At 41.9% G+C, this 72,089-nt stretch overlaps 4 protein-coding genes and 1 pseudogene across 7 annotated transcripts in view; 3 read left to right on the top strand and 2 right to left on the bottom strand.

The window, feature by feature from the left end:
• slco2b1 (solute carrier organic anion transporter family, member 2B1) overlaps positions 1-7,851 on the top strand; it is a 13,797-nt gene extending 5,946 nt beyond the window's left edge. For all 3 annotated transcript variants that reach the window (XM_076979698.1, XM_076979699.1, XM_076979697.1), the window contains 8 exons: positions 23-128; positions 642-806; positions 1,282-1,471; positions 4,180-4,318; positions 4,868-5,037; positions 6,079-6,143; positions 7,036-7,156; positions 7,267-7,851. In XM_076979698.1, the coding sequence (XP_076835813.1) occupies positions 23-128; positions 642-806; positions 1,282-1,471; positions 4,180-4,318; positions 4,868-5,037; positions 6,079-6,143; positions 7,036-7,156; positions 7,267-7,474 (1,164 nt within the window). In that variant the 3' untranslated portion in view covers positions 7,475-7,851. The remainder of the gene's footprint in view (positions 1-22; positions 129-641; positions 807-1,281; positions 1,472-4,179; positions 4,319-4,867; positions 5,038-6,078; positions 6,144-7,035; positions 7,157-7,266) is intronic.
• Positions 7,852-21,438: 13,587 nt separating this feature from the next.
• serpinf1 (serpin peptidase inhibitor, clade F (alpha-2 antiplasmin, pigment epithelium derived factor), member 1) lies at positions 21,439-27,593 on the bottom strand. Its single transcript, XM_076980101.1, has 8 exons — positions 27,437-27,593; positions 26,030-26,115; positions 25,751-25,937; positions 25,360-25,515; positions 24,977-25,180; positions 24,327-24,466; positions 22,499-22,709; positions 21,439-22,151 (listed from the first exon to the last, which is right to left on the bottom strand). The coding sequence occupies exons 2-8, from the start codon at positions 26,090-26,092 to the stop codon at positions 21,886-21,888; spliced, it is 1,227 nt and encodes a 408-aa protein (XP_076836216.1). The 5' UTR covers positions 26,093-26,115; positions 27,437-27,593; the 3' UTR covers positions 21,439-21,885.
• Positions 27,594-31,032: 3,439 nt separating this feature from the next.
• Positions 31,033-41,475, bottom strand: LOC143481501 (alpha-2-antiplasmin-like; annotated as a pseudogene).
• Positions 41,476-47,328: 5,853 nt separating this feature from the next.
• Positions 47,329-55,511, top strand: slc13a5a (solute carrier family 13 member 5a). Its single transcript, XM_076980459.1, has 12 exons — positions 47,329-47,611; positions 48,866-48,994; positions 49,220-49,356; positions 49,591-49,787; positions 49,970-50,153; positions 50,279-50,401; positions 50,842-51,054; positions 51,947-52,053; positions 52,198-52,313; positions 52,467-52,628; positions 54,495-54,632; positions 54,775-55,511. Exons 1-12 carry the CDS (start codon positions 47,507-47,509, stop codon positions 54,898-54,900), a joined length of 1,737 nt encoding a protein of 578 aa, XP_076836574.1. The 5' UTR covers positions 47,329-47,506; the 3' UTR covers positions 54,901-55,511.
• Positions 55,512-63,030: 7,519 nt separating this feature from the next.
• Positions 63,031-72,089, top strand: part of LOC143482069 (uncharacterized) — a 12,709-nt gene continuing 3,650 nt past the window's right edge. The window contains exons 1-14 of one of the 2 annotated variants that reach the window (XM_076980326.1): positions 63,031-63,211; positions 63,979-64,050; positions 64,124-64,357; positions 64,470-64,548; positions 64,622-64,738; positions 64,890-65,048; positions 65,123-65,391; positions 65,559-65,686; positions 65,765-65,884; positions 65,986-66,033; positions 66,124-66,204; positions 67,088-67,148; positions 67,276-67,326; positions 67,417-72,089. The exon at positions 67,417-72,089 is cut by the window's right edge and continues 2,541 nt beyond it. In XM_076980326.1, the coding sequence (XP_076836441.1) occupies positions 68,521-72,089 (3,569 nt within the window). In that variant the 5' untranslated portion in view covers positions 63,031-63,211; positions 63,979-64,050; positions 64,124-64,357; ... (9 more) ...; positions 67,276-67,326; positions 67,417-68,520. The other variant, XM_076980327.1, reaches the window with a different exon arrangement.

The raw sequence follows: 72,089 nt of genomic DNA, 5'->3' as shown, positions 1-72,089 counted from the left end.
TTGTATTTTATGATATTTCCAGGAAACCACAGAGGCCCCTGTGAAGCCCACATCAGAAAACTTCATTGAAAAGAAAGAAGCGGGCCCAAGCCATGTGCCTGAACTTTCACTTACCCAGTTCCTCAAAAGTGGGTTTCACCATTATGCAAAGGTTTCACACAGTGGCGGAGTTAGCAATTTGGGGGCTCAAGGCGAAATTAGCTAGGGGGCCCATCAACATTAATATGCGAGAAATAAGTTTGCTAGTCAGGGGGCCGCCACAGTGGGCTGCAGTGGGAGGGGCCTAAGGCAGTTGCCTAGCCATGCCTCTATGCAAAGACCGCCTCTGGTTTCACACTGCATTTAGCTTACTTTATAACGTATTTAAATATCTATTTACTCAAGAGTAATTATTATTAGTATTAGTATTAATTTATAATATTAATTAATTAATATTAGTATTAATTATTAATATTAGATCTGGCTAATACCCTTACCTTCTTTTACAAATATGTTTATTTAAAGAGTGACCTTGTTACAACTTTTAAGTAATCATTTAGAAATAAAGTAAAAATAATGCTACTGATTTGATTTCTGTTCTATTAATGATCTGAAATGGAATGTGATCTAGAGAGCATGACAGATTCTGGTTTCTCTTGTAGGATTCCCAAGCATCATGTTGAGAACTCTGAGGAACCCTATCTTCCTCTTGGTGGTTCTGGCCCAGGTGAACCTAGCAGCCATGATTGCTGGGATAGCCACGTTCATGCCCAAATTCATTGAGAGGCAGTTCACAAAAACAGCCGCCTTCTCCAATTTGATGATTGGTAAGATGATGAAGCAAATTTGTTTTGTTAGGCAAATGTTCAAACACATCACACAAAATAAGTACATATATCTGAATTATCACAAGCATTCAGTTATGAACCCACAGTGTCAGTAGATTACAGAACAAGTCCAAATATGAAATTGAGGCCATCACACTGGATTAAAAAGGTTTAGCAGAAAACCTGTTTGAATTTGAAACGGGTTATAGGACAACTTGCATTTCAATGTAAGTCAGTTGTTTCGTCAAAGCCCAGTTATTCTGCTTATAAGGCTCATATCATCTCATCTCATATCATACAGCTAACCTGTAAAGTGCATATAAATTATCATTAACAGAATTTCAAAGAGGAAACTTTAATTGAAGCAAAGGTGATTTCCAGGTTCTTTTAACCCAACATAATGTACAGGTTGTACACCACCTAGTCTGGTCACACCAGACTGGTAACATGGATGATTTGGTTGTTCTCTACCAAGGTGGCTTGATCATCCCATCAGCGATGCTGGGCATCATGTCAGGAGGCATGGTCCTGCGCAGGCTCAGTCTAACCGTCAAGTCCTCAGCAGTCATGTGTATTACTGCCGTTCTGCTGGGCAGCATGTTCGCTTTGCCACTCCTCTTCCTTGGCTGTTCAACCCAGAGGATTGATGGGATCTACCCTGACACGTGAGTCACCCTCAACCTTGATGTGTCAAATTTGCATTTGTGCCCTTAAATGTGATGATATTGTGGTAATAAGGTAGTGAGAAAACCAGAAAATAGGCATACAATTATCTGAAAAAAAATATCCCCATGTTTCCCATGTCACCCTTTCAATGGATTATTTTCCTCATTAGTCTTCTATTAGAGGTCTAGGAGTTTGAGGGTTTTAGGCATTTTTGAGGAATGAGAGTGGTGTTGTCATTCTTGGCACCTGTTGGAGCCACAGCTCAGCCTTAGGGGTCACCGCTTAATTCAGAAGCACTCTGCTTGCACAACTGATGGACATCTGTCGAGCGGATTGTTTCTCTGGAAACCTTTTTTTGTTTCAATGCTACAATTCTGAATATCTCTACCATATCTCAATCATTCCATGTTCAAAATCATTTCAATCACCTTCCACCCCATTTTGTTGCTCAGTTTGAATTTCAGCAGGTTGTTTTGACCATGACAATGTCTACATGCCTACATTAAGTTGCAGCCATGTATTTGCCTAATGGGATATTTGTGTTAATAAGCAATGCACCTGCAGATGAGTGTTTATAACATGTTGTTAACATGATGTTGAACCCTAAAAGGCATTTCTACCTGTTGTATCTCAGCTTGTACCTGGCAAAGATTTCAGCTCCATCTTTAACTAATGTTTAACATCTCTGAATGACATGACAGCAGTCAGGGATATATCCCTGCTGCTCTCTGCAGCTGAGTTTAGATTCCACCATATAACTTCTTGGTCCTCCAATCTCTACTCTCTTCAGTGTCCAGAGCCCAAAACGTTCATAATCTGCTTGTTCCGAAAAATCTTTAAGGGCATTTTTAACTTTCACTGAAGTGAAGCCATTGTCTATCAAGAAGCATTGGTTGACATTTCATTACTTGTACTGAATAAGTTAACATTCTCCAGCCTTTCTCTTGGCATCCTGCCACTTCTTCAACATACCGCAACTTTTTTTCTTTCAAATGCTTCTGGATGTCATCTTCCCATGGCACTAGTGGTGCAACTATTAAGACACATGCCTCAGTTGCTGATCCTAGAATTATGCCAGGTGTGGTGAACTGGTACTGTTTGTAGAGGTGTGCCATCACTGACCAGTTATTTCCTGGGGCCAAGACAGATATTCTGTTCTGTATAAGGCACGTCTGTGCTTGTTGTTCAAATATTACACAATGGACAAGCAGCTTCTGGTCAACACTGGGGTTTCTCATTCATCAAGATTCTCATGCTCACTGTGAATTCCTCCAGATTCCTCAGCACCTCTGTATCCTCTACTAGAGGCCCGGTAGCTTAACGGTCATGTGTAGTGTCTTAGATGTTCCCAGGACTAAACTCTTTTGGACAGAGATTTTGGATGTTGTTACTGGGATCTGCTGGAGCCATTCTCCCAGTTTGAAAGCTACAGTGTCTAGTGCGCTGATTACCATGGTACCACATTTTGTCTTCACCTTCCATATCTTTTCTAGTTTTTTCCTTCTGAGAATTTCTGTGTTTCTCAGCTTTTTGTGTTCCTTGTTCTTGATATTGCTGTTGCTTGGGATTCCTACATCTATCACTACTGCCTTCTTCTGCTGTTTGTCCATCACTAGTCCACTTGGTTACCCATTACCATTTTTTGGCTATTACCAATTTTATAGGGCTGTATATGTGAATGAGAACGTGGAGTGAAAAGCTTGTAGAATAAACAAGGTGCACTACGTTTAAACAGAAACTCATCAGTGGCAATAAAATACACAAATGCTTACAGACTACTAACATTTAGGGGTGACCTGCAATAGTCACTGATTCAACTATAGTTGACTATACCCCCTAGTCGACTATGAACGTCATAGTTGAATGTACCATTCTAACTGCATGGGGGTGCCCAAGGATGCTGCTAAACATTAGTTGTTACATGAAATGTCTTTGTTTTCATTACATATAGCCTTTTGTCAAATAAAATCATCCTCATTTCTGTTAATAAATATTTTTAAATGATGTATGCGCATTAACAATAGGCATCATCCTTACTACACATTAATAAATCACACCCTGCAGTTGCACAATCCAAACAAGCGGAGCTGAACACGCTACAGGATAGTCAGCATTTGCCGAGATTATAATGGCTACTAAAAAAACTTCAAAAGTGTGGGAGTATTTTGAAAAAGATAAAGACGAATCAAACAAAGTAAAGTGCAGGTTATGTCATCAACGTCTTTCATTTCGCACATCAACAACCAACATGGCATACCATTTAAAACGCGTAAGGCGAAAAAAATAACCGTTCAGCCGTTTGTCGTTTTGGTCGTGTCGTCTCGTAGCGGTGCGTCTCGGTTGTTGTTGTTGTTTGCTTTTTAAACCCCGTTACTTGAACCTTTCCTTATAATTTTTTTGCTGTTGTGTGGCAATTTGTTTTTATATTTTCAGTCAAGCATATTTTATTTAAAATACTTTTGACATTTTGCACAGTGCCTGTCTGACAGTTCGATATGCGCACTGCGCACTGACAATGACTTTTTTTTGTTAGTGTTCTCTAATGTTTCATAAAAAAATTAATAAAAGCTGAATAAAGCCAACCTACCATGGTTATTCATTTATCTGAGTGTTTTAGTTTTTAAACGGCATCCCGTTTAATATATAGATGCAGAATATATAGTATTTTTGCTAGTGTATTTTTAAAGCCATCTGCGTTCCCCCCAAGATCTCAGAAGTGCAGTCTGGATTGCTCCTGCTCCAGTGAGGACTTCAATCCTGTGTGTGGCTCTGATGGCACAGAATTCCTCTCTCCGTGCCATGCAGGCTGCAGGCAGAAATCCTCTGATGAGAAAATGAAAGTTTGGGTAAAAATCATCTGACTCCCTTTTTATATTTCATTCCTTGACCCCATTTTGAATTCACATTAGCATAAAAAAAATATGAAAAATAACTTCTCCCAGGAAATAATGTTAATTTAGAGATGCAATAAAAGATCATTATTAGGCATCCTTCCTGGTGTTTAAATAAAATTAGCTGCTACCATGACTAACAAACACTTTTAGTCTCATCATAAACACTGCTCTAGTTTTTCAACCACAAATCAGGTCCAATGAGTCCACGTTTTATAAATTGTTAATGTACAAACCTCATGAGCAAATGGAATAAAAGTTACAAATTTATGACAGACCACCTTTCAACGGTGTTTATAGTCTGCTTTCTTGAGTTAGGTTTTCACAGACCACTATGCTACTGCACTAAAACCGACACCTTTTATGTCACTGAGCATTAGCTTCCCCAACATTCAACAACTAACAGAATATATTCAAGATCTATATTATTTAGGTGAAAGTTGATTGTAGAATCAAGCTTAACTCTTTGCTGACAGGGTGAACATGTTGTTCCTTCTTCTGCAGAACTACACAGACTGCTCATGTGTGGAGTCCATCAGTCTCCCTGGATTTGCGTCCTCAGGAATGTGTGATAATGGCTGCTCTCATCTCATCGTCCCTTTCATGATTTTGGCTTCTCTTTCATGTTTGATGGCATCCTTCTCCCAAACTCCATCCTTCATGATGATTCTCAGGTACCTGTTCCAAGATGTGCTTGTCATACATGCAATTGTTTTATGCAAAAATAAATATTGTAGAAAAGAAAATAAATTTGACATATTAAGACATAAATTTTGGTTCTTTTCTCTCTATCTCTGTGTAATTCTACAGAATTACATGGTAATCTTAACAGATATTGCATGATGGTTTAAGAGGAATCAAAAGGAGTATTGCTGAACTTGGTGTTGGCTTATGGTTCCCTGTGTGTTATCTTAGAACCCAGGCAGTCTCTGACATGTCACAGCTTGCATGTCCATTCCCACCTCTGAGACTGTTGTATTGACCTACTTATCTGAACTCTACAGGCTTCATTAACGTCATGTCAGCCTTTGTCACCAAGTGACAAATTGTTTGTAATGTGCAGTGTTTATTTGGTTATTTGTACACAAAGCAGAATCCTCTGTATGAAATTTCTGTCTTGGAGTAATGATAATATGACTATGGAAACCTGTAAAGATATTGCAGACAGGGAAGCAGTAATATCCAAGAGAACTGGTAATATTGTTAATACCTTGGCCCTTTTATGTCCAAGATCTAGTCTAGCAGTTGCATTATGTAAGAAGTGCAAAATTGTGGTGTTTTAGGAAGTGAACACATGTGAACTGCCCCCTCACCCCCTACCCACACAATCACATCAGGTATCACTTCCTCACAGTGCTAAGCATGTCTGTGCAGGCTTCAAACGAGAGATAACACACTCAGACTGAGCACTCTACACAACAAAACCGTCAGAGAGTACGCACCCCACACCCACACTCTGTTTTGCTTTGAAGACAAAAGAAATTAAAAACAAGGCTTACTTTAAATATTCCAAGCTTCCATGCCATTCAATTACTTTTCAGCTCCAGTGTAACATGTAGTACTTCGAGAATAAATAAAGATGGGTCTCTTGATATAGAGCAACAAAACTTTTAAAATGTCAGTATGGATGTTGCATTTGAAACATTAGTATTATATTTATATATGATAAATATTATATTTAAATATACTTTTATGAAATGTTTTCTTTTACTTAGGACTGTGAAACCAGAAGACAAATCCTTAGCACTGGGAATCCAGTTCATGCTCTTCAGAGTACTTGGTGAGTGGTCAATGCATCTGTGAGCAGAACACAGAGATACTGCAGATTTGTGACTGTATAAGAAACATAGTTCACTCAAAACATCAAAGTGTAGCCTACAGTCATTTCTCTGAACCAGTGGCGGCTGGCCAATATGGGGCGCTGGGGCGCCGCCCCCTGAATATTGTTCCAATATTAAAATGAGTTCATTATAAACTGCGATAGTGAGGAAATTATTTAGTCACACTGTGTGTCTAAGAGCCATGTTTGAATTTATTAAAAGAGTAAACACATAATTGTATTTAATTGCTTACATTGTGCACACTTCCTGTGTGCGGGGCGTCGGTCTAATGAGATTGCATGTAGATGCATAAACTTTTGCCAAGCAGGTGATCTGAGGCTGCAGTTTACCTGGTTAGTTTCAGATTTTCCACGGGGCGCAGCTCTATGCGCCCTGGACACACCCACTCTTGTTGGTAGTGTCAGTCAGCTGCGGTTCGTTAAAGCTAGGTTTATACTTTCACGAGTGACCATAGCGCGCAACTCCGCCCACCTCACGCGAACCTCCAACGTAACTCGGTTCAGGTTGAATATCAGCAGGCTGGAGCACCAGCTCTTACAAAATGAGAGAAAATTCAGTTTTATCTTTACAAAAAAATCCTTTCACAAAGCGTTCACTTGAAGAACGCTAGGGCAAAATTCATGTTCAAATAAATAAGGGGCAATAAGACTGCTTTATTTGTTTTTAATTTGTTTAAAATTTGCCTAAAATTTTTTTGCACCAGCCGCCTCTGCTCTGAACAAGAACTTGTAGGTTCCTACATGCAGGATTGCACAATCCCAGCTCTTCCTACAATGTTGTGTGTGTATCTGCTTTTGCATTATGTGGAATGAGCTGGCATTTGTTTTCCAGCGTTTCTGCCGGCCCCTGTGCTGTATGGCAGTGCCATTGATTCTACCTGTATTCTATGGGGGAAAAAGTGTAACAAGAATACCTCGTGCAATTACTACAACTTGGATCTGTTTAGACAACGGTAGGACAGCCTGCCTCTCCACATTCATAGTGAACCACTTTTCATTGGGAAAGAGGAGTTGTGACACCAGGATTAATTAGACCTTTTATTCATTTATCTTTCATTTTCAGATTCCTTGGACTTCAGACTTTCTTCATTGTTGGTGGCCTGGTCTTTTTCATTCTTTCCTTCTTGGTTTTGAGAAGAATGGATTCCATCCAGCAGTGGAAAACTAAACAGTGGAGCAATGTGGCCACAGGAGAGAAAGGCCAGGAAACGGGGAACCAAAATGCCCTTCCTGTTCTGCTCAAACAGTGTGAGACAAACAGTGTTTTGTGAGTACAGTATAGTCAACCTAGGGCAGCTTGTGTCAGGTATTGTCTGGTTCATGCTGAAAGGTTACTACCCTCCATTAGCATTGGAATAATGTTAGCAATTATTAGCGATGTCTCATAGAGGAACTACTTCCCAGACTGAGCTGTGGCATTTTGATGATACAGAAATCTAATTTTAAATGTGAATAAGGACTGCTGTAAGTCACTGTAATCACACCTACATTATATACTTGTCCCTAAAGATGTAGAAGCAAATACTCGCGTAGTCTTACAACACATCATGCAAATGTAGCGGTTGTGCTAACAATGCACTTTTGACCAAAAAAAAAAAAACCATCAAAAAATACTTTGATAGAGTTGGAAGGCAATCCATATTCTAAAGGGGAGTTTAGAAATGCAGGAATTCTAACTCACTCTTGTGTTCCATTGTAGTAGTCAGTCTTCACACTGGTGTATTAGCAGACTCTATCACTAAAAAATAAAAATAAAATGTCATATGCAGATGCCATAAAAAAATCTGCATGCATTTTTGTGTTAACTCCTATGGGGAATATGTATTCCAAGTTATAAGTATGGCAAAAGCATCATGGTTGGTTATTTAGTTGTTTTTATTTTTCCTATTAACTCTGAAAAACTATATAACCTTTATACTGTACACATTGAGCTACTTATCAATGATTCCTTAGATACTTCATATTTCCTAACCAGTTTGTAACTGGACTTTCATTTTTGTAACTTACTTACCTTTGGTTAAGTTTCTTTTTATACATATAAAATGTGTGATTTTTTTTTTTTTTTTACGTGGGATTACTGTATTTACTTTTTGTTAACTGTTACAGATGAATACTATTTTAGATATATTTTTAGATATAGAACTAAGATATATAAAAATGTTCTATTTAAATATTAGGTTTGGTATTTTTTAGCGCAAAACATATTGTTTTCCATTGATCATGTTTCACATTTCAAATATATAATCACAGGACAGCGTAATTTCACCAAATCCTTTGGTATTCAGGACATTACTTTAAAACGTCTTACTGGGAATAAACACTGTCCAATAGTTTAGGATTTGCTCATAAATCCAAATAAATTTCCATTTTGAAAATGGAAAACAGAATAGCTATGTTTGTTTCAGTGTTCTATTGAGAAAAAAACAAGATGCATTATGCATTATAATACAACAAATCTAATATTTGATGTATTAATTTCACCTATGTGATTCAAAACACGTTTTCACTTAATCTGTAGTTAAAAGAAAAGTCGTCTAATGTTGGGATTGTAATTAAAAAAAATCCATTTAATTGAAAGATGTTTCTGAAGCATGTAATCGGGCATGTAGGGCCTACATATATAATCTAAATTCTTAATATTTTTTATCTGATTAAGAATTTGCCTGATTTCCATTTGCTGTTGGGCCATTTGTGTGAACATTTTTTATAAGAGTTTTTATAAAAAATTAATAAAAGTTTTTTAAAATAACAAAAAGCATCTTCGTCTATGCCAGTTTGTTTATCCTTTACAGTGTGTCACTTTCATTACTATATAGATGTTGCCCGCACGGGAGTGGTATTGGGGGAGAAAAATGGACCTGACTACCCAGGGCCCGAGTAGGGAGAGGGGCCCATTTTGCTCATGTGCCTCGTTTACTGACAATTATAGGGGCCCACTGACATTGAGAGTGTACAGGGCCCAGAATTTGCTGCAACGATCCTGGTTGCCCACATCAGGTCACGATTCAGTGGTTTGACATCTGCATAACTAATACACTTTTCAAGCAAACACAAACGCATGCAATTGTCTCAAAGAGGCAGTGATGTCCTGTTACCAGTCCGATCTTATATTTGCTCTTTTCCTATCCTCTGTACCCAGCTCTATTCAACGCCATTGTTGAGATACTTGTCAAGATGAGCTGGGGAGGGAGGACATGCTGATTACAGGAAATCGCTCACACACTGAGCCAGATCTTCTCTTTCCCTGAACTCCTTATTTCTCCCACAACTAACCTCTGTCACTTTCTGTTCATGTAGCCCAAGTAAACATTTTATGGGTATTTAATTTGGAACAGATGTGACCTGTTTTAGAAGGAAAGTGAAAGTAACAAATATGCACATCACACTCAACAGTTGGGAGTAGACATAGTTTTTCATGGCAAAGACTGCAGTTACATTGAAGAAGTGAATACTTAGCAAATGTTTATGCTCAAAAGCTGAAAATACATTATAGTTTATGCTTTAAGTCCTGGGAAATGGTGGAAGTAAATCTATTAACCTGACAATACATTTCTATTCAATTACTCTCATAGGTTTATAGGTCAGTTACAAAGATTATTCATTAGATATTAATGAGTAATCAAACTGAAGTTGATGAACAACGTGTGTTTTTGAAGCGCATCTTGTACAGCAGGTAGAGTAAGGTTCAGCAACCCCTGGAGGGAGGCGGGCATTCTCAGGAAGCAGTTGTACTGATGCAAGTCTGAGAAAACACAATCCTGCATCCTGAACAAATAATATAATAATACAACAAAAATAATCTGTTTAATAAAAACACTGGGATATTTGCTATGACAGTGACATATTGCTTAGAGGGCAAAAATACCATACAAAACGTCTTCCTCTTCAACATATTGTGAAAATCTGTAGGCTTCCTGCGCTTAACTTCCTTTGTCACAGTTCTAAAAAACAGACGCTATGCTTCCTACGTGGAAATGCTATAGGCCTATGTATATGTAATCAAGGCAAGCATTGCTTTAAATTACGACAGATACTCTTAACGGAATGAACAATGACAGCGATAACGTTTGGAGTCGATACTTGTTCCACATAGTCCACACACAGGAAAAGTTGTTTTATCCCAGTTTTACTTTTCAAACCAAACCGTTGCGCAATTCCATACGGCATTATTTATTTATTTATTTATTGCAAAAATAAAGGTGCATATCTCATTGCGAAACTGTTTATGGATCATTTATTTCTGCGTTATCGGACCATCTTACAAAATGTTTTCAGCATGATACAGACCAAAAGGACATTGAAAAAAGTTTTAACTTTTAACAAAGATGTATGACATTATGTTCCATTATGTTCACATAACGTAATTTACATGCTCTGTATTTAAATTTTATTTAGAGTTAAGATTGTAACCAAAGTTTAACGTATAAAACTCTGTAATTTTATCTTAGTGCTTAGTTTCTGGCAATCTGGCAAAGTTTATTAAATCGCTTCAAGATTGCTTGAAGCCATCATCTGGCGCCGCTTGGAGGTAATGCGCAGCACTGCAACTTGCCAGGAACCTTGGTTCAAGTCAACCTTTATACAGTGGGGAAAATAAGTATTTAGTCAGTCACCAATTGTGCAAGTTCTCCCACTTAAAAAGATGAGAGAGGCCGGTAATTGACATCATAGGTAGACCTCAACTATGAGAGACAAAATATGAAAAAAAAATTGAGAAAATCATTTTGTCTGACTTTTAAAGAATTTATTTGCAAATAATGGTGGAAAATAAGTGGAACAAAAGTTCATCTCAATACTTTGTTGTATATCCTCTGTTGGCAATGACAGAGGTCAAACGTTTTCTGTAAGTCTTCACAAGGTTGGCACACACTGTTGCTGGTATGTTGGCCCATTCCTCCATGCAGATCTCCTCTAGAGCAGTGATGTTTTGGGGCTGTCGGTGGGCAACACAGACTTTTAACTCCCTCCAAATGTTTTCGATGGGGTTGAGATCGGGAGACTACCCGTTCAAAATTTTGGGGTCACCTAGACAATTTTGTGTTTTCCCTGAAATCTCATACTTTTTGTAACGTTCTGCGCGGGGCAGAACAGGAAGGCGGACACAAACGCTGAGGAGAGCGAGATTTATTCAAGTAAATTCCAAAAGCAGAGTCGTAGTAACAGGCGCAGGTCATATCGGGAGGGCAGTCCATACACGAAATGTACAAAGGCATGATACGAACAAGGGAAACAACAAAGCAGACTAACTCAGGGAGGACAGGCAAAATACACGGAATACAGGTAACACAAAAGCGCAAACTACAAACGGCAGAACTCACGAAGAACAGGTAGGAACAAAAAGACCAATACGGACATGGGAGACACAGGGACTTTTATACACAGAACTAACAAGACACAGCTGACAAGGATCAAGACACGGGCGTGGTGAACAGACAGAGACCGGAGCAACAAACAAGCAAGGCGGGGTTAGGGGCACGGAATAACAGAAAACACAAGGAACAGACATTGGAGTGACAGCTAGGAGGGGGGGGCGTAGCCCTACGTGACAGTACCCCCCCTCAAAGCGTGCCACTCCGGGGCACGCAAGGGCAGACAGGACAGGGACATCAACTAGGACAGGACAGGGAACCACGGTACACGGCAAGGGACAGGGACAGCAGACACAGGACGGACCAGAGGGACAGGACACGGGACCTGGGGCATGGCAGGGACAAAGACAGGAGACGTGGAGACTGGCCAAGAGCTGGACTGGGACACGGCATGACATGGGCAGGGCCAGGGCGAGGCACAGGAGCAGGGCTGGACAGGAGAGGACCGGGGACAGACACGGGAGTGGGACCAGGGGACAGGGCAGAGGCACACACGGAGGCAAAGACGCTATGGACAACAGAGACCGGGACAGGAACAAAGTGAGTGACAACTTGGGGTACAGACACGGGGACCGGGACAGAGACAACACCACTAGACACCGACACAGGAACGGGCACAAGGACACAAACAGGTACACACACAGGGTCTGGGACCAACACAAAACCAGGGACAGAACATGGGAGCAAGGGGAACACAGGCAAGGAAACATAAGAGGCACAAAGTCTGTGCCCAATAGAGGGCAGCACAGTCTCTGGGGGAACAGGAGGGGACCGCTGGCGGGCAGCGCAAACAGGCGGGGACCGCTGGCGGGCAACGGAAACAGGCGGGGACCGCTGGCGGGCAGCGGAAACAGGCGGGGACCGCTGGCGGGCAGCGGGAACATGCAGGGTCCGCTGGCGGGCAGCGGGAACAGGAACCGGCGTGGTCTGCCGACGGGCAGCGGGGACAGGAACCGGCTTGGACGACCCCTCCTGGGTCGCAGGGACAGGAACCGGCGTGGACGACCCCTCCTGGGTCGCGGGAACAGGAACCGGCGGGGTCTGCAGACAGGCAGCGGGGACAGGAACTGGCGGGGTCTGCCGACGGGCAGCGGGAACTGGAACCGGTGTGGTCTGCCGACAGGCAGCGGGAACTGGTCACTGAGGTGAGGAGATGCACTCAGGGGGCGGAGCTGCCAAGCCGACGTCCTCGGGGGGCAGGACCGCCATACTGACGTTCTCAGGGGGCGGGACCGCCATACTGACGTTCTCGGGGGGCGGGACCGCCAAGCCAACGTGGCCAGTACTCCCCCCCAAAAAATACTTGGGGGTGTCATGTGGAGTAGCCGGCGGGATCAGAGGCGGTGGGTCGTCTTCCTCAGGGTCCTGGGAGAGCCTGGAAGAATACACAGGCACAGAAGCCCCTCGGTGGCTCTCTCTGCGACGGCTCCGCCTCCTCTGAGGCATCAGGAGCTTGCAGAAGCCATCGAGAGCCAACCGAGGGTTAAGCAAACGCTTGTCAGTGCACTCAATCCGTCTGCCCGCGACTTGTACTACAGGTTTCTCCTCCCTATAGTGATCACCAAGCCGGGCAGACACGTAGCGCTCAACAGGAGTCTCGACGCGAAAGCCAGGAGACTTCCGTGTTCCCACAGCGCCAGGTGAATTTCTGTCTCTGGTTCGTTCACGCTGCGATATCGGAGAGTTGAACTGGACCGAACCAGCCAACATCTCATCGCAGCGATTAAACTCACCAGAGTCTCGCTCCCTCGCTATGTCCTTGTAAGTTCGGTCTTTATGTAACGTTCTGCGCTGGGCAGAACAGGGAGGCGGACACAAACGCTGAGGAGAGCGAGATTTATTCAAGGAAATTCCAAAAGCAGAGTCGTAGTAACAGGCGCAGGTCATATCGGGAGGGCAGTCCATACAAGAAATGTACAAAGGCATGATACGAACAAGGGAAACAACAAAGCAGACTAACTCAGGGAGGACAGGCAATATACACGGAATACAGGTAACACAAAAGCGCAAACTACAAACGGCAGAACTCACGAAGAACAGGTAGGAACAAAAAGACCGATACGGACATGGGCGACACAGGGACTTTTATACACAGAACTAACAAGACACAGCTGACAAGGATCAAGACACGGTCGTGGTGAACAGACAGAGACCGGAGCAACAAACAAGCAAGGCGGGGTTAGGGGCACGGAATAACAGAAAACACGAGGAACAGACATTGGAGTGACAGCTAGGAGAGGGGGGAAGCATAGCCCTACGTGACACTTTTATTTATCAAATGAGTTGCAAAATGAATAGAAATATGGTCCAGATATTGACAAGGTAGAAATAATGTTTTTTTTTTTATAATTTTCTACTTTAAACTTTGCTTTCGTAAAAGAATGCTCCCTTAGCAGCAATTACAGCATTGCAGACCTTTGGCATTCTAGCTGTTAATTTGCTGAGGTAATCTGGAGAAATTTCACCCCATGCTTCCAGAAGCCGCTCCCACAAGTTTGATTGGGTTAATGCGCACTTTTTTCGTACCATACGGTCAAGCTGCTCCCACAACAGCTCAATGGGGTTGAGATCTGGTGACTGCGCTGGCCACTCCATTACCGATAAAACACCAGCTGCCTGCTTCTTCTTTAACCTTATGCTGCAGATTCGCACGCCCGGTGGCCATTTTTAACATTTTTGACATAGTTCACATTAAAACTAGATATCTCAAGTTGTACATATAGGAAAATTATCATTCATGGCTCAAACTGAAGTAGGCAGTTGGGGGAACATATTAATACACTTCAGTATCATATTCACATAATTTGGTTTATTTTAGAGCCTCTATTGCAGATGCTAATATGCCAGGAATGTCAAAAATGCTGACTTGAACTTGAACATGACTGGAATGTATATTCACATAGTTATTCAAATGTGGTATCAGAAATTACAATAAATTTCGCTAGGGTCTTTTCTAACAACACAGAAAAAATGGAGCAAATCCATGCAAGCATTGAAAAGTTATTCAGCTTTATCCAAGGTATGTCAAGTGCACCACACCCATGTCTAAATATGCCACACCCGACACACACCATTAGCCAACTAAGCTAACATGCCAACAAATTCCTTACACGAAACCGAGGAGCTACGACAAACAACAATGTTGCACATATTACAGCAAGACCAGAAAATTCCAATGACTAAATTTCATGTCCAAATATGAACGTTATGATATCATATTTATGTCCAATATAGTCCGACAGCATAAGCTAGGTTACCGTAGCCAACTCCGGTAGCATCCGACACGATACAGAGTGCTGCAGCACTCAAACGCTCTAAAACTGTTTATAATCTAACGCTTAGTTAATGTTTAGTATTAGAATATATATTTTGTACAATATCGCTTATGAAAAATTATCCATTGTTACTCACAGTACGTAGAATCGCGTCGTAGCCGGTGTACCGTCTCACTTCCGGGTTGGCGAAAATTCCGAAAATTGCTCATATATTCCACACAAAGTAATCCGTTTATGTTCAAAAGTATCCACAATCCGCATAAAAACGAACAAAATAATCCATGGCTGCTTCAGTTTCGCCGAACAGTGTGTTCTGGGGAGCTTAGCTTAGGTTAGCAAAGGGTTAGCTTATGTTGCTATGCTAGCGGCCGAAATTGGAAATGAAGCGCCAGTTTCCGAGGGCTCAATTTAAAAATATACTTGACCAATCATGTCATATGAGGGCTGGTTAGCTTCGGAAGGATGTACACTATTGGTTAGAACAGCTTTCAATCACTTCTGAGGCTCCAGCTTGTCTCTGTGGGCTTATTGGTTCACCCTCTCCCCCTCCCCTTCGCACCTCGCCGGGAGAGAGGTTGTAAAACCTGTCATTCAAAGTCACTACCCCACTTTAGACCAATAAAAATCACTCAAATCAAAGCAGAACCGCTGCAGCTTTGTAATGAGGGATCAAATCAGCGTTAAAAACGCTTCTGTGACGCTTAGGGGGCAGATTTGTCGGAGTGTCTCATTCAGGAAGCGGATTTTGGAAAATTTTGCAGTGAGGTGAGCAAGCTTTTTAAGGTACTTAACCACAACGGATCTACGCTGTTAAGGTCTTAAATTAAAGCCTTATTAGTAAACGATTTTTAGGTGACAAAACATTAAGACATTTCACAACATAAATATGTTTTGTAAACGGATATGTCGGGAGACCCCCTCGCGGGGTGCACTTTTGTGGTCAACTTCAAAGCCGGATATCTCGCGATCGGCTGCACGTAGACGGCTGAAACTCGGTAGGCATGTAGATGGGATAGGAAATTTTGATTTAAGCGCTTTTGTTCGGAGATTCATTAATGTTTAATATGTTTTATATCGCCGTAAAGGAGCTGGGCCCGCCGGCGGGCCCACTAGGGGGCGCTTCTGCATAATAGGGCTAAGTAGTTTGTGCATAATTTGGAGGTGTGCTTTGGGTCATTGTCCTGTTGCAGGATGAAATTGGCTCCAATCAAGCACTGTCCACAGGGTATGGCATGGTGTTGCAAAATGGAGTAATAGCCTTCCTTATTCAAAATCCCTTTTGCCTTGTTCAAATCTCCCACTTTACCAGCACCAAAGCAACCCCAGACCATCACATTACCTCCACCATGTTTGACAGATGGTGTCAGGCACTCTTCCAGCATCTTTTCAGTTGTTCTGCGTCTCACAAATGTTTGTCTGTGTGATCCAAACACCTCAAACTTTGATTCATCTGTCCATAACACTTTTTTCCAATCTTCCTCTGTCCAATGTCTGTTCTTTTGCCCATATTAATCTTTTTTCTTTTATTAGCCAGATATGGCTTTTTCTTTGCCACTCTGCCCTGAAGGCCAGCATCCCGGAGTCGCCTCTTCACTGTAGACGTTGACACTGGCGTTTTGTGGGTACTATTTAACGAAGCTGCCAGTTGAGGACCTGTGAGGCGTCAATTTCTCAAACTGGAGACTCTAATGTACTTGTCTTCTTGCTCAGTTGTGCAGCGGGGCCTTCCACTTCTCCTTCTACTCTGGTTAGGAAGGTAGTAGTACACACCATTGTAGGAAATCTTCAGGTTCTTGGCAATGTCTCGCATGGAATAGCCTTCATTTCTCAGAACAAGAATAGACTGTCGAGTTTCAATTGAAAGTTGTCTTTTTCTGGCCATTTTGTGAGTTTAATTGAACAAACAATTGTAATGCTCCAGATTCTCAACTAGCTCAAAGGAAGGTCAGTTTTATAGCTTCTCTAATCAGCAAAACTGTTTTCAGCTGTGCTAACCTAGTTGCACAAGGGTTTTCAAGGGTTTTCTAAATATCCAATAGCCTCCTTACAGAGTTAGCAAACACAATGTACCATTAGAACACTGGAGTGATGGTTGTTGGAAATGGGTCTCCATACATCTATGTAGATATTGCATTAAAAACCAGATGTTTACAGCTAGAATAGTCATTTACCACATTAATAATGTATAGAGTGTATTTTTGATGCATTTAATGTTAGCTAAATTGAAAAAAAAACTGCTTTTCTTTTAAAAATAAGAACATTTCTAAGTGACCCCAAGTGACTTTTGAACGGTAGTGTATATATATAAAAGGGGTGGGCATAGATTATTTTTTAATCTAGATCACTGAAATCTTGAAATTAATCTAGATTAATCTAGATTAAAATGGCTCATTCAGAATATGCGTGCTACCCAAGTAATGACTAAAAGTCCGTCTTTGAGATAGTCTTTAATACAGAGGGTGCATTAGACCAGGGGCTCATCTCCTGTTTCCTAAATGCATCAATGACTGCTTGAGAAAGCTGTTCTACTTTGATACTTGAAGAAAAAAAACATGCTCAATAAAATGTAGGCTACTCGTGTTCAACGGTTTATTCAGTTAAACATGAAAATAGCACTGTGCCTACATACTTTAAGAGGGCATATTCAGTCAAACATTAATTTGTAAGCCTACATACTGTACATTAAAAGGAGTTGATAACATGTTTATTCAGCTAAACATGAGATTTGAAGTGTAAGCCAACATTTAGTACATTTAACCTGTTTTCGGCTGCGGCGACTCTTCCCCTGGGCTGCATCAGTGCTTGACCAGCGTCAGCATTAGCAAACGGGTGCTTTGTGTTTAAATGGTACTTCAGACTGGTAGAACTCCTACAATAAACTAATTCCGCGTTGCATAAGGTGCAAAAAACTTGTCAATGTCTCCATTAGGAAGCTTCTTAAAAATGAATTTTCCATGAAGAAAACCTGGCGGCTTCGTGGCTGCATCCATGTAAGCGCACGTGCGATTTGTTGTGGGTGGTAATTCACAGGTTTGAAAACTCGTTCTCGCCCCCTACTGTGCAATTTGGTTAGGAATACACCCGAGCTAAACTATCACGGTGAAAGTCATCATAGTTTGCTTAACTATTTTGTCCCAGCTCCCAACCCAACTTTAAGAATAGATTAATGGCGATATTTTTTATATCACCCAATAAGAGTATCACATTATCGAACGCCGTTAATGCCAATAATGGCCCACCACTAATATACACATTTACATTCCATTTACATTCATGGCATTTAGCAGACGCTCTTATCCAGAGCGACTTACAAAAGTGCTATGTAGTTGCTTGGAATCTCCAAGGTAGTATAGATAGTCCTGAACACAAGGTACTCTAAGCTGGAAAAACCACTAGACGAAAGTCAAATGATACCTAACAATTATACCTGAATATACACATCACCTGAGGAAAAAGACAGTAAGCAATACCTGTAACAAACACCTGAGGAAAGAGACAATAAAGCACAATAGACAAAGCATAATTATGTAAAGTGCACTTGAAAGAGGTGGGTCTTCAGTTGGCGTCTGAAGACAGCAAGTGACTCCGATGTTCGGACACACAAGAGAAGTTCATTCCACCACCTTGGAACATACACACACACACACACACACACATAGGCTATATTCATGCTGTGTAAGCAAATTGCTTCTCACTTCTCTCTCTCTCTCTCTGTCTTTCTCACACACACATACACACAGCATGAATATATATAGCCTATATGTATGTGTGTATATAGCCTATGTGTGTGTGTGCTCACTACAATTTTCAATGTTTCAACCTCTCTTAATACAGTACACTACAGTTGCTACACCTGGAATCTACTCAGGAGACTATGGGACTTAAACCAAACATTTGTGTGAAAGGTGTGAGTATGAAAGTTACATGCCAGAAATGAACAAAGTCCATCAAACAATCAAAATAAAGGAGCAGAAAAGATAACAAAACACACCAGGAATAATTTCAGAGACAATAAGAAAAACTACACTGCTATACTCTACTTATACAGAGACATTAAAACGTTTATTACCTACCATACAAACAAAAGTTTATAAGGGTAGAACCCATGTGGAATGGGGGAAGTTTGAAAAAATTTAGTCTCCACAGGGAGTCTGTCGGCCTGTAATGAATTTTCCAGTCACCTCAGGAAAAAAAGCTTCCATGGCATCTAAATCCTTCCCAGAACAGGCCTTCTTGGAAAAGCACTTACTGCTTCTCCATGCCAGCGGGGATTTTTTTGGTTGGACCCCTATGTGTGAGAGGTCTTGCCACGCATACACTTTTAATGACTGCCATAGCTATCTCTTCAGGAGGCGAAATGATCATATTTGTGGAGGTATTTAAATGAAATTACTCAAGACCTGGCTGCCAGTCATTTTGCCAGGAAAGTAAAAATGGATGTCTTGAACTGACAGTTATATAAACAACAAGCTGGCCAGCCACATTTGCTGAAGATCAGCTCACATAATTAAGAGATTATGATGACTTGCACATTGAGTAAGATGCCTTTCAAATTTGTGGGAGTGATTACAACTTGGTAAGTAATATCCTTGGCATTGTTTTGGGAATTGCACAATTTCTGACAAGCCATAAAGCATTCATAATTTGGAAAATCACCAAACTTAAGAACTGAGTAAAAATCGTTTGAACCGGAAAGAGTGTCACACTGAAAGTCTTTTTTGTGGTCCTTCTAAAGTTGAACTAAAGTGGCCTTTGCAGAACTGCTGAGGAACTGATTGTGAGGTATACACCTCCCTCAAGATTTTGAGGTATACACTTCCCTCTGAGGCATACACCTGAAGGATTTTTTTAACAGGCCTTCATATTGAAGGACAAACAGATTTTTAAGAGATTCAGCACAACACCCTCCCCCCACACCTACAGAGGCATCTCCCCCACTCCCGCTCTATCAACACCTCAGCACACACCCCCCTCGTCCTACAAACCTCACAACTCCCCCAATCAGAAGTCAGCCAGCCAGGTGAAAAGACAGCTGGAAAAGGGAAAAGTTGCCAGATCTTCAGGACCGGATGGCATCAGCCCAAGGGTACTGAAGGTTTTTATGAAAGCCTTCAGCAGTTCTTTAATCTGAGCCTTAAACAAGGGAAGGTGCCAGTGCAATGGAAAGGTTTCTGCCTGGTTCCTGTCTACTACCTCCTCCTAGAATGACAATGACCGGTAACGCTCACATCTCACGTCATGAAGGTCCTAGGAAGACTAGTGCCTTCACATCTGATTTCTCAAATGCATTCAACTCCATCCAACCTCTCAGACTGGGAAAGAAGATGGAAAGAATGCCGGTGGACAAGTCCATTATCGTCAATGACCACCTGTCTGACAGACCCCAGTATGTGCAGCTGGGAGCACGTTGATCCGAAGTCGTAGTCAGTAACATTGGAGCACCAGAAGGAACAGTATTCTCACCTTTCCTCTTCACCCTGTACACTACTGACTTCCAGTACAAGTCAGATTTGTGCCATCTTCAGAAGTTTTCTGATGACCCCATCTGTGGTTGGCTGTATCAGGGACGGTCAGGAGGAAGAGTACAGGAATTTGGTGAACAGGGGTGAGTTTCCCAAAACGTTCTTAGCGCTAAGTACTTCTTAACCTCGTACGTAAGAACGAGGTTACGAAGTACTTAGCGCTAAGAACGTTTTGGGAAACTCACCCCAGCTTTGTTGAGTGGTGTGATATGAACCATATGAACAAGAACAAAGAGGTGGTGGTGGACTTTAGGAGGAAGAGAACAAGAATCAGATTACTATAAATGGTCAAATGTTGAGCAGGTGGAAACATACAAATACCTTTGTCATCCTTTATAACAACCTGGACTGGAAGGCCAACACAGAGGATGTGTACAAGAAGGGTTAAGTAGATTTTATTTTCTGAGTAAGCCTCTTTGCAGCTTTTTGCTGGAGAGGTAGTCTCAGACATGGAGACCCACTCAACAATATCATTAGGAAGGCTGGCTCAGTCCTGGGCTTCTCTCTGGACATTTTTGAGGTGATGGTGGAAAGGAGGACACTTAAGAAAATTATGATAATCTTGAACTACTATTCACACCCCCTCTATAATTTACTGGTCAGACAGCAGAGCACATTTAGTAACAGACACATTCTGACTCACAGTAGTAAGGAATGATACAGGAGATTGATCGAACTGCGATCACACCATACAACTCTTCTGCTGTGTCAGAACATTATTGAGTACTAGATCATTTTACTCTGTCCAGCAATGTACACACATATATAATACCACTACTGTGGTCTACTGTACTCACCACTTTACCTGTTATAATTTGTTTAATCTTATTGCAGTTTTTTACCTTTAATATTTTTTGTGTGTTTTATTCTGCGGTGTTGCACAATGTAGTCTTTATGGACCTCAAGCTACTGCAATATGTCGATCTATCGATCTAATCACCTCCCCCATGTTTGTGTGCAGTGAACCCACAGAGACCGAGAGTTAAGCTTCTGCCTTGCCTCAAGGAATTTTTTAGCACCACAAATTACATATAATCATGACCATAAAAGAAGAAATCATTATACAATGACAATTTGATTTTTTTTATTCATCTTAATATACATATTCGGATTGGTAAATATACAAATGGGATTTTCAACAGCTGAAATGATCTTGGCATTTGTGCACTCAAAATTTGACTGGAAATGATCAAAACACTAAAATGGAACAACCAAAATATACTTTTTATGTAGAGGCTGTACTTAAAATGTGATGAAGTCAACAAAACAGAACAAATTTGTTTGGGAAAAGGGCGTTCTGTGTGATGAAAATGTTACTTTATGCTTTGTTCTCTGTATAATTGTTTCGGTACAATTTTGATATAATGACTATTCATTTACATGCGCTAATACATGCATTAGTCATGTTTGGAGCATTGAAAATATGTAACCTTAAACCCAACGTTAAAGAGTGAAGACCTGCAGCTCTGTGACATACCAACATTTACATAGAAATGTGTATGTGTGTGTGCTGCTCTCATACACTCGCCAGGTCACGTGGGTTCAATACCTTGCCAATGAAGAGAAGAGCCCCCGATGGCTCATCTCGAACCAGGAAGAGGAAGGGGCGGTCCACTCGGTAAGAAAGGGCCAATGACTGTCGAGCACCAGGAGGCGTGGCACTGGCATACTGGCTGCCCTCTGGTGCCGTCTCCATGACAGCCTTGTGACGGACTGTGTTTAGCTTGATAGCCTGAGTGCTGATTTTGATGAGGCCTGTGTTTTGCAGCCATTCAGATAGACCTTGGTGTAAAGAAAGCAAGAGGAAGACAGAGAATGTATACATAAAAAAACATTACGACAGTATAATGAAAGAAAGGGAAATGAGAGGAAGATGGAGTTGCATAGTGAACACAGATTATTTAGCACAGCTTTTATTGGCTCAGGAGTAGGGAGTTTCATGACTACAATCCCACAACTCAGTGGGTGGGGGAAATCTTTATAACTCAAACCAGGATAATAACTCTTGAGCTGAGTCCATGTAAAAAAAAAAGAGCACTGGATTGTAAACCAAAGGAACAGGATGTCATGGAAGGACAGCGACAAGAAATCCCCGGCTGAAGACCACTGGAGTGATGTGTGAACCTCACCTAAGCTGGAGAGGAAGCCCAGCAGGTCCGTGCTGTATGCGAGTTTGAGCACAGGCAGGGTGAGCTGCACCTGTGCAGGGTGGAGAGTGTTGGCCAGATCCTGTACAAACTCAGACGTGAGGGCTTCCTCCACCAAAGTCAGGTTCTGAGTCACTTCATCGGGCAGGAAAAAGTACATGCTCACATCGCCTTCCATGGGCACCTGCGCTATCTACAAGGAAACAAGGAGAGCAGACAGGGAGGCAAAGAATCAGGATGCATTCATGTAAAAAGACATGTGTATGTGTATTTGTGGACACACAGGGGGTCCTCGACTTACGACGTTGATCCGTTCCTACATTGCGTTGTAAACCGATTTTCGGTGTAAGTCAGAACATACATGCATACTGTACATAAATAACACAATGTAAACACTTATCCTATCCTATCACCTATCCTAACACAGTAACCATGTAACTGTGTATTTTCCGCTGCACACACCAAACACGAAGTTTGCGTTATGACGTTTACAATGCAAAACCACTTCAAAACAAGGCTTTATACAGTAAATCATGGGTTAAAGCAAGAAATTTTCATTTGACTGAAAATTTTTCCTGGCAAAAGACAATGCCAGCAATTACTGAAAATGTGGTGTAGTTGGCCTCTTTTGCCTAATTCTACACAAAAACACATTTATAAAGTATATTTATCTAAACAGCCTGTGTAAGGAGAGAAAAGAGAATGAACATCTGAGCAATAAATGTACATAAATGTGTATTTAATGGGAGTTATCTGGGGGTCCTCTTCCAGAAAATGATTTAAAGATCAAGTCAAATTTAGTGAATCCTGGTGAGTTTTAAAAGGTATGAATCTCTCGTTTTTATCAGATTCACCATCGCAAAAACATAAGCCGTAAGATTACCTGCTTTAAGTAGGTATGTTACAAAAAAATTAAATGTCCAAAAATGGCAAATTTAAATCACACCACTGGATAGAGCTTTTAAATACAAACAGAACAACACCATCCATGTTAAGCCTGGTTTAAGCCTTTATACTTGACGCAGCACGAGTGGCGTGAGCAGCGCGAGGGTCCGCACGCCGAAAATGACGTAATCGCGGTGGCTCAACCCGTTACAATTTCAAGCATTTTAAAGTACTTTAGCCTAAATTCCAGCACTACTGCAACATTAAAATTGGTCAGGTAAATGTTCATTCCCCTGTTTTTGAGGGGTGTTTCTTTATACTACCACATATCGCTTCGGACAACACTGCAAAAAGAATGTGATGCAGCAAGTAGCCTCCGCCATTCGCGCAGGTGTACAGAGTCGCGCACTACGGTCACGCCAGGCAGGAGGGGGGTAAAAACTTTTCTACTGTCCGCAAATCTGAAGGCGGAATGAACCGCAAGTCAATCAAATGACACCGCCGTCATCCATCCAGCGCTGATGAGCGCCAGTGAGAATAATATTTCGGCCACAAAACAGATAGCACGCGCGTGTGTGGTTTATTATGATTTGACGGATTTTTTCCCCAAAAAAATCAAATGACGGAAATCCGTCGTAGTGACGGAGAACTTTAACCCATGCAGTAAATGGGAGATGTGTCGTAACCACGAAACATCGTAACTCGGGACATGATAAGCATATGAGCCAAGCTATCACCAAAACACAAAATATCCTGCTATGTCCTATAGTGAGTATATAGGCTGGTGCCCCAGTGGGACTGAGCCAAAGTCCACTTGATAGCAGCATTTCCCAAACGTGGTAATATAACTAATGTTCTAAAATTCTAAAAAACATCACCATCATGTTTTTTATGTGTGTCACAAAAGAGCTTCTTATGAATTTACTGTGCAGCTGAGGTCCGAGTCCATGCCCATCTTCACTGGGTAATGGTCCTGCTGCATCATAGCAACACGAGCTGGTGCTGCTCCATCCAACTGGAAGTCCTCCATCTGACCTGTCTTACCGAACCTTGTTATCCATTTTCCTACGAAGTAAATCATGTTCTGATGTCACTCCTTGTCGTTCGTTGTCTTTTGTGAATGCAGAATTTTACAGGGAGACATCAATTAGCTCTCATGCATTCAACATAATATTACCAATGAGCATCATGGTTACAGCATTACTGAGATAATACATTTTTAATTCAGAAAATGTGTTGGATGATTCATGGACCTATAAGACTTGTGTATTTCTCAATTGTTTTAAGCATTTTTTAATTTGCCTGAAACATTAAATAAATGCCCCCCTCCCCCCTCAGAACATCAGGAAAGTTCTACACTGACTGGGAAGCTGTTCCTGGGTTGTTCCTGGACTAGATGGGTTTAGACTCTGGTTCTTTTTAAGATTTCTTCCGCGTGTTCTTAGGGAATTTTTCCTTGCCACATTTGGCTTGTCTACTGGGGACTTGGATCTAGACATTTGTAAAGCTGCTTTGTGAGAATGAGTTGTAAAAATGGTGCATGAATACATTTGACCTGACTTAAAATAGATTTACCTTTGAAGTATGAAGCTCCGACAGGGACCATGAGTGAGTTACGTGTCAAGGGAGTTGCAAGCACACGGTCCACTTTACCACCGGTCTGCTGTTTGAACCATTCATTAACAGACTTGAGGTCTCGGGGCCCACCCAATAGTACCTGAGGCCGTTCGCCATACTGCTTCTCTACGGCGTTGAGATACTCCGGCATAAGACGCAGCCCTCAAAAGAAAAGCAATTATATATAAACATACATAAATAATTGTAGGCATATTTATTATAAAAACATACATGTACACACCCCTTCTCAAGATAATACCCACAATTTATGCTCAACAATATCGCTATTCTCAAAACTGACAGCGACCACATTTCTCCCCCACACTCTTAAGCGTACTCACTCCTGGCCAGAAGGAGACGCTCTACAGATTTAAACCCTTTGGTGGATGATCGGAGAGAGGCCAGCAAGTCTCGCAGAGTATTGTGGATCTCGGTGTCTTGCAGGGAGTGGTAGCGCAGAACTCGGTACAGCTGCTTCTCCGCTTGCTCAGATGCTCCTGAAAACGCATAAACAAAACCAAGTGTTCACATACAGCATGGTATTACTTCCAATGTCACACCTGTGGTCAGATTTGCAACATAGCTCAGCCATTACTCATTATTATGGCTGTGCGGTATTCACTTTTTGCTCAACTTGCAAAAGAAAACGAACAATTTGACTGGCGCTGTATGCAGCTTACTTTTGTTTGGGTTTCCTTGGTCAAACTTACAGTTCCAAAAGGCAAGGCTCACCCATGGAGAGCTGTGTGAAGGCTGCCGAGATGCTCAAGGGGGACAGGAGGACACTGGCTTTTGGGTCACGGGCGGCCAGCTGACGGAAAAGGTTGTAGCCAAAGTCGGAGGTAGAGGCAGCCAGCCTGGTGCGTGGTGTGGTAAAGAGGTCAACCACTTCCTCATCGCCACCTTCTTCTGCTTCTGACTGAGAGAGAAGTGCGACGGTTACGGAGGAGACTGTAGGAATGTGGAAGATGAGTAATGTAGGTCTTAAGGGAGATGGGGTAGAAGTCTTACCAGTTGAGCATGGCAGAGGGAGATAAGACCCCAGAGACCCAGTAGAAAGACGATCCTCTTCATTATGAGAAAGAGAAGGAGATGCTCTACACAGAGAAACACTTTTGAGACAATGCACAGTTAACCTGCATCACTGAGTGCAGTTAACCTTCATACAGTACACATAGCTCGGTCCACATACACAGTACACATAGCTCGTTTTTTATCTTGATCTGTGGTTTGTCTTACTTTCTTTGACAAATCCACATGAATGCAATTCATAGGCAGGTCAGTATACACTGTGTTTGTGTGTGTGTTGATGGGAGGGGTAGAGACAAGCAGTTAGAAAGGGACATTATATACATGGAAAGGGATAAACACTTAATCTTTAAGCACTGTGCCCACTGTCTAAATATTTTAATCATTGTCTATGTATTAGAAATTTGTAGATTAACAAAAAGGTGTAATATTGACAGGACATTCACTTCTGCATGTGATTAAATAAGATAATTGTCAATGATCAATGTTTATGCAATTTTGATATTTAGAAACAAATTTAAGGTGGGGTTGATATTTTCCAAAAGAGCACATAAGCGCATGCGCGCGTGCGTGCGCGCACACACACACACACACACACACACACACACACACACTCACACACACACACACTCACACACACACACACACACACACACACACACACACACACACACACACACACACACCACCTTTTTTCTACAGCACATGTGGTTGTCATTAAAGCTGTTGAAGAGTTTCCTGCTGGGAGCATAAAGAACATCCATCACTGAAGTAGACACCACACCCAGTTCCCTCTCTTCCAGCTCATCCACCCAACAAAGTGCTTTCCCCATTGTATCTCAAAACGGTCCTTAAATAGTGCTAGATTAATCAATAAATACGTATATACAATAAATTCTTTATACACAGAATTTGTTTTATAAATCCCAGTCGACAATAGATCAATATTAGAAACAACATGGCTACAACGATGCCAACTTTGACTTGGTTTGGTCGTGTTTGGATGTAGCTCCATTGTTTCACTTTATTGTTTCACAAGTTTTAAATGACTTATGAAAATATCAAAGCAGTCCATTGTCCTTACAGTATATGCGCAAACGTGCTCTCAGTTCCTCGTGGAAAGCAAAGCAGAAAATAAATAGAAAAATAATGCATTCAAATAATAGTGCATTAAAATAAGTGTATTCACAGTACTGTTCCATCGGTTCCTTCACGTTAATATAAAGAAATAAACGAACGCCCTTTGCTTGCACGTTAGCAATTATGTGCAATTATGCTCAACGTCATTTAGCTTTGATCAAAACGACTTAATGCGCTGCAGAGACAAAGCGAGGTCAGTTTTTTGAAATGGGACTGTTTGCATTCATTTGTGGGGTGCTGTAAACTAACCTGTTTTCAGCTGTCTCGTAAATGCCTTCTCTGTGCACCGCTGCCCACGCCAACTGCCCCGCCAACAGATGAGAACGCTTTCCCCCACAGCTGTTCAATCCCGCCCCTGCTGACGTTAAGACCTTACTACTCGCTTTGAAGGTACAAAATTGCAGTAGCTACTGTTGCTAGCTTGTGTGAAAAATCTGTATTACTGGTAAAGGGTAAAGCCTACCCGTGTACCTCTAAATCAGGAGTGTCAGACATACGGCCCGACAGGGGGTTTAGTCCAGCCCGGATATAATAAACAAGCATTATTAAAAAAGAATAAACTGCATTTTATTTAAAATCTGCAGTTCCTGTATTGTCCGCCAGGGGCGTGATTTAGTCAGTTCTATCGCTTTAGCCGCTTTTTCTGTTGACCCAGGCACTATGGAGTGATTTTTGTTTCAATAGTTCCACAAAAGCTAAAGTAAATCCAAGAGCAGAAAGTATATGTTATGAATGCAAAACAGAAAAAAATATATCAAAAGTATATATTTTTTATATAATTGGTTATTTGAAACTTATTTTCGTTTGCATTTTGACAAGTTTTTGGTTCCATTGTTTTTGTTTTTTTGGATTTTCCCAGTAAGGTCTTTTGCTTCTGGAATCTCTCTTTGCTTCTGGTTCGTTTTTTGCTTCTGACTTTTGGAACACATTTCACGTGTGGGAGGGTCTTAGATGAAGGCGTTCCTCTGCAATCTCCATTGGTCACTGATTCCGGACAGACACAGAGCTCTGAGACCACCTCTGGGACCAAGCCACGCCCACCCCACCAGCCTCCCAGCGTTTTCAAACATGGCGGAACGCGGTGGTTCTGTTTCACAGTAGCATGTAAACTAAGTTTTACCATAAAGGTTTATACAAAGGTTATAATTAATTGGTAAATGGTCTGTAGATATTGCAAATGTACACTGTATAATAACTACATTAAGCATGCTCACCAGCACGAGCTTTTTAAAATTTTAGTGAACTGGATAGAGAGAATGTTGATGTGTGGAAGAAATATGAGTATTTGCAATATCTGGTATGGCGACGGACGGGGGGTGGGGGGCAGCTGGTGTACGAGAGGTGATGCCAAATATAGTAAAATCCATAATAGTAAAAAATACCAAAATTAAAGCCAAATACCAAAATTAAAGCAATACTGAAAAGTGGCCACCCTATATACAACCAGCTTTGTTCACTCACACTGTTTTTCAGTGTTCTGCAGGTACCACACACAAACACACATCACATGCATCTTGTGCTGTCCATATTTTATTAAGAAGTGAACAATATTTATTGAACCATTGAACATAGAGATACTAAACACAATACATGTCAGACATGACATTCAGACACTGTCCGACTCAGAGATAAAAACAAAAAGATTTTAACTTGGAGGGGTGGGAGTAAGAAGAGTAGTCCATTGAAACGCAGAGTGCGGATTAGTTTCCTTCTCACTTTAGACCCGCAGGGACGCTAGCGAATGATCCAGGAGGAGCGAGTAACTAGTCGCTACTATTGTGAATGTAGCAAAACGGTGACAGAAGCTACAGCAGCGAATAAATTAAAAATAATTTAAAGGCTAGCTTTAAACACGCTCTTCCCTGTTGACTTCTCTCACGGTAATGTCGCGCTGAAAAATATTGACCTGTCTTGTCAATATATGGAGCCAGATCCGTAAACGCGAGCCGCTTTCGCCATTCCAGATGGCTCAGTCAAAACCATTATATCTTAATGAACCAATAAATAACATCAGCGGCAAAAATGAGTGTAAAAAATACCAGGGTTCATCATTTAGAACTACAAAAAAATCTTGTTTCTTATTTTACTATCTACCTATTTTTCATAAGAGTTTGTTTTACCACAAAATATGAAAACTTCAAAACGGCTAATTTTGCCGCAAGGTGACAGATTTTCATGCCTGCATCCAGTTCACTAAAATTTTAAAAAGCTCGCGCTGGTGAAGTGTGCTAAATATTAACTGCTATGCTTAATGTAGTTATTATACAGTGTACATTTGCAATATCTACAGACCATTTACCAATTAATTATAACCTTTGTATAAACCTTTATGGTAAAACTTAGTTTACATGCTACTGTGAAACAGAACCACCGCGTTCCGCCATGCTTGAAAACGCTGGGAGGCTGGTGGGGTGGGCGTGGCTTGGTCCCAGAGGCGGTCTCAGAGCTCTGTGTCAGTCCGGAATCAGTGACCAATGGAGATTGCAGAGGAACGCCTTCATCTAAGACCCTCCCACACGTGAAATGTGTTCCAAAAGTCAGAAGCAAAAAACGAACCAGAAGCAAAGAGAGATTCCAGAAGCAAAAGACCTTACTGGGAAAATCCAAAAAAACAAAAACAATGGAACCAAAAACTTGTCAAAATGCAAACGAAAATAAGTTTCAAATAACCAATTATATAAAAAATATATACTTTTGATATATTTTTTTCTGTTTTGCATTCATAACATATACTTTCAGCTCTTGGATTTACTTTTGCTTTTGTGGAACTATTGAAACAAAAATCACACCATAAGGCACCCTCTTAAGTGAAATGTCTTTGTCAAAAAAGAGAAAAGTGGACACAGAGTGTCGGATTTAAAAAAAAAATGGAAAGTTCATGTGTTCAGAATTTGCTTCCCAGATGTGGAAAATGTCACTGTGATCAGTTTTTATGCATAATGCACCTAAATGTTTAACTGAGTAAAAGTGTTGCTTTTGCACATACTTTTCTTAAAGAGTAAAAAGTAAAAGTAAGAATTGTTCATAATTTATTTAGTAAAGGACAATTCAAAGATTTTTATAATCTTTGCACTAATACAAAGAAAAAAGTGGACTTATTGTTAGTTCCATGTAATTTTGGAATGAGTTTAGCTACTGGTCTGGGCCCCTAGAGATCTGATTAAGTTGTATGCAGCCCCCACACCATGAGTTTGACACCCCTGCCCTAAATTGATTCCCAGCACCCCTGCTGTCCCCGAGGCAGCATTGTGAGCACACACACACACACACACACACACACACACACACACACACACACGCTAGCATGACTGTGTTGTAGCAGATTCAGTAAGTATCTTTATCATTCACCACCAGCATATTACAAACTTAGACAGCAGTCCTCTTCTTGCTGCACTGAACCACAGATCACTCTTTATGTTGTTATTGGTAGGTAGGAGTGCGGCGATCTGATTTTTATCTAGCAAGCTAATGTTGAGCTTTAGCTCTGATACTAGGATCGCCGCGTTTGTGAAGTAAAGCTAATTACAAATAGCAAATAGATTTAGCTTCGCAGTGAGCGCCGACATGGTGGACATGCAGGGCATAACGTTCCATGCATTCATATAAACGTCATTTTAATTGCTACAATTTATTGAACCTTCTCACCATTTTTCATGAGGGAGTAAAGATTATCATCTCGACCAAATGACAACATGCAGTTCTGGTAGAGAAACAAAAGAAACAATGTGCTGAGCCAATCTGAAAAGTGTGATGAGTCATATCTGAGATTAATGTCCATACATTGTCCCGTTCTATAAAACTGCACTTTGGAGTTCTAGGAAAAGTCATAGGACAGCTTGAATATTATTATCAAGTGCAGATTAATCTTATGGCTGATCTCATTATGTATTATGCACATCAGCTGTCACTGATCCACATTTTAATGGCCCTATGTAAAACATGGATGCAGTATGCAGTAGGGACAGATCCACATATCTGCTGAGTCATGCTCCCCACTAGTGTTTGAGGAGACGCTCCATCTCCTCACTCATGCCAGACATATGGAGCATGTTATCCCAGTATGGGTCGTTCTGTGGTGAATTGCTCGGCACGTTGGTTACCGTCCAACTCGCAATTTCTGGGTCATCGCTTAGCTCGGATTTGGGTTGGTGACCATGATAAGGAAGAGGAGCGTCCAAGATGCATCGTTCGCTACGGCATGTTGACGACGAATATGGGAACTGCGCGCATGAGTGAGACTGAGGCAGCAGCTGAAGCCTCCATTTCTTTCTCACTCAGCTCAGTACTGGAGGTGTGCTGCACACTGGAGACCAACAGTGGGCCAGCCGCGATTCCAGACAGGCCAGATCCGCTGAACAGATCACCCAGGCCTGTTTTGGTATGAGACCAAAATCAACATACAGGAGAAAACGTCTGCAGTTCGCTTCTTAGCTTGCCTCAAACTGCAGTGCAAACTTTATTTTGCTGTGGGAAAAAGGAGCAAAGCTTTCTTAAACCTATTTTACAAGAGGATACAAACTGGATTGGTCAGTCAAACAAATATTGAGTAAGCTTGTTTCTTACCCATGCTTGTGAGCGCTTCTTTCAAATCCTGTTTATATTCTCTTGGGCAGTTTGACAAGCATGGAGGTTTCACTTGGAAGATGTTCAGAAATATCTAAGATGTTTAGATTGGCAGCTGCTGTTAACAGAGTCTGTGATGGCATTGGCATGACTACCAGAAAACTTGTGTTCCCCTGAAAAGGGAAATGTGCAACCTAGACGGGTCAAGGAATTCAGATCAGTTGAAATCAAGTGAGTCATTATAATTTGTTTGGTTTCACCTGGGGAAGACAAGATTCATTACATAGTCAGAATGTGGTACTTTGCAGTGCAGACCTCTACATCAGAGAGGAGTGGTAATGCATAAGTATGAGATCTACTTAGGACACTAAGTGTACAGTGTAATACAGTGTGTGTAGTTTTTTAGAAGAGAGGCAAAATAGAAATACGCTGTGCTGGGGATACAAGAAAAGAAACAAAAGTACAGGAGGAAATATAATTTGCCAGCAATGTGCCTTATAAAAGATCTAATCCAGAGTAAAAAAAGTCACTGAGTTTAAATAAAGCTAAACTACCTGTGTGCTGAACTCCCCATCCACAAACATGCTGAGTGGATATTTGGATCCCATCATCATGTGAACTTTTACAGAGGACTGTTGTTTGACATGGAAAAGATGCTTGGCAGTAAAGCATGGCTCAAAGCGGGGCTTCTACTCCCCTGAAGGCCTAAGGGTTCAATCATACAAAGCCTGTACACAAGCCCGTGCAGCATTGCAAAGACAATTTTGTTTTAACCTGTTCTTTCACATGTCAACATTTACTAGGCATAGAATATAGAATATGCTTTTCTTTCATAACCATATTGTGATGCTGGGACAGAAGCAGCAGGAGGCTGAGGCTGAGGGTGACTTGTTTTATTATCCATGAATCTTAACTTAAATACTCAGGCCACAAGGCAGGATAAACACATAAACAAAAATGTAAATGAAGAGAATGAATAAAGAATGACAAATGGAGTTCGAATAGTTTGACTACAGAGCAGGTCTCTCCCACGGTGCAAGGTGAGGGTGCAGGCTGAATGCGCAGCACTGGACAGCACGACCTGTGGGAAAAAATACACCTCAAACCTTGATTATGTGACAGGTGTCAGTACTCCGGTGATTGGGATGGTAGGAGTGTCCGGAACTGAGAGGGTGTGCTCCGTGTGGTTGTGGGCGTGCGTGTTATAGAGGGGGTGTGTGTGCGCGCCCTCTGGTGGTGTCCATGACCTACCATGACACATATAGAAAATAAAAATGGGATATTTATATTAAAGTAAGGCAACCACCAGATGTATGAGGCAAACTGAATGGTACTCATTGCCTTGATTTGCAGTGTCAATACAATGCCATGACAGTTCCACAGTACAGTTGCATCTTAGTAAAATATTGTTTTTTATGTTATCTTTCACATGTGTTTTCTGTGAAAAGTGAACTTGCCTTTAAAATGAATGACATGTATCAGCATAAAAACAACACTGGATGGCAGGTTGGACAAAAAATTGCTCTTGTGACCATTGGTGTCTTTCTCTGTCCACTTTTTCACATCCTCTAAAGAGGTGAGAGGAGCTGGAGCTGATCTGAACAGCTGGATGGATCTCCACAAAATCTTCAGATGTTCAAATACAAGAGCAATGGCTGCACAATCAATGGGAAATAATTTGCGGCTTGGATTCACTGAGTAATGTGTGAATGTGAATCTGTAATGTGAATATTTAGTATTTAATTTTGTTGTGGTTTGCATTTTGAATGGACATAATTATATTCAGTTTGGTTTAATTCAATTCTTCATTTGGAGACTCGCATTTCTTTCCATTTTGCATGTTCTTCACCCGTAACAGAATGACGGACAGGTTTCCAGAAGCAGCTGGTCTCATTTTCCTTTTTGATCCCCAGCAAGCTCTTCGCCCCTCTACCACTGTTGACTCATGTTAGGGTGCCATCCAGAACTCAGAAGTTTGCACTGTATTGGAATACAGTTGTTCTTTTGAGTTTATACTTTTTTACTGGCTAAGATAAGGGGCATGTCCAGGCAGTCTTCAAGCTAAACAGACATGCAATTCTGCAATCACACAGGATTTTAAAATCTTTTGTTTTTTTCTTTTTTTTTTTGCAAATTTCATCAAACAACGTTATCAACTTTACCAAATAGCTAGATTGCATCTGTTTTGGCTTCAACTTTGCTCTTTTCTTGAAAGATTTGTTTAGGTCATGACCCAAAGCTTAATACATAGTGGTCTTGAATATACAGTGTATTAACTTCCAGAGCAATAGAACTCCACAGTGTTTTGGCTCTACATGCTATAAGCAGTGAGGGAGAGAGCTTCATATTGTTCATGTTGACCTAGAACATTATAGTCACCAGATATGACCAGCTGAGGATTTATATCCACGTTCAGTGCTTGTTTCATCATCCTGTCAAGAGGTTTAATTGGAGCACTTCCTTTATGTCTGTTGTCTGCCTTCTATTGTTAGGTATGCAGATACTTAAGACAGTCAGGTGGCGTAAAATGTACAGACATGCTTTCACATTAATAGCTTAAAAAACAAATCTTTTTAAAAATTTATTTATCTTAAAGGTACCAAGTGGCACTTTACGTAAGCATCAGTGGCGTGCACACATAGTGCTAAAGCACCACCAACTCTGCCCTTTATCAACGAAAGTGCCCTTTTGAAACTTCGGGTTTTTTTTTTATCATTTTACTGAGGCCGGTTTGAAATTATCTTTTGAAAACCTGAGCGATTAAAAACAATGCCCTAAAATGAGCCACCACCTCGCACACACCCGAGCTCTCTCTTCCTTTAACACCAGATGCGCTGCAGCAGCAGTTCAGTTCAGCGAGTGAAAGGAAGCGTCTTCAGCACAGAGTTGCCAGGTTCACGGTTTTCACGCCAAATTGGGCCTGTTTGAAAATCCTGCCGCGGGTAAAAATTCTGGGGTCACGGGGTGCTGTTTTTTGGGCTACTTTTGAGTTGGGCTACTGCGGAAGTTACAAGTCAACACTAAGAATTGAGCACGATATAATACTTAATTTGTCTCCATTTTACACACTCGCCACCTAAATCCAACTCCTCCCACCGTCCATAGTTTCTTTTGGTCCGTCCTGGGGGCGGAGCTGCATCTAATCCAACTCCTCCTACATATCGCTTACGTTTTTCTGACCAGGAAATAGAAATCCAATAAATTCACCCTTTTACCGTTTAAAGATCAAAATGTTCTTTGAATGTTATTTAAATAACACAATACACGTTTTTTTAAGTTTACAAGAAAACATAAAAGTGGACAGGAATAATGATCTGTGATTGCCAACATAATAAAGTACAGTACATTTGTTAAATATGTACTATTTCATTTTTTTTACCTTTAATAAAAAATACTCTTTTTGTTAGGACGGTACACTTCAGGTGTGCAGGTGTGTGGTATTTATTGCAACAAGTAGTGCACTGCACAACTGAAAATCTGTCCTTTTTTCAAAACCGTGATATGCATCTATAGATGGATGGAAAAATATAAATAGCATTATATTAATTGTTGTGAAGTTTTTCAGTGAACTGGTTAATGAGGATCATGGCCGTTACATGCACACACTACTGAATAACAATCCCTCTCAATGTGTCCATGCGGTACCGAACAGCACAACCATTACAAATTTTAAGTAACTACAGCAAACACGAATTACTTTAAAAGTTTATGTCCAATATGAAGAACACAACATACATAAGTATTTAATACATCTGTATTCTGTTTAGCTAACATCAGTTTATACCGTTACTTACTTAGACACCTAGATTAGATCCCACCCAGCACCAGACGTCCTATGGACGTTGTTTTTTGGGCTAAATCTGGTCGGCCCGTCATGGCCTGCATTTAGCCCAAAAACAGACGTTGAAAATTGGGCTGTGTCTCGTCCGTCTGATTTGGTTCAAATTTAACCCAAGATATGACGTCTGTTTCAGACCAAACGTAGCCCTAACACAGCCGTTAAAAAGAAGACTGGTGAAAACGTGTAGAAACCTAAATTAGTCTTTCTGAAAACTTTTGAACTAATCATTGCTGTTCGAAAAATTCAAACATTGTAGGAGTTTTGAGGAAATCCTCGTTCGTGACAGAATTTCAGGAGAGAGCACGCCAGAGTGGCTTGTTTTGACTGACCGGTCACTCAAAAGTCAATGTTTGGGCGAGGAGCAGAAGAGGGGTGGGGTCTTCTGGAATAACAGCTGACCGATTCCAACGCGTTATTTCGACGGAGCGCCCGAACACAACTGAACAGTGTGAGTAATTATATAATTTATTTTTATATAATAAATAAGAAATATGTATTTGACTGAAGTTTTTGCTAGTGATTTTAATATATGTGACGTGAGTTATTAAAATGGTTCACTAAGAAAGTGAGTGTGACGGTTTTAGTAGAGTCCGTTGCAGCATTTGTTAACCACTTGGTGGAGTCTGAGGTAAATTAGCATTAGCTAACCTAGCTAGCTAAGTTACAAAAAGTAATCATAGCTGACAAAAACTGAATATTTGGGGCTTATATTTCTGAAAATTGACCTGAATTTACATGTTTAATATTCCAACATTTTTATTTAGTCCGCCTTTGAAGATCTGAAATTTAGTGTTCAACTATGTAAGTGTTACAGCACAACTGATCCGTATCTCTTTATGTTTCAGCTGCTGTCAAGAAATGGGATGGCAAGGCCACAGATTTTGAAATCCGCAGAGCTGTGGGAGACCACCTAAAACATGCTCCTGGCAGGGCGGGAGGTGGGGGCTACCAGACCACAACACCCTGATTTTATCCCAATTTATTTCTCTTAAGTGTGTTTGGTTGTGCTTTCATGTTAGTTTGTTTCAGTGTTAGTGTTATCGCGTGTTATCTCCTGTTGTGTTTTCGCCAATAAATATTATTTAAACTTGCAGTTGTCACGGCCCCTCCCTGTTCCCAAGCATTACAGCCTTGATTCTATGCCCTTGTTGTATTTCTTAGTATTGAATAATTTGTCTTGAAAATGTACGTAGAATATACGTTCTCATGTCAACGTCTTTTCAACCACTTGAAAAAGACGTCTTTTCACCTTTCACTTTCTACCAAAAATGTACGTAGAATATACGTTCTCACATGAACGTCTTTTCAACCACTTGAAAAAGACGTCTTTTCACCTTTCACTTTCAATTAAAAATGAATGTAGTTTCAACGTATAGCATTGACCTTTTTTCAACGTCTTTTCAACAACATGTTGCTGGGTGGGATAAACTTAACAGTGGTTGTTCGTGCAAACAGAAACAGTCAGATTTAGTATAATCACCAAAGGAAACTAGTTACTAGCATTAGCAAGATGAAAATTGGTTTATTATTAACCTACTTTCACATTCGTGATTGTTCACAAATGAACGGCATGTGAGTAAATAAGAATAGCAATTTAGGACGACAACGGTGATTTGGAATGGCTGATCTGATACAACTCTGCATAGTGCAATTACTTTAGACCAATGCAAACACGACGGTGGGAGGAGTTGGATCTAAGATCCAGCTCCACCCCCTGGACTTTTGCTTCTGCAGCGACGGGTATCTCCTAGTTTAGGCTTCTGAAGGGCGGGTTTTACACATATTTTGTGCGGGACCTGGCAACCCTGCTTCAGCACAGCACAGCACACACGGTCACAGATAGACTTCTTCTCCCGTGCCCCACCAGCCAGGTCACATACACGTCAAGTCAAATTGTACCGTTTGCCCTCTAAGCCCAACCTGAAATCATTTTCTTGTGCAGTAAAAAGTCTCATACAGCACCAAACTACTAAGCATTTTTAGCCGACTGGTCACCTGATAAACTAGTCACTCTAGCCCAAATCAATGATAGATAACGTGAGGACGACCACATACAAATAATTAAGGTAGAGTTTGCAAATCTGTGTTAAGCTGTTGTATAGGTTTTGTTAGGCAACATAAATTAACACATTCATTTGTGAAAGAAGAAACGGGAAGTTCCCCATGAAAAATGCCCATTTGCATTCATGTAATGAAAACACTCAGTAGCCCAGGGGTGCTCATTACGTCGAACGGTCGATCGCGAAGGAATGTGCGTAGATCTCGTCACATTAAAAAGTAGTAGATGAATCGCACATCTGCACCGACGATTGTATTTGGATTGACATTCACTGTAGCCAATCTGCAATCCGCTCAACAAATTCGTTCGCCACCTCACAACCCCCCCCCCCCCCCCCCCCCCCCCCCCCGGTAGATCTTTCTGACTTGGTCATCTTATAAGTAGCTCGCAAGCTGAAAACTTGTGGGCACCCCTGCAGTAGCCTATAACTCCTTCTCCTACTTTTTGGTCTTTTTACTGTCTTAATTGTAGGCCTATATTGATTTAAATTGCAAAATATATGCAACAAGGCCTGCAGACAGTGGAGGGTAAACAGAAGTTAACTGAAGGACATTACTGTATATTAGAGGTGTATTCAACTAAGGATTTTCCTAGTCGAATCTGATTCGTCAGATTTTCCCTTTAGTCGACTAATAGTCGAATCGGGTTTTTTAAATCTAGAGCACCTTAAACGGGATCCCATTCTCATTCAAGACTTTTTTCCACTTCAAAGTAAATACCTAAAACACTCAGATAAATGAATAAACATGGTAGGTTGGCTTTATTCAGCTTTTATTTATTTACTTATTTATTTTTTAATAAAACGTTAGAGAACATTAACCGTCAGTGCGCATATCGAATTGTCAGACAGGCACTGTGCATAATGTCAAAAATATTTTAAATAAAACATGCCTGCCTGAAAATATAAAAGAATTGCAACACAACAGCAAAAAATAAATAAAAGTAAAGCAGGTAATGGGGTTTAAAAAGCAAACAACAACAAAAAAATGTATAGACCTACTTGCCGAGATGCGACGAGACAACACGACCAACACGACAAACGGCTGAACTGTTTTTTTTTCGCCTTACGCATTTTAAATGGTATGCCATGTTGGTTGTTGTCGTGCGAATGAAAGACGTTGATGACGTAACTTGCACTTTACTTTGTTCGATTCATCTTTATCTTTCTCAAAATACTTTTGAAGTTTTTTAGTAGCCATTATAATCTCGGCAGATGCTGATCCTGTAGCGTGTTCAGCTCCGCTCATTTGGATTGTGCAACTGCAGGGTGTGATTTATTAATGTGTAGTAAGGAAGATGCCTATTGTTAATGCGCAAACATCATTTTTAAATATTTATTAACAGAAATTAGATTAGGATGATTTTATTTGACAAAAGGCTATATATAACGAAAACAAAGACATTTCATGTAACAACTAATGCTTAGCTGCATCCTTGGGCACCCCCATGCAGTTGGTACATTCGACTATGGGGGTATAGTCGACTATAGTCGAATCAGCGACTATTGCAGGTCACCCCTACTGTATATAGTTAATATTGGATATGAATTATATCAGTTGGCTGTGAGACTTTTTTCTATTGAAAACTCACGTTTAGAGAATGCGACAAATAAAAGTCAAATTTTATTCAGCATGTGCTTGTAGTTTTTTTTTATTTGCGCTAAAAAGTGCCCCCCCCCCCCCCCCCCCCCCCCCCCAAAAAAAAAGCACTTGCCCCCCAAAATGTCTGTGCATGCCACTGGTAAGCATGCATGTTCCCTGTTTTTTGCAAAAACCATAGATGATGCATTCTGTAATCTGTAGCCTACAGTTGTAGCCTGCCTTAATTTCTTTTAAGAATTTGGATGTATAGTGCATTGATATAAGCCAGATGTGAAATATACTCTCTTTTCCAAAAAAAATCCCAGTGCATATTCTTCAAAGAACAAATATAAAGTATGAAATCAGTTCTTTTGATTATTTGTGTCACAAACCACATAATTGATCATCTTCCTACACTGTGATTAAACGTGCATAAACTTTAGCCTATCATACAATGAACTGATAAGCCCAAAGAGAGCAATCTGTTAGGCATATGCAGCTAATTTATAGTAAAGTTGTCCAGCAGGCATATAAATGCAGGTATGCTGCCATCTACTGTTATCTTTTAAAAGTGTATTTTCAGTTTAGTCGCGTATCTGATTCAGTTTCTTGGGGATAAAACTGCACTTAAAAAATTTATTTTTTTATGTTGACCTCTTGCTAAATTTCTGAAGTGTACTAATGCCCTGGGTGATGGAGTACAATTTACTTACTTTATTTCTGAAAAATAAAAATGTTGCACTAGTTGTAAAGAGCTCCATATTTTGTCACTGTTTACCAGTGTTGCGAATAACGCCGTTAAAAATAACGGCGTTAGGTAACGGCGTCATTTTGTCATTAACGGGATAATATAATTAATTACTTTTCCTGTCGTTACAACGCCGTTGACGTTACTGGTCATAAAAAACATTACACTAGTGATGTAGACAGATATCAAAGTAACTAGTTTAACATTTCTTCCCATCCATTATGTCTCAACTTAGAATTTTGGTCATTTGTGTATCTCTAAATTACCTTAATGCTATACACCCTCACATACAATAATAACTAAATCGTTTAAGCTTTTAAAAGTTTGTTGGTTCTCTGTAAGGCTGACCAACAATCAGAATTATTTGGGGGACCGAAACAGGAGATTCAAACTTACCAAACCCACGTTTGCATAAACGTGATAAATATAGAGCAGTTGATTGCTGTTAACCATTGCATTAACTACTGCTGGTTAATATTTTAACCCACATTGACTCATGTCTCAATACTTTCTTTTAAATAAGAAAACGTCCTGTAAATAAATGTGTGTATACATATATAACCCAAAACCACCAGCCACTTGATTGTGTACTATACTATACAATCTAAACAATATATATAAGATTGTATATATATTGTTTAGATTGTATAGTATAGTGCACAATCAAGTGGCTGGTGGTGTCTGGGCCTAACATATATATATATATATATATAGAGAGAGAGAGAGAGAGAGAGAGAGAGAGAGAGAGAGAGAGAGAGAGAGAGAGAGAGAGAGAGGGAGAAGAATATATATTTAAAAGGCACGGCACCAGTAATGATTAGGTAGTTTCAAAGCTGTACTATTTATCTTGTGTGCTCTGTTCTCCACTCACGCAGGACCTTGGAAGTTCCCACCCCCATTACGTTCCAGGGGCCTCTGCCTGCAGTTTTTTAAATTTGTTTTTTTGCGCATGAACACAGTGGTTAACCTTTAGCCCCCACCTTTCACTGCCTTGGTGACCTGTAATTAAAATTAAACCACTGTGCTTTGGCCACCACCATGTGCCATGGTCAGCATGTGTCAAAGTTAGCTCAGCCACCAGCTGTCAGTCATGTCGTCGTTTATGTATTACCAAGATTGTTGTTTTATTTCATTAGTCATGTCCTTGTTTGTGTTTCCACCTCATTTCAACCACCTGTTTCCAGTTTACCCTTGACAATGAATGTATTTAAGTCTTGTGTCCTGGAGCCTCTCCTGGTTGTTGGTCAGTGTCTTTGAAAGCTCAATATGGTTTTAGGCTTCGTAAGACTCATTCTTGTGTCTGGGCCTAACATACTCCTTCCTGATCCTATGTTTTGTTTCGATGTTACTTCTTGTTTCCATCTTCTATCTATGTATGTTCTGTCATAATCTATGTTTCATTGTATGTTTGCATTCTAGTGTCTAAGGTTTTTTATGTGTGTGAATAGTCTGTTGTTGCATGTTACCTGTGTCTGCGTAGAATCGCTCGGTGCTCATGTTATCGTGTCTTGTACTTCAGTTAAGTTTGATTTTTGTATTTCAGATACGTAGCCCTTGTCTTTCAAGCCTTTGTGTATATCCTGGCCTGTCTATGCTACTGTTTCTTGTATTCTCTGAAAACGCACTCATTCTTACATGATGCGTGGTTTGGAAGTGTACATTTAGCTATTGCTGCCAAAATATTCACTTCCTGAGACATAATGAGCACTCCAACACAAAAAGTGTAAAAAAAAAATTTAAATTTAGGATTCATAAAATTTGATTATTATTTATTTGGAAGTAATCTTCTCAACTTTTCACCAATATACAGGTCAATGTTTCAAGCATTTGTATTTGTAGATTTATTTAATAAATACTACTCCAGCACACTGAATGTTAATCAATGGCTCGGGTTAACATAGAGAATTTGGGTATAAATTGGAGGCATGTAACCTATTTGGCCAACTGTACAGGAATCACATTTTTACATATGGCTGCTCATATATAATGCTATTGCTAAGTTTATCAGCATACTCCTGGTTATTAACAATGTACCAAACAGTGGATTTTGACACTCCTAATATTTTGGCTATCCCCCTGATTGTTACAGTATGCCATTCCCAGTCCTCAAGGGACATGACCACAACTATATAGAAGACACACACATCTCGCCCTTTATCACCTCATTACTTGTTCTGAAAGTTAGAATTGTATGTGACTATAGATGGTTCTATATTTGTATCTGGATAGATAGTATTCTTCTTTAAAATTGTGTTAACTTGTTCAGTGTTATTTGTTGCCTGTTCTTACATTATATATCCTCCTCCTTTTACAAACTCATGCAGCATCATTGAGTATGCTTTGAGGCAAGCACCAAGTTATGTGTTTTGACAGCTGACAGTACAATTTGACTACACAGAATATCTGCTTGCCGGCATAACATTGTAGAACATTTAAAGGTGTAACCTCTTAGAATCTGTTGGAATAAAACATTTGATACATGTACAAAAAGATACAAAAAATAAAACATTACCACAATGAATGTTGGTTGTTACTGAACCATGAATCAATACACAATCTTTCACGTTCTCTCTTTTTTTTAGGATACATGTGACCAAACCTGGGTTCTCCTAGAATTCCCACAAATTCCTGATGACTTAAGGAAACCTCATATGCGTTCCCTCACAGAGCCCCATTGTGAGTGTCTCAGCAAGCCAGTCTCTCTGCATCCCCACTAGCACTGTGTTGAGTTTCAGTAAGAGCAACACTGGATCCTCTCTGTTTATCCCCCTGTCACTCCTCTTCTTACACTTCACAAGACCTTCTATTTGCCTTCCCATCTCTCTCTCTCTCTCTCTCTCATGCCTCCTGAATCCAGTATGGTGTTACTTTAGATTTTGAAAGTTTGAGTTGGAGTTTGAGGTTGAGTCAATTTGTTTCTCTAAGAACACTACTAAAATGTTTGTGTGTACATTTAGTTTTATATTACATACTGTATATACTGTTTAGCTATTGTGACAGAAATTATGTCATTCTTGATTAGGTCATGTCATTTAGATTACAAGAGATCATTATGAACTTTATGATTTAGTACATGTTATTCTGACTAAGCAGAAGGACTACAATAATGAAGTAGTGTGATTCAGTGTAACCATGTTTAGTTCATATTATGCATGTGTGCTATACTGTGACCCAGGTCAGGGAGAGTGCTGAGGGTAAGAACACTCTGTTAACTGGTAGTCACTAGGCTACTATACTTGGGTCATTTAGCTTTCTCTGTGTTCAACTGATACATCAGTTGCTTCCGCTAACTCTAGGGAAGTCCATATTAGGAGATACACATATGTGAGACAAAGTAGCCTGCTGGGTGCCTGTGTTTTGGAACATGCTGTGCTTAAGATAACCTGCTTGCTAGAACTGCTGAATTGTATTTAGGATTGTATATAAGCAGGGGGACTGCCCCCTTGCTTTCAGAGTTGTCATGCTTGAATGAGACTCATGTCTGTGTCTGTCTTGTGTCTGTCCTTTTTATATATTTATATCTTTTAATAAATTAATAATTTAACCACGTTTGAGTCCTCATCCATTTTCAGAAAATGTCCATGACACTATACATTTTAAAGCTTAAATGTTTATCCAATTACAGACCTCTATTTGTGTTAATCAACCAAACATGATATTGAGTTGAGTATTCTCCAATGTCATGATGGTCTGATATTGACTGTACAATACGCTACCAAGTATACCAACATACGTGTAGCTTATTTAGAGCTAGCTTTTATAAACACAGAAACAAATAAATTCATTTGGTTTAAAGAAGTTAACAAACAATCCGATTTCTTTTAATGTTTAAAAAAGTTAAATAGGTGGGTGATACAAAAGTGAATGGCGTTTCCATTATGTACTTCACAATTTCTTACTATTGTATCTCCCACAAATGTACAGTGAGAAAAAACAAATGACAACAAAAACTGATCAGGAAAAACATGGAAAAGTAATTTGGAAAGACAATTTGGACTGACCTACAGAATGTACCTCTGGTGTTGTGACAATGGGCGCAGGGCGACGAACGAGGCACGAGTCCCACGGTACGCACAAACGTCACTTTTATTGTGATACAAAATAGCGCAGACAGCACACGTATAACACTTACACATTTAATGTGGACTGACTCAAACAAAAGACGAGCACGGGACACTGCGCAAATGCACATTAAATAGACAAAACCACATAAGCCCCGAGTGATCACGAGACGAGCCACAGATGAGACCAATGAACACATTCAGACACATCCACACCCACGAAGATCCACAGACGCAGACGTCTAGACGTAGACGACATAAACACATGCCCAAAGGGGGAGGTTAGGGGCTGTACCATGACAGAGCCCCCCACCAAGGGCACTACCCGTCCCGGGGTGCCAACAGAACTGAACGCCCCAAACCCACACCGATGGGTGGATCCGGACCCTTCAGTCCTGCATCTGGGAGATGACCGCCCTTGGTGGAGAATCCACCATTAACAACCTAGAACACCCTCCCTGGGAAGACAGGGGAAAACACGTTAGACAGACACAATGAACACACAAACAGGTACATTAATGGACAGAGGCACAAAAGGGAAAGGGGGATTCAGGATACACACAGGGACAGACACAAACACAGGCACAGACACACACAAAAATGGAGCCAGGCTTCACGCCTGGAGGAGGCCTGCCAGCGGGGAGAACGCTCCGGGAGCTGCAGGCGCTGTGATGGGCGGTCTTCCTCCCACTCTCGCCGCAAACCCTCCGCTGGGTGCGGTGCGGCTGGTGGACGCTCCTGCAGCCCTCTCAGTGAGCATGCTACCAGTCACTTTGGAAGCCCTTGGGGGGCGCGCCGCAGGGTAGGTCTGCCTGTGATGTGGTGACCAGTGTACCCCATCACCAACTTTTAAGGTGGTCCCAAGGGACTATAGAGAGACATTAATGTGCAATTTAAAATGTACAAACAAATATACTGACCGGAGATCTGGTGGGGTCGACGGGTATTGGAAGAGTGCCGGCTGGAGCAGGGGTCCCTTTTCTCTGGGCCAGGAGGATCCACTGGTTTGAGAAGGGAAGGGGGGTTCATGCTTTGTGTGTTGCAGGTCCTGTAAGAGGTGAATGTATTAAAGTGTTGCTGGGGATGTACACCCCTAAGACGATACAATGGTTTGGCCTGGGAGGGGCCTAGGGTATAAGAGTCATGTGAAATTAGATTCAAGGCTCTCTCTCTCGGGCGGGGTATGACTAGCGGACTTGGTCAAAGAAGTTATAGCCTTGCGGCTGACTTCATTCTGTGGTTTGATTGTAGTTAAAACCAACAAATGTGAATAGTATACATATTGATACCTTCGTTTAATTTTGTGTTGTACAGTGTTTTGTTTACCTTTTTCACGTCGCACAATAAAACCACCTTTTTGGAATATCTACGTTGGAGTCCTTCCTGAGGTTCACCAACCCACACTCTTAAGCCAAACTCTCAGACACGCGTAAATCCGAAAGCCTCAGCAAGAGGGGTAGCATCAACATCACACTGCCGATGCTCGTTTTCCCTCCTCCGCGGACCCCACCGGGGAATCTCCCTCCTCCCGGTGATCGCCCTCCTGGCCTGGTGGTGGGAGCGTTGTCCTCAATCTCCATCTCCTTCTCTCCGCCTGAGCTCCACTTCATGGGCTCCACTGGGGTCTCACACCGGTAGTAGTCCATAACGCTCTCCTCTGAGGAATATGGAGAAATGCCCTTCCTCTGGCCTCTACTCCCTCTCACGGTCTCACCGGATAGCTCCGAGGGAGGCGGGCTCACGTCCTCCTCCTACTCGCACCGCTCACCGTCTGAGTACTCAGACGGCGGCTGGCTGCCTTCCTCGTCCTCACACTCCGTGAGGTCCGAGTACTCGGACGGGGGAGGACTCACATCATCCCCATAACACTCGGTGGGAGCCGAGCACAGGGATGGAGGAGGGCTGACGTCTTCTTCTTCACCCTCGCCGTAATACTCAGTAGGGGCCAAGTATACGGATAGAAGGGAGCTTTCCTCCTCTTCCTCACCCTTGCCGCAATACTTGGTGGGAACCGAGTATACGGATGGAGGGGAGCCTACTTCCTCTTCATCCCCCTCGCCGTAATACTTGGTAGGGGCCGAGTATACGGATGGAGGGGAGATCCAGAGACATTTCAGCAGAAGACTGCCAGGGGTGAAAAAGGCTTACCAAGCTTTTCTACCCCAGGTGCATGGCAAGGGCCAACATCAGATGTGATGTGGATGAAAATATGTGGCCAACTGCTGAAGACATTGTTACATTACACGTAACAAGACTGTTCAATTTGTATCCTGTTTTTTCCCCCTTGTGTGGCCTTTTTTGTATATGTGTATTTTTACACATATGGGACTATGGCTAATTATGTTTACAATTATGGTAATTATTTTTGGGTTAGGCCACAATTTACAGTAATAATAATACAGTAAAATATACCCTTTACTGCAAAACTGTTACTAACTCCTTTTTTGTCTTATCTACATTCCATATAGCACCTAACAGCAAATATCACTCATTGTGTAGACAATATGTTGCCAAAAATGCACACATTTGAAAAAAAGTCCAAATTAAGCAGATTACAGTAAAAATGAACTGACTAAGAAAACAAAAGATGTTACTGTAAAATGTCTGTTGTTTGCTGGGAGAGAGTAGAATATTACATGTTTTATTGTTTCTGTATTGCCATAAAATGTTCATTTTTTGACAGTGGTTGTGCAGTGATTGACTATGTTCATCTCGAATAGAGAATCTGTGCTAGTGTTTGAAAGAATGATTGGATACTGAACCATGTTTGCTGTGTTTTAACAAAGTTGGTGTAAAGAGAAAACTGTTTGCATTGTGAAATGCAGAAAATGCACTTTTGAACAGGATATTAACTATTTGGCTATTAACTATTTGTATGAGGTAAATGTGTTGCTGTGTTTAGAGTTTTGAAAATGTATTTCAAGTATTTGGAAACGCATGTTCGGCAGGTAGGCTGTGTTACAATATAGCGAAGCACAGCCGTTCACTTGCAGTGTAAATCTAGATCCAGTTTTCTTAAGTGCTTTAGTTTTTACTTATTAAATTCGAGCTATACAGTTTAGATAATGTTACTGTTCGTAGGCGTATAAAATAATAGGCCATGGCGGACAGTGTCTTGCCATTTTCCTACGAGACATGGTTGATGTGCCCTTGAAACTCTTGGGCAATGCAACTAAAAGACATTATTGAGTACAGAGGTTAACAAATACTTTCTGAAGAGTGACTGGTCACTCTGTTTGTGCGCGAGGTGATTCTGCGTGCGTGTGTGTGTGTGCTGTGCGCATAGGGGCGTGAATGAGTGATTAAGAAGGACTGAAGGTGAGAGGGTCTGTGAAAACGGTGACTGCGCAAGGTGCGAGAAACCCCATTGGATAGCGTTGCTCCTCATTCGCGCACCATTTCAGAGGTTTCAGCGCCGAATACGCGCGTTTTTTCTAGTAGCGTGAGTCATACCATCAAAGAAAAAAATGGTTGTATCTTTTATGAAGTCGATTTGGGAATTGAAAAATGGACTCATTCTCTTCTTCACTCCGTTCTTTCTACTGCCCTTACCTCTGGTTATTGGAACAAAGGTACGCAACTCAATTTACTCAATTATTCCCACATAGTTGTACAGTTACAGAAGGAGCGTAATCTGTTGATCGCACATAGCATGCTCCTCTACTTAATGCGGATAGATACTAGTCTTAACTTCACTATGGCCACAACAAAACTTGTCGACAATTATAGCATCAGTGAAACACAGTTTCTTGGTTATCATACATTTGAAATAAATAAGATAAACAATTATAATCGATTATACGTCATTTAGGTTTCATTCGAATTTAGATTTTGATATAAAATGTGATTATTTATTTGGTTATATGGATGTGAAAAGAGAGATGGTTCAAAACAACCTGCAGTTGGATAGGGTTTGGCACTCCTATCCAATTTCTTTTTAGCTTTACAAGTTGAGGCCTTGCGTGTCAGCGGGTGGAATATTCCTCTGTTTCTTTAAGGGGCTTCAGTAGTGCCCCGCATAATACACCCCATAGGCCACATGTTGTCTTTACTCTTTGTTATCATAATGGAACGCGGTTCCACATGAAGTCGTGGGAACTCCCGCCCTGGTAACTTGCCCGTCCGTTTTCACTGGGATTTGTGAGCTCTCCCTGTTTCTCCCAGTACTCTCTCTCTCTCACACACACACACACACACACACACACACACACACACACACACACACACACACACACACACACACACACACACACACACACACACACACACGCACAAACTATACAAAAGTGGGACTGAATCCTTTTCAGATTTAGCTTCCTTAATTTAGCAAGTTTTGGTTTAGTAAAACAGGTGGAATCTTTATACCTCCTTATCCATTATCATATTTACCACATTAGCTTTTTTTCTTTTTTATTGTTTATTTTGTTTAATCACTAACATGATAATGGAGGTAATAAAAAAGTAACATACTCTGTTTCGTTTTTTATGAAAGGATGGATGTTTTTGTTTTTGTTCATGATCTAAAAGCAGTACTGAGTGTGATGCTGTGGAAGTATCAAAGTTCTCAAAGTGTTTGTTTTAGTTCATAGCAACATCAGAAGCAAAATTATCAGGCTGTTGTGTCATCATTAACAAACCCGGTTTAAAACCAGCACCATGATTTGCCAATCAGCCCTGAACCTGTACCTGAAACAAGGCTGGGGAGGGATAACGCAAATGAAATATGAATGACCAAGTTCATTCTTGCCAATACCATCACTGAGGAGAGAGCTGTAGATTTTTGTGTATCTGTTTGCTCATCTCTGCGGTCTCGGGGTCATTTGCAGGAGGCTAACTGCGCATATGTCATCGGGCTCATGGCAGTGTACTGGTGTACCGAGGTGCTACCACTGGCAGTCACTGCTCTCCTGCCTGCTGTGCTCTTCCCTCTGTTTAATGTTATGGCATCCAAAGATGTAAGTTCTGCTTTGTCAATGCATATCAGCAATTTGCAGTTTAGTACAGGCGGAGCACCTTTGCAATAGAATTTTATAAATTATATGAAACCTTACATAAGTTTTGGCATACTTATCAGTAAATGTACATTATGTCTATCATTTATCATATGTGGATCTGTTATAATATCAGTTATAACATTATCTGTGTGTGTGTGTGTGTGTGTGTGTGTGTGTGTGTGAAAGGTGTGTATGCAGTACTTGAAGGACACAAACATGTTGTTTCTGGGTGGGCTTATGGTAGCTGTGGCTGTGGAACACTGGAATCTGCACAAGCGCATCGCCCTGCGGGTTCTGCTCATCGTTGGTGTGCGACCAGCTCTGTGAGCGCCCAGCTCCTACGATAAGGCCCGCACACCTACACCAAACCAGAGTGCTTTCAGCAACACATCAGCCCATCCATTCTGAAAAACAACATGCTTAACCCACACTTTCCCTTTCATCCTTTTGAACTCATAAATTTACTGCTGTCAGTGTGATTACAATCAGTTGCCAGACAACGTTATAGATAACTTAAAAGATAAACATGAGGTTTATTGTCTGTATGAATTGTCTAGGTTGATGCTAGGTTTCATGGGCGTGACGGCCTTCCTCTCCATGTGGATCAGTAACACCGCCACCACGGCCATGATGGTGCCGATTGTGCAGGCAGTATTGGTGCAGCTCAACAACACTGTGCGGGAGGAGGACATCCAAACCATCACCTCTCTGGATTGTGAGGACAAACAGTCTGACAAGGAGGCCAACGGCCCAGGTGAGGGGAGCAAGCCTGGCCTTCGTAATCCGCGATAATCCACAACAATCTTCAATCCAGTTATGACTGCAGGAGGAAGCTCCTCATTCACCAATCAGTCTATTCATTCTAAGATTGGACCGTGTTCGCATATGAGCGTTCGGTAATGTGTGCTCGGTAATAAATGCCGTGTCCATGTGCAGTGGTAGTGAACGGATTCAGCTTCTCCATGGAGTTGGAGTCTGCAGACCAGCAGCAGGAAGCTGAGGAGAGGTTGAGGATGTGTAAGGGTATGACGCTGTGCGTGTGCTATGCTGCCAGCATCGGCGGCACGGCCACCCTGACTGGTACAGGTCCTAACCTCGTCCTCACAGGCCAAATGAGTCAGTAGGTTCCCCCGTGCCTCTCTGTACCATTTACAAACACAGCACTGGAAGACCCAAATGTGTGCAGGTCTAACTGTGTCATGGCTAGACTTGATATTTGTCTGATTGTTTGAATTTTTTCCACAGGCTCTTCCCAGAGAATGCGGATGTCATCAATTTTGCTTCTTGGTTTGGGTTCGCTTTCCCCAACATGATCATCATGCTCATAGCAGCCTGGATCTGGTTGCAGACGATATTCCTGGGGTTCAAGTACGTGATAACGCCACATTCATATACTGGCAGTTGCTTATTAATCGATTTGTGTGCTTTTTTGTTGCTTTTTCCTTGGGTTACATCTACAGTTCTGTATATTGGGTGAGAATGAGCACTTTGAATTGCTGCTGTGAGTGAAAAGTGCTATACAAATGAACCTGCGTTGCCTTGCCCAGGCTTTAAGCCATTTCTGCACCATATATCTAGGCTTTCTTACACCCATATACTAAGAATGCAGTTTCCTCCCCTCAATAAAATTTCATGTCACAGCTTTAAAATCATTACAACTTGGTGGTACTTTGAGGTAGTGTCTTGCAGTGATACTGATACAGATTGATGTTCTGATGTCAGTGAATTTCTGCTATACAACTCTCGAATTTCTCGTATGACTGCCTCTGTCTCTATCCCTCTTTTCCTCTCATTCTATTTCTCTCCAGCTTCAGAAAAACATGGGGCTGTGGCGCAGTGAAGACGGAGAAAGAGATAGCTGCCTATAACGTGATTCGGGAGGAGCATCGGCACCTTGGTCCTATGTCCTATGGGGAGATCAGTGTGTTAACGCTCTTCATATTGCTGGTGGTGCTGTGGTTCACACGTGAGCCAGGCTTTATGGATGGCTGGGCAACAGGCTTCTTCAATGCTCAGAAAGAGTATGGATGTGCATTCAAAATTCCTCACAACACACATTTGATTTACTATCAGCACAACAATAGAGCCAAAATGCACAAATAATTTCCTTGGACCAAGATTCATAAATGGTGTGACAACAGGAAATCCTATGTAACATTACGACTTTTGTAATGGCTAATTTGTACCCTAACCCATTCTTATCTTATCTTATGTTTCATTGACCAGAATAAGTCATCATGCATGGTTCATAGGTGAATGTTTTATAGGATGTTTACCCACAATGGTTACCGTCAACAGTGAAGCAATATACCAAAATATCAAATGTCCTTAGATGTCATGTAACAAGATCTGTACAATAAAAAACACCCCAAATTATGAACCTTGGCAACTTGGAAAAAACCTGAACAAGAAAACAGAACAGGGTCCCCCGAAACATGTCTCTAAACAGTGAAATGAATGAGGGAAAAATAGAATCACAGTTAAATTGATCTTTAGCTTGGTAACCTCTACATATCTGCTAGTGTGGCATAGAACTTTTATCTAGGTCAAATGTCTTAGGATTTGTGAATGGAGTTTACAAGAGGAAACCATCAGCAAACAGTGGCTGTGTACATAGCGGTGCAGGGATTAACAAATCCGCTCACGTGGTCACACGTGCCATCATCACGTGGTGACATGCAATAAATTAAAAGATTGTCCCATACCACAACAATAAAAAAGTTATTTTGCCTTTATGAGATAACTAAAATCAATATGCAAACATTTATTATTTACAGTAAGATGAGGCCAAAATAATATACAATATTGCTCACAACACATTGAATAAAAATTGTCTTTGATTGTTTTGATTGTCTGTCCCATTTGACATCTGTCCTCACTCTTAACCCTAATCTTTGATTCTTATCTGGGCAGGTATGTGACAGATGCTACTGTGGCAGTTTTTGTAGCAGTTCTGCTCTTTGTTCTTCCAGCCAAACCCCCATGCCTGTGCTCCTGGGGCTCACAGAGATCCACTGCAGGTGTGTTGGAGATGACCTGCATATCTGTTTGAGTCAGCTCCATGAAGTTCAGTGTGATTCAGTGTGTTTTACAGACACAAGATATGTAGCAGTTCAGTATATCCTAAGCTAGTGTTTTTTGAGCGCATTTGCATTCTTTTCCAGTTTTGCAGTCAGAACCCAGATCAACATTGTTGACGTGGCAGGTGGCTCAGATGAAGATGCCGTGGAGCATTTTATTGCTGCTTGGGGGAGGCTTTGCTCTGGCTAAGGGCAGTGAGGTAAAACACACCTAGAACCTTCAGTATGTGTATTTGAAGGGAGGGGTATCCTAAAGACCTGCATCACTGTATCACTGCATTTTTATGGAACTCAATAGATCCAGCATCTCCATAACATTAGAACTACTCTTTGTCTATGTCTTAACACTTCAGGATTCAGGTTTGTCAGCATGGCTTGGACAGCAGTTGTCTCCTCTCCAAAGCATTCCTCCATGGGCCATTGCCATCATCGTGTGCCTGATGGTCGCCACCTTTACGGAGTGCACCAGCAATGTGGCCACAGCAACCCTGTTTCTGCCTGTACTCGCATCGATGGTACAGAATGTTTTACTTTCACTCATCCACCCTAGCAGATATTTGAGCTTGAGCAATTAAAGCAATACATGTTTATCTATGGCATGTACAGTGTAATAGTGACAAAGCAGGCTCAGAGTTAGGATCCATGTGCAAGGGACTCTTTACTGAAAATGATATGGCAGAGTCAGAAATTAAAATGACGGCAGGCCCCAATCCTGATATTCAGTAACAACAAATGTATATGGATGCAAACAGTGAAATGTCAGCAATACCTTTGCTGGAAAGTTCTAGGAATTCCTGGGGGTATTATATAGTATTTAGTTACTGTAGTAGTAGTAGTAGTAGTAGTAGTAGTAGTAGTAGTTAATGAGACTGGTGAGCATGATGAACAACCAGCATCACCAGCATTCTGGGAATGAGGACCTCTGGTGGTTGGAAGCATGCATGCCAGATTCTTTGCTAACAGTAATGTGGTGTGGTCAAAGCGTTGATTATTACCACGGACGTAATTTTGGGGGGGGACGGGGGGGGACATGTCCCCCTCACTTTTTCAAAAACCGGTTTTGGTCCCCCCCAGTTTTTACGGTTAAAACCAAATATTTAAATAGCGACGAATCCATGTTCCCCCCACTTTTGAAATCAAAATTATGTCCATGATTATTACCAATGTAATCATTTCACAACAGAGTGTTTTGTGACTAGCAACATCAACAAAAATGGAAACACATCACATTTCCATGTTGTAATCATGTATATGCAGGATATGTCACAGAATGTCATTCATACTACACAGAACAGTAACATCTGAAATAACTGGACAGTAGTACACTAGAAAAATTAAGTGCTATCATGAATTTGTTCTAATTTGAAGCTGGAAAAGCATACAACGTATCATTTTTTTTGCATATATAGATATTGCATCTATATGTAGATACATATATAGAGATTTTTTACAACACTGATATATCCACAAAGAGCTTCAGATCTAAGCTGGTGACTTATGAAAGAACTCTCTTCCATGCATACGGCTCCCAACCTTCCAACCCTCTCAAAATGCTCTCGCCATCTTTATAGGTTAGATCAGGGGTAATCAACTATATTGTTCCGCGGGCCAAATTTGGCAGATAGCTCTGACCAGCGGTCCGGAGGACGGGAGGGAGGGTGGCGAACGTAAGAAGTTGTTGAGCGGGGGTTGAGAAGTTGTTGGGGGGGGGGGGGGGGGGGGGGGCGAACGTAAGTTGTTGTGGGGGGGGGTCAAACCTATGTTGTTGGGGGGGGGGGGGCTGGCGGCGAACGTAACACTCGTGACGGAGTGTTTTTTTCAACAGCGCTGAAATAAATGCTCCGGTTTAAAATTAATTCTCCCGTCAATATTAAGAAATTTTTTTAACAATTTATTCTGGGTCCGGATGGGATGGCATTTGGGTCCGTATCCAGTTAATCAGGAATGAGATTGGGTCCGGACAGGACTGCGTTCGGGTCCGGATCTGGACCGCGGTCTGCCTGTTGGTGACCTCTGGGTTAGATGCTCTGGACAAGTACACCTGCCAAATCCCATAAATGTAAATTAAAATGGGGATGTTTAATGACAATTACACATGACATGGTTATTTTTCAGTTGAAGGGCAAATGAAATTTTTAAATTTTATTTTAGTAGCTTTGCAAGATGAAATCCAATTCCATTAATTGATTTGCACATTTCAACACTGTATTTTGGCACTACTTGCTCAGTATTAATGTAAAGTGCTAATAATTAGATTTGGAGTGCACATACAATTAATAGTACTCTCTATTAAAACCTGCCAATGCTTTGAGTGCACATTAAATTATGTTACTATCATTTCTTTCACAAAGTAAATTGAGGTGATTGGTATTATTTGTTAGTCTCAGTCCATAGGTGTCAACCCGCTGTATGTGATGGTTCCATGTACCCTAAGTGCTTCCTTTGCCTTCATGCTTCCTGTGGCGACCCCTCCAAATGCCATCGTTTTCTCATACGGCTATGTGAAAGTGTCAGACATGGTGAGTGTACTTAATTTATCAGGGGTTTTTCCATACAACCATAGTTCATCACCATAAATACATGATAAGCCTTCAAGGAAATCTGCTTAGTAAAGAGTCTAGAGTTTAGAAATGAAATCTATGTTTACCTCTTCACCATCAGGCCAAAGCAGGCATTGTCATGAATATCATCGGAATTCTGTGCATCACCTTGGCAATCAACAGCTGGGGAAGAGCTATGTTCAGCTTAGACTCCTTCCCCAGTTGGGCAAACTACACCGGAGTCTGAGAAAATGATCTCCAGCCAGCAGAACAAATGACATCAACATCAGTCTGCTTGCTTTAAGTTAAGAAGCAGATGCCAAATGCACATTGCACTCATGATGGATTTTATGTAATGCACCAGCATGGCCTAACTGGTTATACATTATGACAGAGAGCTACGTGCATGCAGTTTATCTGTATCACTGCAACATGCAATGCAGGGTGCCACAAGTACCATAAAGATATGGCAGTGACAGTGATAGTTTTGGGTTTCATAGACTTCATGAAGGATATCCTTATATTCACTTGATCCTATAAGGGCTAGAATCATATTTTTAAAAGCTTTTCTATTTATCTTTATACAATTAACTGTTGAATATAAATGTATTTTACATAAACCAATATTATATTGTTCTATCCTCACAGAGTCTAATCTAAACATAATTAATATAATGGTATACTCCAGGGAGTAACTGCAGAGTACTGTAAAAAATATAGTCAAAACTACTTTTGTATTGAATTGCAATTTTGACTACCTATACAATTATATACTTTGTATTTATATGTATGTATATATGTTTATGTAAAGTAAAAATAAATAAAATCTGTGTTCCACAGTAATATAGGATGAACAATTCTGAAGGATATTTGAATTTGGTCTTTTTTTGGTAATGCAAATTAAGTGTGTGTGTGTGTGTGTGTGTGCGTGTGTGTTTTCCACATCAATTTTAAAGTAATTTAATTTTAGTCTTATGCCATATTTTCCTTTTGTGTATGTGTACACTGTATTGTTCTTCAAGGACCTACAGACTTCTATTGGCCAAAAAATCAGCGATACTAACAACTAGTGTTGTCAAAAAAATCGATATATCGATACGTATCGATACTGAACATTCTGAAACGGTACAATACTCGTTTCCCTTAAGTATCGATTCTTTTTACATAAAATGCGCTTTCGTTTGACCCACCCAAGCTGCCGTAATGCACAGGACAGTTTGTAATGTTAATATGGCAGCTAACGCAAACGCAGTGCTGTTGGATTCGAAGCAGATACAGATGGAAAACCGAAGGATATGAACAAGCCCGTTTGCAAGCGGTGCTTTTGGAACATTTCAACGAAGGGCGCTAAAGCCTGGTTGAGTGACCATAGCGCTCGACTCCACGCGCACCTCGCGCAAACCTCCGCGAGCGGTGGAGGCTTTATACTTTCCGCTTTGCAGTGTTGTCCGAAACTATATGTGGTAGTATAAAAGAAACACCCCTCAAAACAGGGGAATGAACACTTACCTGACGAATTTTAATGCTGCTTTGTGTTTCAGGTTTGAAAAGTGCTGCAATTTAGGCTAAAGTACTTGAAAATGTTGAAATTGTAACTACTTCGTTTCACAACAAATATCTGTCTGACTGGACATTTTTCTTGTATTACATTAACAAATACGAGCCTCTTGTAATTCCAGGATGAAACATGAGAGAACGTGAAGACGTTAAGAAAAATGCACGTTACGTTGTTATTACGTTAACTCTTGTAATTCCAGGACGAAACACGAGAGAACGTGAAGACGTTAAGATTGGGCGTTTTGAAAATAAACAACCATTAAATAATGTGATTAAAAGCGCAATATTTCGAATCATTTCGAGTATATGTATAAATATTTAACTTAATTAAGTTTAACGTGCTGGGAAATATTGGTACAAGCGCTTGAATTGAACCCTGCAAACATGACTTTGTTCATTGCGCTGAGGCGCGGCGTGCGCGAAGTTACAAAATTCGAGAGGTGCACGACCTCGCGTGCGCCGCGCTTCAGCGCGATGAACAAAGTCATGTTTGCAGGGTTCATACACCTTGTGGAATTCAAACACTTGTATGTCACTTTCAAGGTCCATTTCAATATTTCCCAGCACGAGCAAAGACACTTTGTCAGACGTTCAAAAGACATTCACTGAAAAGCCAGAATGAAAGTTTTAGCGACGTCTTTTTTAAACGTCTATTACTGTCGTTCAGTTGCAGTTTTTGCACGTCCTGACATCCAATAAAGGTCCTAGTCAGACGTTCAGATAGAAAACTCGTCATAGACGTTCATGTTAAGTTAAAAGGTTAAGGTCCTAGTCACACTGTCAGATTTTGAACCAGTTTTGAACGTCCACCAGACATGCAAAAATGGGTCTGGACTGACCGTCTTTCTGACGTCGCATGTTTGTTGGGATAAGTTAAATATTTATACATTTATTCGAAATTATTCGCTTTTTTATCACATTATTTAATGGTTGTTTATTTTCAAAACGCCCAATCGTAACGTCTTCACGTTCTCTCATGTTTCATCCTGGAATTACAAGATGCTGGTATTTAACTGTAACGTGGCTTGCGCCACGGAACGAGGAGACGGACACAACCGCTGAGAGGAGCGAGATTTATTGCAGGACATTCCATACTCGTCGTCAGATAACCAGTCCGGGTCGATAACGGGAGGGCAGTCCGAATAACATGCAAAAACAGGCATTGCCAAGACAGGAGACACGAGTACAGACACAGGATCAAAAAGGCAGGAACAAAAAACGGTCAGGTATAGTGATCGACACAGACACAATGAAACGAAGAATCAAAATACTCGACAAGGGACAAGGGAGACTCAGGGGCCTTTTATACACAGAACTAAACTAGGGACAGGTGATGACAATGACACAGGGGCGTGGTAACAAACGAGGGATTCATAAAACTAACGAGCAGGGCGGGACAAACGGGCAAGAACACAGACACGAGGGAACCCAGAGTGACAGCTAGGAGAGGGGGCGTAGCCGCACGTGACAGAACCCCCCCTCAAAGCGTGCCACTCCGGGGCACGCAAGGGCAGACAGGACAGGGAACCAGACTAGGACAAGACAGGGAACCACGGAACACGGCGAGGGACAGGGACAGCAGACACGGGACGGACCGGAGGAACAGACCAGGGGAAAGCAGGGCACGGAGACCGGGGCACGGCAGGGACAGGGGGACCAGAGACGGGCCAGGAGCTGGGCTGGGGCATGGCGGTACACGGGGCACATGGAGACCGGACAGGGCAAGGAGCAGGGCTGGACAGTACAGGACCGGGGACAGACACGGGAGTGGGGCCAGGGGACAAGGCGGAGGCAAACACAGAGGCAAAGACACCATGAACAACGGAGAAAGGCACTGGCACAAGGTGGGTGACAACTTGGGGAACAGACATGGGGACAGGGACAGGGATGACACCACAGGAAACAGACACAGGAACAGGAACATGGACACGAACAGACACAACCACGGGGACAGGGACCAAAACAAAACCAGGGATGGGACCAGGGAGCAAGGGGAACACGGGCAATGGAACATAGGAGGCACATGGCGGAGCAGGGGGAACACCAAGTCCATGCCCAACAGGGGGCAGCACAGTCCCAAGGGCAACAGGCTGGGTCCGCTGGCGGGCAGCGGGAACAGGCGGGGTCCGCTGGCGGGCAGCAGGAACAGGCGGGGTCCGCTGGCGGGCAGCGGGAACAGGCGGGGCCCGCAGGCGGGCAGCGGGAACAGGCGGGGCCCGCAGGCGGGCAGCGGGAACAGGGGCCGGCAGGCGGGCAGCGGGAACAGGGGCCGGCAGGCGGGCAGCGGGAACAGGGGCCGGCAGGCGGGCAGCGGGAACAGGGGCCGGCAAGGACGACCCCTCCTGGGTCGCGGAGACAGGAACCGGCGTGGGTGAGACGTCCTCGGGGGGCGGAACCACCATCGGGCTGACGTCCTCGGGGGGCGGAACCACCATCGGGCTGACGTCCTCGGGGGGCGGAACCACCATCGGGCTGACGTCCTCGGGGGGCGGAACCACAGGGCCGACGTCCTCGGGGGGCGGAACCACAGGGCCGACGTCCTCGGGGGGCGGAACCACAGGGCCGACGTCACCAGGGGGCGGAGTCGCCGCACTGACGTCACCAGGGGGCGGAGTCGTCGCACTGACGTCACCAGGGGGCGGAGTCGTCGCACTGACGTCACCAGGGGGCGGAGTCGCCGCACTGACGTCACCGGGGGGCGGAGTCGCCGCACTGACGTCATCGGGGGGCGGAGTCGCCGCACTGACGTCATCGGGGGGCGTGTCCGCCGCACTGACGTCATCGGGGGGCGGAGTCGCCGCACTGACGTCATCGGGGGGCGTGTCCGCCGCACTGACGTCATCGGGGGGCGGAGTCGTCGCACTGACGTCATCGGGGGGCGTGTCCGCCGCACTGACGTCATCGGGGAGCGTGTACGCCGCACTGACGTCCTCGGGGGGCGGAGTCGCCGCACTGACGTCATCGGGGGGCGTGTCCGCCGCACTGACGTCCTCGGGGGGCGGAGTCGCCGCACTGACGTCCTCGGGGGGCGGAGTCGCCGCACTGACGTCCTCGGGGGGCGGAGTCGCCGCACTGACGTCATCGGGGGGCGTGTCCGCCGCACTGACGTCACCGGGGGCCGTGACCGCCATACTGACGTCACCGGGGGGCGTGTCCGCCGCACTGACGTCCTCGGGGGTCCGAGCCGGCCACTCCTGGGTTGAGTGGCCAGTACTCCCCCCCAAAAAATTCTTGGGGGGCCTTCGGGGAGCGGCTTCCGGGAGGACGACGATGTCATACGCTGTGGCGGCGGGGCTCTGAACCGGGGGCGTGGTCTTCTTCCTTCCCCGGTCTGGTCTGCGTCTGGAAGAACATAGACACAACTGCTTCTCGGTGGCTTTCCTTGTGACTCCACCTCGTCGGAGGTATCGGGAGCTCACAATGGCTTTTGAAAGCCAACCGAGAGCCAAGCCAACGCTCGTCTGCACATTCATTCCGTCTACCCGAATCTCGCGCTACAGGTTGCTCCTCCCTGTAGCGTGTGTCGAGTCGGGCAGACACGTAGCGCTTATCAGGGAGCTCGTCGCTAAAGCTAGAAACCGAAAGTGATTTCGCCTTGTTTTTACAGCGACGAGACTCCCCTGTACCCACAGCGCAAGGGGAATTCCTGTCTCTGGTTCGTTCACGCTGTAATACCGGAGAGTCGAACCGAATTAAACCAGCCAACATCTCATTACAGCGATTGAACTTACCAGAGTCTCGCTCTCTCGCTGTGTCCTTGTTTGGTCGAGTATTCTGTAACGTGGCTTGCGCCACGGAGCGAGGAGACGGACACAACCGCTGAGAGGAGCGAGATTTATTGCAGGACATTCCATACTCGTCGTCAGATAACCAGTCCGGGTCGATAACGGGAGGGCAGTCCGAATAACATGCAAAAACAGGCATTGCCAAGACAGGAGACACGAGTACAGACACAGGATCAAAAAGGCAGGAACAAAAAACGGTCAGGTATAGTGATCGACACAGACACAATGAAACGAAGAATCAAAATACTCGACAAGGGACAAGGGAGACTCAGGGGCCTTTTATACACAGAACTAAACTAGGGACAGGTGATGACAATGACACAGGGGCGTGGTAACAAACGAGGGATTCATAAAACTAACGAGCAGGGCGGGACAAACGGGCAAGAACACAGACACGAGGGAACCCAGAGTGACAGCTAGGAGAGGGGGCGTAGCCGCACGTGACATTAACACAAAAGAACTATTCAGTCAGACAGATATTTGTTGTGAAATGAAGTTACAATTTCAAGCATTTTCAAACACAAAGCAACATTCATTTGTTTGTTTATAAAAAAATAAATAAAAAGGCTTTAAAACGGAAATTAACACCGTATCTGACTTTGGTATCGAAAATGGTATCGAATTTCAATATTTTTTTAAGTATCGTATCGAAGTTGTAATTCTTAGTATCGTGACAAGCCTACTAACAACTCTACCAGAGCTTCAACTGATGTACATTCTGTTTAATAAAAATTACGTATTATATGTTCAAAACTACCCTCCCCTCACTTACATATTTTGGGGTGTTACCTCATACTGCTGCTCATATCCAGGGCTTAATTTGATCCTGCCGGAACAGGATCCGAGAAATCTTTCATTTTGAAGGATGCGTTCCGAGAACGGTCTGCCTCAATAAATTTCAAGCCTACTAATTATAAGTTATGAAGAAATCTGTCTGCGTTGAACCAATTAATTGAACAAATAATTCTATAAAAGACATTTTTTAAACACAAGATCCACATTCAGGCTTCCTAAATCACATAAGAGCTCTCCCTTTTAGCAATGCCTTTCTGCGTATCCCCCATAAAGCATCTGCCCACCCCTCACACGGCCCTAGTCCAAAGTCATGGGCATTTTTATTATTATACAGAAAAATATAATAAAACAACACAAATAAATTGCAAATCAGTTTTACACTTTATGTGGGTCATTAATAAAAATTTATAAAAAAACATTTTACAAAAACAAAATAGAAATGGTTGATGGGAAATATTTTGTGTTACGTAGATATCACATATCAGACAAAGGCGCCAATTTGTCAAAATAACAGCGATCAGTATGTCGAAAAGACAGTCAAACTTTGTCACGGTGAGGCGGCCCCCTACCGGCCGCCTCCGTCCACAGCGGCTGTTGTTGTTGTTGTCTGGTGACGTCATGTGCGTCCCTCAGGTGGGCGGAGCCCGTGATCCGTCTCACCTGAGGGTCGTTTGTTTGCCTATATATGTCTTGTCTTTGTACCAGTTGACCGCTGGTCATTATATCCTTAATTTGGAGATAGTGCACGGGTTTTAGGTTTGCACACTTTCTATTAAACCATCCTTTTTCCCTGAGACTTGGCGTGATCGCTTCCTTTTTGTTGCTCACCCCCGCCCGTCACAACTTGCTTTCCTTTTTTATAAAAAAGCATCTGTACTCCCAAACAACCGAGACTTGAAGCACATGAAGGCAGCGGCAGTGGAGATGTTATTGGGGCAGGTGCGAGTGTGGTTGAGTCCCAAGCTATATACTAAACAACTAATAAGATAAGAAACCATTGTGCACTTAAAACACTTATAAAACACACGTAAATCATTTAAAAGTAATTTATATAAACGAATTGGCTTGTTATTTTGACATTTGTGCACCTAAGCGTTGCGTTTTGTGTGCGATCCGGTGACATTGTTGGCATCAGTGACCCCTGGGCTCTGTTCGAAATAGCCTACTACATACTGGATACTGTATACTGGACTCAGTATATACTGGATACTGCATACTGGTCCTCGTAGTAGTATGCAGTACAGTTTCCAGTATGCGACAAAAGCAAAGCATACTACGGGGTCACGTGAACGTAGCGTTGCATGATGGGATGCAGTACACCACTAAGATAGCTCTGTTCGCGTACTGGAAAATTTTGCGGAAGTAGTAGGTCATCCGGGTATGTTTCACGTACTGGAAAATTTCATTTTGGTCACATACTGCATACGGCATATTGATTTGGGGCTCGATCAGTACGGCAGTAGTATTTAGTAGGCTATTTTGAACACAGCCCTTGTCTCATGCCGCTTTTTGCGTTCCGGCATTGTTTGATTTACAAATTAAGCACTCATATCTGAATCGAATGAAGGTGAATAGATTTTGCTCAAGTATGTGCAAATAGCAAAATTTGTATCACGTTTAAAAGTGAGCATATCAGAGGGAGCCACGCAGGAGAAAAGAAACTGGTTTAGGTTGCTTTAGTTGCTATAATCTTGTCATTGAAATCTTATTATCCAAATTTTCATTTGTAGATTACAGCGCAGTACGCTCTGTCGCTACCCAATCCAAACCGGAAACCCAATTTTGACTGCGCATGCGCGGAATTGTACGTCATACAATTTATCCCGCCCTTTCCGTTTTACGACGCTCTTCTTTGAGAGTGTTGGAAAGTAGTTGGCTAGGTGGTCGTGGTTGTCTTTTGTTATCTGCGACAATGAAAACATTCGAATTTTATCGTGCCGTTCAGGTAAAATAGTTAATACAGTTATTTATCCGTGCAGGCTAATCAGTTATTAAATATGTTTGCTATTTGGTTTTGCAGGATTATTTCCTGAAAGGTGAGTTTGCTTCCACCGTGGGAAGCAGAGACCGGGTAAGAATACGGTTAGCAGCTTCCAGCTTCATGCTTAAAGGCAGGTTTAAGTTACCTATACTTGTTTTCCACAAATGAACCTTTATACATAGTTCTAACCGCAAATTTTTTTTATTTAAACAGAAATGTGTTCGTTACTTAATTTTTTTCTACAGAGAACAGACTTTTCTACACAGGCCCGAGCAGGCGTTACATGCGCTTGGTCGTGCTGTCGGAGGACGAGAAAAGATATGTTGTGATGGAGTGCCACAATAACCCTGGTACTGGAAACCATAATGGCGTCAGGGGTACCAGAAACGGTCATTGCTGGCTATTACTGGTCTACGCTAAATAAAGATGTCACTGATTGGGTAATGTATTGCAGCTATTATGTTTTAGTACTTACACTTGCAATCCAAGTGTTTCAATTTGGCAAACAGTTTTCTATCTGTATTAAGTTCTCTGTGAACATTTAGTGAACATTGTTAGTGTCACGTATGGCTACGCCCCCTCTCCTAGCTGTCACTCCGGGTTCCCTTGTGTCTGTGTCCCGTGCCTGTTTATCCCGCTCTGCTCGTTGTCTCCGTGATTCCTCGTTTGTTACCACGCCCCCGTGTCAGTTATCACCTGTTCCTTGTTTCAGTTCTATGTATTTAAGTCCCGTCATTCCCCCAGTCGAGTCATCCGTGGTTTTGTTCTATCAGTCGGTTTGTGCTTTCACGTTCATTGTTTTTCAAGCCCTGTGTTTCCCGTCGTCTGTTTGTTCCTGACTGGTCCGTGAGTCTTCCCTGTTCTCGTCTCGTCATGCCTGTTTCTTGTTCTTGTTCGGACTGCTTGCACGTTATGACCCCTGCCTGTTCTATCGACTCTGGTTTTGGTATTCCCTGTATTAAATCTCGCTCATCTCTGCATTTGTGTCCGTCTCCTCGCTCCGTGGCGCGAGCCACGTTACAGTTAGTACGTAAATTAAGTGTAACTGCTGATCATTACATAAGAGGTATTTGCTCAGTAAGCAAAAAAGGTTAATTTTTGTTTTAGTAATCAATAGATCATAGGACTATTGCAATATTTTGATTATATTGCACTCCCTTATTAAAGATGCATTTTAAAAACCACTTGTTCTGCATTTTGTTTTTAGGTCAAATGTTGCCATCGCTGCCAGATGAATGATCCCATCAAAACTGTTGTCCCTGTTTTACATTCTATTAAGGTGCTGTTTACAACATCATTGCAGTCAAGGTTTTACAATTATTTAAATAGGCTAAAAACTCATATTTGTATAGGTGAAGGAAGCCTGGGAGGTACTTGGCTTGGATTTAATTGGACCACTACCCAAAACTGCACATGGCAACATTTATGCTTTGACCATGACTGACCTATATACAAAATGGGTTATTGCTGAGCCTCTGCAATCAAAAACAGTGAGTGAGGTGTCCTTGGTGATGATTAACAAGTTGTACATGTTTGGTATGCCCAGGAAAATTATCACAGACCAAGGCAAAGAGTTTGTCAATGGGGTAAGGTGTCACACTTTAAATATAAATTGTTTTCCTTTACCTATATTGTCTTTGCTTTACATGCAGTGCAATGTTTAAATCTGAAAATATATTAAATCTAATTTGTCCACAGCTCAATGACCAAATATTTCACAATGATGAATATTAAACACGCTGTGTCCAGTGCCTATCATCCTCAGACCAATGGCCAGGTAACTTGTACTATATTTGTGTGCTTTTTATGTATTGTTGCTACAGTATTTACTCACAGATTAATATGTACAGGATGAACGGACAAACCAAAACATCAAACGTGCTCTGAGAAAATATGTAAATGAGAATCACAATGACTGGGACATTCACCTACCAGCTGTGGTATATGGCATCAACACTGCCAAGCAGGTTTGCATACATAAAATGATGTATATAATATCAACCTAAAAGGATGGAATGATTATAAGTCTGTGAATTAAAAGTTAATTATTATAGCAAATAACAGTGTAAACTTTTTTGTGTTTTTTTTTTCTTTTTTTTATTGCAATTTTATTTCCAGAGCTCTACCAGGTACAGCCCCTATTTTCTGATGTTTCACCGGCACCCTCGTCTGCCTGAAGTCATCAATGCCTCTCCTATGGGAGATGACTTTGAGGTTGCTGACCCAGAAGATGACATTAATGGGAAAGTTACAGAAATGAAGATCCTTAATGAAAAGGTTTGCATGAAAACTTTACCATAATCTTTGTTACTGTTGTACATGTGTTGTTTTATGAGTGATTATTTTTGTAGGTCCTTAGCAATATAGAGGAAGCAGCAAAAGACATTTGGAGACCGGAAGCAAAAGTCTGCCAAGGTATTTGCAGCCAACACTGGGGACGAGGTTCTTATTTCCCACGACTCTAAGAAGCGCCACACTGGAGACAGTCTTGGAAGTCTGCACCAAGGACCATATACTGTGTTGGACGTTTCATCAAAAGGTGTAGCCACTCTGCAAAAGGGTGTCTCTTCAGTCCAGAAGGTCAACATATCTAGACTTCGACCATATAACAGATTAACAAGTAAGTGTTAGAAATACAAAAATGAAAATTTTATGGAAAAAATATGAATCGTGTATATTACAAAACAAGATGAGAGTTAAGACATTATTAAATACAGAAACATTCCATTGACTGATTATCTTGCATGAGGCAACATGGATACACAGTGTCACTTTTCGTACTATCAGATGTACCGACTGAGAGGACATATTTGCGGGACCATTGCTATACTCAGCTGGAATGGCAGGTGGAACACCCATATGCTCTCTCGGGTCTGCATTGGGAGAAAGACCTGAACCCTCTTCAAGATGAGCTGGTTAGCAGTGTGTCCATTCTGCAGTGTTACATTTTATTGTCATGTTGATGACTTACAGTTGTTGATCTTGATATTTAGCTTCACTATGTCCTGGATATTAACCGTCCATCAAATGAACTGATCGTGAAGGATGGTGTTACCTGTCTGACACGTGAGGACTTTTGGAGCCTGGGGTTGAGTCGGTGCATGGAGTCAAATGTGAGCATTTTAAATGTGACACATCTTGGTGTATTACATTATAAATTTATCCTATACACATGACTTGTATCATCAAAACTGTTGTCTGTGATAATTTCCAGATTGGAAATGCATGCCTTAGGATTGTGGAAGAAGCAGCACGGAAACACGTAACTGCTTGTCCTATTTTTAATACTGAGGCTCCCTAAATATCTCTTTATTTTGCATTTGGACATATTTGTAATCTTTGTACTGTATAGGGAAAAGATGTTTATATTTCGGACCTCTACGTTGTTGCTACATGGAAAGACAAACATGCAGACCCACAGCTCAGTTTGCTGGTAGGTTTAGTTGCGGTATTTCTTTTACTACTAATGAGAGCTATTTTTAGGATAAGATGTGTATGCAGTGTTGCATCTGACCGTGCCAATGTTTGTACGTTCCCTTTACTACCAGGAAAGCATCAGGTCAAAAGATGCCATTCTTTTTCCTTCCTGGAGTAGGCAGCAGGATCAAGCAGATCACTATTTACTCTGTGTTGAGTGCAGTTTTGAAACATTGATTTTAGCTTTCGTTGGAAGTTGGTTTATTGTTTTATATTTATTTTGGAAATATGAATTTCAGGTGATATTAGTACCACAGAGGGAAATTTTTTTTCTTGATTCTCTTCGTCCAAATGGCTTTGGAGATGATGTCTACAAAACAGTATTTAGGTTGAAATTAAGAATAACTGTTTTGACTTTGTCCTAAGGCAATGTTTTTCATATTTTTGCCCAAAAAGTGACATTAAAGGAGAGAGGGGGGTGGGGGGGGTCAGGTGGGGAAAAAAATTTAAACATTAATTAACCAATATTTAAAAGCATCTTACAGAAATTGCCAGTTAGCGAGAAGCTAGTAGCTCAACAGCTATGCAGTGAAAAAACACTGTTTTGGAGACAAACTTGTTCGTGTGTCTAAGGTTTTGCGAGAGCCTCGTTCTCAGGCTCCAAGTTTTAGGTGGTTCTTGTTCCGCGTTTCAAGCAGAGCCTCATTCTTAGGAAACAGATTTCAGACAGAGCCTTGTTCTTAGGCTCTAGGTTTATGTGCAGCCTTGTTCTCAGGCATTAGGTTTCGAGCACAGCCTTGTTCAAACGCTACAGCATTCATGCAAAGCCTCGTTCTTAGGCTTCCACAATGATCATTTATTTACAGATAAAATGATTGTGTTTTTTTCTGTATTGCCAGAACAATTGCAAGCTTAATTGATCCTAACCCCTGGACTGAGAAAACAGGAAAAGACATTAAAGTAAGTTTTAATGTGTATAACTGTGGAAATCATGTGGTTACACATTTCTTATTTCATCTATTTTATTACTTAATGCTGCAGCTGTAGCTTTAACTAACTCATATAAAAGCGACATCCATTTCTCCAGAACTTTCCACGACAGACTGGACCAGATTCCTGTGGCATCTTTATGTTGATGGTAAAAATGTGTAATTTTTCTACACTTTCATGTATTAAAGTTACTGTTTACCATTACTGTAAATTTATTGGGTTTTTTAATGTATATTAGTATGCACTGTGCCTCTGCACCTCTGCCCCATGTACCTTCACAGAGGTAAGTCTAAGCACATTTACCCAACTCGGTAATCAAACTACTAATAAATTTGACTGTTGCCATGTTTTTGGTTAAAGAGTGATATGCTACTAATCCGTTGATGGTGGTGTGTTCAGCTAATGGAGAGATTTTCCATAGAGGGGTATGAATTACAATAGTGGTAATGTTTTTAGTATTTATGTAAGTTTTTATTTATGTAAATTTTTGGTTGTTTAAAATTGTAAGAGCCAGTTAAGGGTTAATTTATTGTATAAAATAATTTAGTTAAAGAGGTTAAAATATGATGAAGATAATTAATAATAATAATCCATAATTGTTGCATTCTCTAAAATGAAAACAGAAATTAGTAATGTATAAGTTTGAAGAAATTTCTGTACTTTCAGCTTCCGTCAGTAACCCTTTTTGTTTCCTGCTTAAGTTAGGACGGACAGACGTCAGTTGGAGTTTTTGGAAGCAACACAGTTTTTGGACCGAGTCATGTTGAGTTCAATGTAATGTCTGATGTTTATAAGTAAACATTTAAAGAGGATTCTATCTCACTCGCGTCTTTCAATACTGGTTGTTACTCAGAGGCAAAGGTGGCACAAGAAACTGGTGAAAGAAACGAAGCGCCTCTACATTAGTCCAAAAACTAGCTAACTCGTAGCCTCGCTGAATTAACCTGGATAGCGCAGTTCGGAGCTCGCCCAGAGAATCCGTGAAACGGGTTATCCTCTGAAGCATTCTCCAGGAAAAGGTATCGAAAATTCCTCTTTACCTCTAAGCTTTGTGAAGAAAGTACGTTGTATGGATTCTAAGATGGTCCACGAGTTCGGACGAAAACGAAAGTAAAAAAAAAAAAAAAACAAAAACAAAAGGGGGCTAACCAAAGTTAAAAGAGCTAGCGCGTTGGATCTCTTCCCTGTAAGAACGCTCGTGAATAACAGGATTGGATTCGGTCAAGGTGGAGTTTTGCGATTTGGAAAGGTTGTGTGCACTCGGCTCGTTAAGAAAGACAACTGAGAAGTGTTTTAAAACCCTTGTGCGCGCAACGTGAGCATTAGCTCCACGAATTGTAAGATGGCCGATGAAAATAAAAACGGACGTGGCAAAGACAGAGTGGAGCAGGGAAGACCACGCAAGCTAACTGAGAAGGGTATAGAGGAAAGATTACAAAGGTTCATAGCATTGAGGAGACGAACTTTGGGAACTCTAACTAGCCGAATGAAAGAGATAGAGGCACTGATGAGTGCAAAAAATTTAGAAAATGTTAAAGATATGATGGAAAGTGAATTTGCACAATCTCTAAATGAGTTCAATAGTCTCAACAACGAAGTTGGCAATCTGTTGTCTGAAGATGAAAAAATGCTTGACCAGGATAATTGGTTTGTACCAAAAATGGAAGTTATCAAAGACTTTATGAAAATAACTAAAAGATGGATTGCAGATGAGCATGAATACACAATGAAGGAAAGCATGCAACTGGAAGAGCAGCATGTGATAGATGAACAACAAGATGCCATTCTACCGAGTGACAGTGTTTCACAGGTAAGGGTCTGCAGAGCTGTAAAGGATCACCTGCGTGGGTCTCGTGTAAGTGGAACATCATGTGTATCGTCCACACGTGCTAGACAAGAAGCAGAACACGCAGCTCTGCTGGAACGTGCAGCAGCGTTAAGGAAAAGACAGGAGCTTGAATTCGAAGCAGCTAGAATTAAAGCTGAAAAGGAAGAGCTAGAGCTGGAGACTGCATTAGCTGAAAGCCAAGCAAAATTAAAAGTGCTTAGAGAATATGAGAGGTCCGAAGATGGTTCCAGTTGCCATTCGTCAGCGTGGAAATCACTAAGCGGGAAAATGAATAAGGAAAGAGATGCCATGATGCTACAGCAGCAAGCTCATGTGAATGTTCATGTACCAACGCAAGTGCAGCACTCCAGAATACCACAGCAGCCACAGCCAGCTTCCAATCAGAGTCCTAGAGCTCAAACGAGCAGAGGTGATGACATCTTTACAGTCATACAAAAACAGAATGTAATTACCGAGCTACTTGTAAAACAACAACAGCTTTCACAGCTACCGAAAAAGGACATTCCTGTGTTCAAGGGTGACGCGCTCCAGTACAAATCCTTCATAAGGGCGTTTGAGCATGCAATTGAGCAGAAGACTGACAACGATCAGGATAAGTTATACTTCTTGGAACAGTACACGGATGGCGAACCTCAAGAACTGGTACGCAGCTGCGTTCACATGACACCTAGCAAAGGCTATCACGAGGCAAAACAGCTACTTCATAAGCATTATGGGGATGAGCTTCGCATAGCCAGTGCATACATTGATAAAGCGCTCAAATGGCCACAAGTGAAGTCGGACGACAGGACAGCGTTGAATGCCTACGCAATGTTTTTGATTGGATGTTGTAACACTATGGAGGACATTGAATTTTTAGAAGAGATGGACAATCCAACCAATCTACGGACAGTAATATCCAAACTGCCGTACAAAATGAAAGAACGTTGGCGTGCTGAAGCTTTCGAACTTAAAGAGCGAAGAGGAAGGAGAGCAAGGTTTGCTGATTTGGTGAACTTCGTAGATCGCCAAGCTAAGATAGCTATGGACCCCCTCTTCGGTAATATCTCAGACAGCCGCACAACCGCGCCTGGAAAGATGGACCAAAGGGAAAACAGGCCAGCAAGGAAAGAGGTGCGTGGAAGCAGCTTCGCAACTAATGTTGCTGCTGAAAGCAAAATGTCCCAAAAAATACATATCAAGCCTGCTAACACGAGTACAACAGTGAATGCCTTTGATAAACCATGTTTGTACTGCCAGCAGTCTCACACCCTTGCTTCATGCAGTATGATCAAAGGTCGGCCACATAAAGAACGACTAGACTTTCTGAAATCAAAGGGCCTATGTTTTGGATGCTTGGTTCCTGGCCATCTCAGCACATTCTGCAAAAGAAAATTAGAGTGCAAGGAATGTGCATTAAAGCACCCTGATATTCTGCACAAAGTTAAGGATGAAGGTTCTGTCTCCGTCCCAGTAAAGAAAGATGGTGCTCAAATTAAAGAGGTGCCCTGCGCAGAAGCTCCCATCTCACAAGAGTCCTGTGGCTTTACGGGGGCCGGAGAAGCTGATTGTGTGCTGTCAATAGTACCAATAAAAATCAAGTCAAAGAATAGCGACAAACATATAAAAACGTATGCTTTTCTGGACCCGGGAAGCACAGCAACCTTCTGCACGGAAGACCTGCAAAGGAAATTGAACGTGAAAGGGAAGCCCACAAGAATACTTCTAAGCACCATGGGCCAAGATGAACCAGGTGAACGAAAGCTCGTGAACAGTTTTGTGATATCTGACCTGGAAGTGTGTGGGTTGGAAAGCAACATGTTCATTGAGTTACCCAAGGTGTTTACTCACAGCAGCATACCTGTTCATGCCGGGAATATACCCAAACAGAAGGATGTTCAGAAGTGGCCATACCTCCACGAAGTGAGCTTGCCAGAGATAGATGCTGAAGTGGGACTACTTATTGGAGCAAATTGTTCAAGAGCATTAGAACCCTGGCGCATCATTAATGGTCAGGCTGGAGGTCCCTATGCTGTGAAGACGGCCATTGGCTGGGTTGTGAACGGGCCTATAAGGAAAGACCTGAATGAAACAGAGAATGAACCGCGACCTTTCTCAGTCAACAAAATCTCTTTGATGGAGATTGAGAGGTTATTGGTCCAACAGTATAATGCTGATTTTCCAGAGCGCAGCTATGACGACAAGAAAGAGATGTCTCAAGAAGACAAAATATTTATGCGGTGTGTGGAGAAGACGTCAATTTTAGAGAATGGACATTATATCATTGGATTGCCATTCAGGAATGAGAAGCTCCAAATGCCTAATAACCGTTGTGTGGCGGAACAACGTATAGCGTTTTTGCTTAGGAAGTTTAAGAGGAATGCTGAATTCTTTGAAGACTACAAGGGATTCATGGAAACCATCATTGGTAAGGGCTATGCTGTCCAGGTTCCTACACACCAACTGAACAGAGATGACAAAAGGGTGTTTTATATACCACACCATGGCGTCTATCACCCAAAAAAACAGAAGTTGCGGGTGGTATTTGACTGCACGTCCTCATTCCAGGGTAGGTGTCTAAATAGCGAACTGCTCCAGGGGCCTGACTTGACCAGCACATTAGTCGGAGTTCTTCTGAGATTTCGTGAGGAGTCAGTGGCAGTAATGGCAGACATTGAGTCAATGTTCTACCAAGTTAGGGTGCCGGAACATGATGCGGATCTACTTCGTTTTCTTTGGTGGCCCAACGGCAGGTTGGATGAGCCCATGGCGGAGTTCCGGATGACCGTGCACCTCTTCGGAGCCAACTCTTCACCAAGTGTAGCTTCTTACGCACTCAGAAGAACAGCAGAGGATCACAGAAGTGTTACTTCTCCATGTGCGGTTCAGACAGTCCTGAATAATTTCTACGTGGATGATTGTCTGAAAAGCGTAGCTACAGATGAAGACGCAATTACCTTAGTCAATGATCTTAGAGCCTTGTGCAACAGTGGAGGGTTCACCTTAACAAAGTGGATGAGCAATAGCAGAAAGGTGTTACTGTCAATCCCTGAGGAACACAGAGCCAGTAAAATGAAAGACCT

The sequence above is a fragment of the Brachyhypopomus gauderio genome, chromosome 18, assembly GCF_052324685.1.
Source record: "Brachyhypopomus gauderio isolate BG-103 chromosome 18, BGAUD_0.2, whole genome shotgun sequence".
NCBI classification, from domain to species: domain Eukaryota; kingdom Metazoa; phylum Chordata; class Actinopteri; order Gymnotiformes; family Hypopomidae; genus Brachyhypopomus; species Brachyhypopomus gauderio.
Note: the sequence above shows the minus strand (reverse complement) of the source record. Positions and strands in the feature narration are given on the sequence as shown.

Excerpts from the sequence above, each read along its gene's own strand:
- serpinf1 (XM_076980101.1), bottom strand. The coding sequence starts at position 26,092 with ATGAAGAGGATCGTCTTTCTACTGGGTCTCTGGGGTCTTATCTCCCTC. Across the intron at positions 24,467-24,976 it reads CGGAGCTTCATACTTCAAAG|GAAAATGGATAACAAGGTTC; the intron begins GTAAATCTATTT and ends TTTACTTCGTAG. Across the intron at positions 22,152-22,498 it reads GGGCTTCCTCTCCAGCTTAG|GTCTATCTGAATGGCTGCAA; the intron begins GTGAGGTTCACA and ends CTTTACACCAAG.
- slc13a5a (XM_076980459.1), top strand. The coding sequence starts at position 47,507 with ATGGTTGTATCTTTTATGAAGTCGATTTGGGAATTGAAAAATGGACTC. Across the intron at positions 49,788-49,969 it reads CAAGGAGGCCAACGGCCCAG|TGGTAGTGAACGGATTCAGC; the intron begins GTGAGGGGAGCA and ends GTCCATGTGCAG. Across the intron at positions 52,054-52,197 it reads CTCACAGAGATCCACTGCAG|TTTTGCAGTCAGAACCCAGA; the intron begins GTGTGTTGGAGA and ends ATTCTTTTCCAG.